At 39.6% G+C, this 72,089-nt stretch overlaps 1 long non-coding RNA gene across 1 annotated transcript; it reads left to right on the forward strand.

The window, feature by feature from the left end:
- Nucleotides 1-12,262: 12,262 nt before the first annotated feature.
- On the forward strand, nucleotides 12,263-16,540 carry LOC121133770. Its single transcript, XR_005870748.1, has 2 exons — nucleotides 12,263-12,450; nucleotides 15,981-16,540. It is a non-coding gene; the product is annotated as an uncharacterized LOC121133770 (long non-coding RNA).
- The last annotated feature ends 55,549 nt before the right edge of the window (nucleotides 16,541-72,089 follow it).

Raw genomic sequence — 72,089 nt, forward strand, 5'->3', positions numbered from 1 at the left:
CTGACAGCAACTGGCGCACATTTGAGTAGGAAAAGTGACTAAGGATCATTCCGTGGGTGGGTGGCTCATGGTGTGTGAGCAGGGTCTTTTAGAAACAGAAGTGAATCTCAGTTCAGAACAGCCTCATTGATCCCTGGCTTTTAATAAGCACTAAACACAACAGTCAGGGGTTCCACAATGCAGAGAGAGGCATGGGTTAGGGAGTCCAGTGAGATAGACACAGGACTAAGACTATGTCACATAGTAGAATAAATGTTCTGAACTCACTCCTAAGAGGCTAATGAGGTAAAGATCTTTGAAGAACTCTATTGAAAACGTGCAGTTTTTATAACAGCACATAGTATTCCAAAATAATACAAGAGCTATACCAAGGATGCCAACCATCCTATTACCAAAATAAGACTGTATTTCAAGCATTTCTCACCCTTCCACCCAACATCTACCCACTCCCCATTTTTCTAAAACTTACTCAGTTATAGAATTATAGTTTATTACAATTAATTCACTGGCAGGGAGTCTGGGAAACAGAAATTTCATCCAGCGACTGATGAAAGCAGAGGCAGATACGCACAGACAAACACTGAACTGAACTCCTGGAGTCCAGTGTCAGAAAGAGAGAACTGATGGGCAAAGGAGTTAAGACTGGGCTGGTTTAACCCACAGAAATAGTTGACTTGAACAAGGGGGAGTTCTTGGACCCCAGATTTATGGTTGTGTGGAAATCATGGGACTGATCCACACCCCCTGAAGGTGGGTGTCAGTGAGGAGGCCTTTGGTAGTATTTATCCCTGGCATACAAATAGATTTTGAGTGCCCATGCCACAATGTGGGAGGCTTTCTCCAGCCGGGACTCTTAGGGGAGAGCCTACACCCTGCCCTGGATAATATGACAGTTACTGGAGATCCACCATGGAGTGCCTCACCCCCCCTTGGGGATTGGAGTGGAGATTGGGTTGGGGACTGGAGGACCTGGAGGGGGGCCAGAGGAGGGAGAGAGAGCTGGGATTGACATGTGAAACAAGCTTGTTTCTAACTTAAATAAAATAATAATAATAAATAGTTACAGTTTAGCCTCCATATTAGGAAAGAGTTGGAGTAAATACATAATGGTCTTCACTAGGTCCCAATAAATAAATAAATAAATGGTAAGCCTAAAGAAAAACAAACCTACAAAGTAAGAATAAACCAAAAATGTCTGAATTTACTTTATAATACAGAGGTTTATATTTTACTAAGGAGGGTAAAAAAAGAACACAGAAACTTCAAAATTATGTTAGCTGATAGATTGTGGTATCCATATATTGCCTAACTAAAGACATGAATATATATAGCTCATGCTTCCACACATGTGCCAAAGCTTGGCCATGATATAGTATGTAGTGTTATTCCACCCTTTCCTTTATTTGCAATGAAACCTCTCAGTCATGCACATATTAGTAGTCCAAGTTTCTTTTCTTTACCTCATTCTTCATTCTGTCCTGTTTAGTTCATTGCCCAATTCTGGTGTATCCATTTACATGGTGTGTTGTCTATAATTTCTCCTTACTCTGTTCTTGTTGTCACTCACTTGGATCAAGCTACCATCATTTAATTTTAAAATACGTAGTGGCCTCTTTGCATCTATCATTCTCTAATTCTGCAACTACTTCTAAAAAAAAAGAAAAAAAAAACAATGATTTGATTCCAGGCCTCTGCTTAACACTCCACAGTATCCACCAAGTTCAGTTTGGTTTCCTTATTTTGACAATGAGGTCACGCAAAGTGAGACTACCAAAACCTCACGTATTTAAAGTACTTGCTTGGGAGTCAGAGACCTCTGGGGTGTGAATTTATGTACACTAACGATTAGATTTCAACATTCATCTGTAAGTGAAGTAAACTGGTGATTTGTAAAATGAGTGATGGTGATCTTGGAAATGCTGTGTTCTAAGGGAATTCTCAGTAGACAGCAGAAATAGGTATCTATAGAGTAGAGCCGCTAATGCCTCTTGTGGCCATTGGTACTCCTATGTGCTCAGGAAATGAGAGGACATTAGCACACAGGGACTCCATTATGACTTATAAATATCTTTCTTTTCATCCTCATCCTATCTGATCCCTTTTCATCCCTGTCAACACCGACTCCCACCTACAAATCCCTTCGCAATTCAGACTGCTTTGCTGCCTGCTGAGTTGTACCAGGCCATATGTGTAACCACAGGCTTGGAGCTAACCATTCTGTTCTGGTGGACTCACCTATGAGAACACAACTAAGGATAGTGATCCTCACTCTCCCAAAATCTTTCTGTAAGATTATTTTCTTCAGAAAATTTTCAACACTTGAATATTCATCAAAAAGGCCTATTTGAATGGTTTACATAAACCAAATTAATTCTCAGTTCATACAGCTAGGCAAAGTGATTTCATGTGTAGTTCAAATTATTTTCAGCTGATTATTCAGTTATCTTTAAATAATATAAATGAGGATTCTAGCCTTTGTATTTCTTGCAATAACAATAATTTATTATCATTTTTGAAATCATAGATAGTTTCTATGTTTACCACTTCAAATATGGACAATTTTCCTAGGTTGAGCCTCCATTCTAAATTATGCCAAATATTTAATATGTGTCTTACCAATGGAATTTTTGTTTTTTTAAGATTTGTATATTTTTTCCTTTATAATTTAAATTAGAAAAAAATATGCTTTACAATCAATCCCAGTTCCCTCTCCCTTCCCTTCTCCCCTGGTCCCCACAGACCCCCCCATCCCCATCCCCTTTCAGCTCCCCAGGGAGGGTGAGGCCTTCATGGGGGATCTTCAAGGACTGTCATAATATTTGGGGCAGGGTCTAGACCCTCCCCTGTGTGTCTAGGCTGAAAGACTATCCTTCTATGTGGAGTAGGTTCCCAAAGTCCATTCGTGTACTAGGGATTAATACTGATCCACTACCAGAGGCCCCATAGATTAACCAGACCTCCTAACTGGCATCTACATTCAAGGAGTCTGGGACAGTCCTAAAATGGTTTCCCAGCCATCAGTTTGGGATCTATGAGTTTCCCCTTGTCCAGGTCAGCTGTTTCTGTGGGTTTCTCCAGCCTGGTCTTAACCCCTTTGCTCATCACTCCTCCCTTTCTACAACTAGATTCCAGAGTTCAGCTCAGTGTTTAGCTGTGGGTGTCTGCTTCTGCTTCCATCAGCTATTAGATGAAGGCTCTAAGATGGCATATAAGGTAGTCATCAATTCAACTTTACACATTTAGATTTCATCAATTCTGATTGTTTTCCTTACTTGTACTACTAATAATTTTAAGCATCTGAGAAGACACGGAGCTGTTTTATAGCTAGTACACAAAAAAATAAATAAAAACAATTTTTAGAAAGTGGGAGGAGATAGAAGAAAAGAAAAAAGTTTTAAAAAGGTGGGGGGAGGGACAAGCAAGGAGACAGATATTTCTATATTCACAAAACTGTTTCCAAAGGACCTAACAAGATTTTCATGCAGGATATCCCAGATCAAAGTGGCTGGTAGAAGCACCTGTTTCAATACTCCACACTCCACCTCAGCATCTTAGACACACTGTGGTCATTGAAACAACCCACTACCACCAGTGAATTCCCACTGACTTTAATAATAATGACTACTATTTTAGACAATCTGGAAAAATATGTAGGGTATTTACAGGAAGAGATGAAATACTAGCACATTTTTATTTATCCCTTTTCTAAATGTATTTCTCATATGATGCTTTTTCTTTTGCGTTTTTTCCAAACTTGGAACAATATTCTTGTATTAGCCTTTTAAATCTGCCTTTTAATACATGCCACTTTTCCCTGGGAATTTGTCATCCTGGAGTATACTTTGGAAACATGAATTTTAATAAAATCAGACTTTATGGCATGAATAGATTATAACTTGCTAATAGTTACATTATTTTAGAAGTTTTCTTAATATGTTCACATTACTTAGAAGTACTTCAGTGAGATGATTAGGAACATGACCTGGGTGACTCTGAAGATAGAGAGGAAGTCTGGAGCAAGTAAACTTGAGCTGATCATGAGAAAAGTGATCCTGGAATTTCTGTGAATCAACAAAAGTGACACCTCTGAATGGAAGCAATCCATGGGTTCCTAAAGGCATTTATGGGGGCAAATGTGTGAAGTCTAGAAAGAAGGGCTCTAGAGATGGGGCTGGGATTTAACCCAATATTAGCCAGCCATTTTCTGGCCATGTGGGCTGACAAAAATATTAGAACAACCTCTCTATGCTTTTGTATTGTCTACATAGTGGGATGCATTTCTTGTAGTAGTAGATTAGCAAGGCTGTCTGGTAGCACATCTGTACTAAGCATCTATTAACCAGGAATTGTTGGTAAAGGGGTTGATTATACTGAACAATTGCATAGCAGCTATCACATTTGTGGTTTATGCTAACCATGCATGTGTATCAGTGTGCTGGCACAGTGACATCAGTTCAATGGACCCTACTGGCATTTGCTGGGGTACACTCTGGTCTGTTTGTTTTCAGATTTGTGCCTTGCTATTTACCTTTTTATAAGCAAAGCCAACTTTAGTGCTCTGTCACTTTGCAAGCTGTGATGGGGGGGGGGCAACTGTATCTGTGTAGCTTATCCACCCTGGAATCAAATAGCTGCCTTGTAAAAGGAGTGTTGCAATCTTGAAGTACCCATAAATAAGGATTTTAACGTTATTTAACATCATGTGATGCGGTCAGGGTAAATAAGGAGTCTTTCAGGAGAAGAGTGGAAGTGATGACTGGAGGACCTAAAATACAACAGGAGGGTTAGATTGAGAATGTGTGTTCACTGTGAATCACTGGGGCAAAGAGGGATTGACATAACAAGCCAGAGTTCTGCATGGCAGGCAAGGGAACTTCACATGGATAGGAGCTATGAGATGCTCTCAGCTAAATACCAGTGCCTCTGTTGGGTACTACAAGCTCTTGTCACATACATGTCACACCATGAAATCTCATTTCTGCTCTTCAAAGGCCCCTCCCATGAGAATTCAGAAGGATATACTCAAGGAGTTTTCAGGTGCTTGTAAAACCTGAGCTTAATTGTAAACAAGGTCAAAGTGTTAAATGAAATTATAACTTTCAAGGAATCTGATGGGCTATGCGTAAAGAGGCATCTTCAAATTTAGGACAGTACAGGAATTAAGTGAGAATGGATGTTCATAGAAGGACTGAAAGTAGAAGACTATGGCTGGGGTGTTTCTGATAAAGTGGATAAGGTGAGTTATATGAGGAAGATTGCCATACACAGGATAGGGATGTGGTATGTTATTTTATTAGGGAGAAATCACTTATATGAGAAACCAATCACCCAAGATCAGTGCTCTGACCATCTCTGCTGCTCTCCAAAATCCTACCAGAACCCAAGAGACCAAGAGCTGCCTCTCCGAGATCTTTGTCCCACACCCCATGTATGCACCTGTGACCATGCCCAAATGGTCATGGTCACCGCCGCAGGTGCCTAGTAAGATCCTTCCCTATGTATGCATCCATGACCACAAGCAAACGTGGTCTCTCCTTACAATTCCCCTTTTAGTCTAAAGAAAAAGATTCAGACTTTATACAAAACTATGTGCGAAGATGGCAAAATTCAAGTATGTGCTAGAAAAAGGAGAAGTACAAACATACTCCCTCAATATCTAAAGCCAGTAAAAAACACAAGCAAATCGCAAGAACTACATATCCAGTCCTAGGGTAAAGGTATCACAGAGATTATTATATGGCTGTAGGAAGCTGGAAAGTTTAAGTCTAGTACTTAATATTTCTATCTAGGGAGAGGGAACAATAATTGTAACAGTCTAATCTTCAACCTCATCAAAGACCTGAGAAGGAAGATAATGATACAAGGGTAGGCAGAAAACGCAGGTGAGCATATCCAAAGTCAGTGGTCAAGGTGAGGGCAGTTCTTTGCCCAAGAGGTCACTAATCAAGGAAAGAACAGACTCCAGAGGGAGGACATCAGTGCCCAACATTTTTTCAGGAATATCTTGGTGCTGTCAGGAGCGATTGTGTCTCATGTCAACAGAGTACTAATATTAAAACATTTAGTTTTCTGCAGGTCTATGATGTTTAAAGATCAAAATCTATCTCTGACTAATCTCCTAGAAATAAGAATGTGAGTGAAAAATATCTGTAATTCTCAGGACCTAGTTGTACAATGGCTTAAGCTTACTAAAACAATTTAGCAAGGACCAAAAGTACAGCAATATATATATATATATGTATATATACATATATATATATGAATCTCTAAAACAGAGGTAAATTTGAAGTGACTTAATCAGAGGTAGAATTGTATCATGCAACATAATAGAAATGTACTAAATTGCGTCAATATACAAAGTATCTTAAACACATGTAAAAGCATATATACATAAAATATGAAATGGGCATGGTCAGCACTGCAGGTGCCTAGTAAGATCTCTCCCTACAGGAGTGGATTTGAAGAGCTATTTTCTTAGCTGCCTAGGAACTAAAAGAAGAGGCAAAAGGTTTTGTGGTTTATTCATCACTCATCTCAAGAAGAGAAAGGCAAAATCTATGAGGGGGTATGTGTTTATTGTTGCTGTTGCTGTTGGCCTCAGATTCCCAGTTTCCTGAGACCAGTTTGTTTAAACTATACTGACAAATGCAATCATCCTTTCCATTGCTTATTGAAGCAAACCATAGTGGATTCTAATTAACTTCTTTCCAAGTCTCAGAACAATTCAGGTAGACATTTGATAGGCACTTTTAATCTTTCAAGGTGACTCTGAGAACTTCACTCCCAAACAGGATGCTCAAAACAAATTTCAGAATAGACAGAGCTTCTAAATGCATTGTGGGTAAGAGCATCACTTTTTGATTGTAGCACTGGTGTAATTTCTCTCGCTTAATTCAACATACACTTTCTCTTGCTATCATTCAGGTGAGTTTATACAAAAAATAAGGCACAAGCTTTTTCTTTTATTTAAACAACACTTTTCCACTTATTTTTACATACTTACCACAATTTCCCGTCCCTCCTCTCCTCCCAGAACCCCCATGCTTTCATGCTTTAAATACTCAACCCAAGTAGGATGGAAAGACCATGGGAACAGAGGGTGAATCCAGATGACACTATTATTTTTTTCATATTTTTTTGTTTTAAATAGCTTGTTTTACATGTCAATCCCAGTTCCCTCTCCCTCCCCTCCTCCTGCACCCCCCACCATCCCCCCCATCCTCCCACCCTATTGCCAATTCCTTCCACATAGGGGATATCTAGAGTCTATCATTTCATTCAGGGTAGGGTCCAGGCACTTCCCTAAGAGTCCAGGCAGAGAGAGCAACCCTCTTTGTGTTATGGACACAGGATGTCTGTTAGTATTCGAGGGATAAACACTGATCAACTGCTCAGAACCCCATAGGTAGCCCAGGCCTCCTCATTGACTCTCACATTCAGGGGGTCTGGATCAGTCCCATGCTGGCCTCCCAGCTGTCAGGCTGGGGTCCAAGAGCTTTCCCCTGTTTGGATCAGCTGTCTCTGCTGGTTTTGCCAGGCCATTCTTTGCCAATTTGCTCTTTGCTCCTCTGTCGCTGGGTTCCTTGGGTTCTGTTCAGTATTTAACTCAGATGACACTATTATTTAACACTGTTACTTGAGCAAGCTACTTTGCCACTCTGTGGCAGTGGTTCATTTGAAAAATGTGAGTGGTACCTCTCTTGTTACTGCTTTGGAAGTTTACTACAATGCATTTAAGATTCTAGAAACTCACTATGCTCAGAATAAGTGGCTATTTTCACAGTTCCTAGTTCACCTGTTGCCCTCTAGCATGGCAGCTGCTATTTCTCAATCTTGGTATTGAAGTTCCCATCGTGTCCATTATTCTTGCCAACAGTCAAAGACTTCCTTATCTTAGAATAGTTTCCCCAACATTTGTAGCTTATCCTATGTCTTTTTAAAAGTATATTTGGAATCCTGGGTGTTCCTATTTCATAATACAAATACATAAGATGAGTTGTCAGGATGTTCATTTGAAGGTATTCATAGTATAGACCACTTTTGAGAAGACTTGAGGTATGATTTTATTTGGAAAAAAGAAGCATTACAGGGCTTTTAAGCATTAAAATTGAAAATATGCAAAACCATTTTGTCAAGTTGCATTGTTCATTCCAAGAAATGGTAAATGGTTGTGTGACCCTAGAACATAGGACACTTGCAGAAAATATTATCTAACAATCTTAAAAAGAATCGTTGAAGATATATTACGGAAGTCCCTGAATGTCAAAATTACGAGAAATGGTCTTATAAGCACTGGCTAGCTCGTCAATGGGTTTTGAGCTTATATTAGAGGGGTCACAGTGTTAATATCAAGACAGTGAAGACTGGGGGAGAAGGGTGAATTTTGCTGTGGCAGTTTAATTAGCACAATTAACCTGAGTTAGGTGTCTGTCTGTACCCTGTTTTGCTTTTCAATCACTGTGTATTGGAAACATGAGACTGAGGACTTAGTGAGCTAAGTTCTCAGTTTCCATACCTGACTCCTGTAGAAAAAATAGATGATGTAATTGACTAAGGTGCAGAAGACGTTGTCTTCTTATTGGAAATAAAATGAACATCGAAGCTATGTGAGGGTGAATTAAGTATTGAAGTTGCTTCTGGAAAGGGCAAACGTACATGTTTCAAATGGATGGTCTGCAGGAGTCTGGAGAAAGACAGCTAGCAAGAGCCAATGTGAGCAAAAGTCAATATGCAGGTAGAAAGCAAAGACACAAATACAAGTAAATTGGGGGAATCTTGGTAGGACAAGTAGATTATGTCAGTGTCAATGCCTGGTTTTAATATTATTTTACAGTTTTTAAGAATCACTTGGAGGAAATGTGATGAAGAACATTTTAGTTTTCCACTGTTATGTAAAATAATTGATGTAATTAACATATAGATGAAAATATTTCTATGAAAAACTAGTCCTCATGATTTGGACCTATGAAAACATGGTACAGCTTAGAGTACATTTTGCAGTAAAATGTTATCTTTACAGCCTGGAAGGAAAACCAGAGGAAAGGGAAGGGTCTTGGGCCACATAATTATCTCTGAAGACTGATCTTCAATGAAATAAAAATCCCCACAAGATCCTATCTCAGCATGGTTCCACCACCTAGCATATCATACACACGAACCTTTGGGGGAATACCCGAAACCAGACTTGCAACAGAGTGTAGGATATTTACGTATTATCTCTACAGTTATTTGCATATGATTCTATAATTATCTCAAAATAAATTGTCTTTAAAGTGTTTCATTATTGGCAAATGTTAAGAGGTCAGTTGTTAAATATGCTTGCTTCTATGGTGGAACTTGGAGTATTAAAGTCAGAACCCTTTGAGGCTAGAGTTTTAGCTATAATTTACATTTCTATGTCCCCCTCCCAGAAGATTGAGACAGTGGAATGAATAAACATCATCACATGGGCCCTGGATCATGCATGGGCACTGGGTCATATGCTCACACCCAGCTCCCTCCCTGGTCTCAGCTCTCCTCTCTGGGTCCAATCACTTCTCTCTTTAGTTTCCATATTTAGCCTGTGGATATCTATTATCTTTCAAGTCATGGTATAATTCTGGTTAAAGAATTCTGAAGAAGTGTACTATATCCTCCAGTCACGTTCTTGAAGGTCTTTGCCAGGTCTCCATTTTTATGCTATGGGAGCTGTAGCAGTTCCCAGCATCTCCATTGATTATGTATATCCAGGGCATCATACATACACTTAGCCTTTCAGAGTCACGCTAAGTACATTATTCCCCGTATTGTATCAGTTTTGCTTAGAAGAGTTACAGTGAACTTTCATTTCTTTGCTTGTTTTTATCTGGAACTAACCCTGAAACTCTGTGACTTCATAGGCCTATTTATTCTGCAAGTGTATTCCCTCTCAAGTGGGATGCCTTGTGCTGTATATAGCCAGGCATCATGAGGCAAAGACAGAGTAAGCGGTAGTCCCTCAGATACTTGGACTCTCCTAGAGATATTTTATGAAAATAGAATAGGAAAACAGGAAGAAACAATAAAGTCTTGGTCAGAGGAAACTTGAGTTTTTCACTGCTATGGAGAAGAGGATGCTGCTGATAGCAAAATTTGGAAGTCTCAGAGAGATTTAAAAAAATAAAAATTTAAAAAAACCTGTGGTGCTTCAGATTTCAAATACATGTAAACACCTTGGTATTTTAATAGAGACTCACTCTTCATGAAAATCTTGATGAGACTGTGTTGTACATGCCATACAAAATTAAAAGCAGGTGAGAGATTTTTAAGTTCCTACCCCATCTACCCACCCCACCCCCACATCCCACGATATTCCCTCTACATGCTTCAGAATTTCTGGAAAGTCCCTTCACAATAAATAGGACTGAATGGACATGTCCGTGAAGCCCAGGAAAATGGACCAACTGGAAGCTAAGCCACGTAAGTAGGTGCTCCTGTGTGGGGAGCAACTGGACTGTGCAGTTCTCATTTCACAAGGGAAGGATAGAGAAGTTGTACCCTGCGACAGGGCCACTCTCTTTGGCCTGAGCAACCCCATGCCTCCCTCCTTTTTCCTTTCTCCCCACCCACCTTTCGTCGTCCTCAGAAGCCCATGTGTGTGAAGAACAGCAGAGGAATGTGGGTGGGTTGACTTGTATAATTAAATCCATGTTGCATCGTGTTCTTTAGAATTAATAAGGAATCCATCCCATTGAAACTCACCATGACATCTTCCCTCTGACTCAGATTTCTTTTCTGCTTTTCTCTTCTTTCCTTGGCTAAAAGCATTAGACATGGGGCTATGGTTCAAATTAGCATCCTACATTTCTCCTTTCTCTCTCTCTCTCTCCTCCCCCCTTTAATTGAACTTTTCTGTTCAGTAAAAAAAAGTGTAGTTTATTTATATTTCATTTTCTTCTAGTTCACTTATCCACCATTGTCTTTTGTTGTTGTTCTTTGTTTCTTTCTCCAGGATTTGAGAGGAAAACACAAGACAGCTCTTCAACTTGTTTGTGATCAACAGATTGGAGAATACGTCAGGCCGACCAAACACTGACAATCAGCTATTTGCCTTTGGGAGGTTTCATTTCCTAGAGCATCATCTTGTGATGCCATAAAAGCCATTCCCATGGATGCCCATCTCTGTTGGTACAGTTACGTATATGTGACCTTGATACAGAGAGGAGAGAGACCTCAAGCAAATGCCACTTGTACATTTCTAGGTCATGTTGCAAAACACCTTTTTATTGGAAGTAATAATTTGACTTCATTTCCTAATAAAAGTAGATTTATGTGCTGGATACATGATATGCATGTTTGTGCCAATGCTCCTTCACGGCAGTTACTGAGGACTAGATTGAACTGTGAGTAACATTAGACTTAAATAAGAGGAGCTTAAAACTGACTTTAAAAAGAAAAGACTTTGCTCATTCATGGAGAGATCTTGGCTATGATGGTTCCATTCTTGAAGTCCTTTTAAGCATCCAAGGATATTTGCAGCTCAAGGTGTGGTTCTCAACTTCAAGGTCCAAGCCAGTGATTGCTATGCCACCTCCAAGGCAATCCCATTAGCTGTCGAAAAGAACCCTCTGCTTCCTTCATGAGCTCCTGACTTTTGACCATAGGCAGGCAACAAGCAGTTAGGTGGAAATTCACTTGAGATGTGGCACTGAGGTTTGAGAAAGGCACAGGTTCAAGTATGAGTGGCACTGACTCTAGAGCCTGTGGATTTGAATGTGACATCTGTAAGTCTATGCTTTTCTCATCTGTAAACATGAAACTTCAAAAATGTAAATTATGAAAATAAAAATCATTCTTCCTGAGAGCAGAATAATGATAAAAGATTGTATCATGTATAAAAGAATTGGCCCACTAATTAGCATCATACCAGGTACCATTTTGCAGATTTGTCAATTTCCTGCTGAGTGGTTTCTTTTCTTCAAGGAAAATCAAGTTGTGTTTAGAAGCTGGAGATTATATCTCCCAGTGAGCACAGGCTCAGTGGTTCCATGTGCTTCTCATAAGTGTGTCTTCCAGTTCAAAAGAAACTGGTGTGAAACAGCTGTTGAGGGAAATTTCTGTCTGCAGCAGTTTAGTACCAAATAAAGACACAGAGGCTTATATTAATTATTAGCTGTTTGGCTGATAGCTTAGGCTTCTTATTGGCTAGCTCCTTTTCAATTATTAATCCATTTATATTAATCTATGTATCACCACATGGTCTTGGCTTACTGGAGAATGTCTGGACCTGTTGCTTCCTTGGCAACTATACGGCATCTCACTAAAGACTCACTCTCTTCATCTCTCCTCCCAGAATTCTTCTTGCCTGGCTACATGCTGCCTGTCCATTGGCTGAAACAGCTTTATCCATCAACCAAAAAGAAAACATATGTTCACAGCATACAGAAGGACATCCCCTATCAGACAGAAGCCCCGTTGGTTGTTCCACCTCTGGTAAAGTGGGTTTTATTCTGTAACTGCAGTTTTTATTTATGGGGGATGTGAGGAGGTATTGGGATCCACCTGCCTGTATTCAGACACACTCAACAGGACTAAGATTTGAAAAGGCTAACTTGATTTTATAAGGTCATTTAATTTCTTCTTGATAACAAAGCTTACTAGTCAGCTACAGTCCTTAAACAAAGTAATAGTTGCAGGATGAAAGTAAAATTAACATACAGAACCTGTAAGTAAACTCCCAGAAATATTGCTCCTGGTTTTTGATTAGAGTAGAAAAGCAAGAAAAAGAAATCCCCAAGAGTTCTAGGCCAGCCTGATCTCCACAATGAGGCCTTGTCTCAACAAACAAAAGAAATACCAAAATAGTCAAAATGGGTAAGCATGCCATCTTCATTCTATCTAGGACTAAGAAGACAAGAGAAACACACAGCTTTCTATCTCTTCCTTAGGAAGTCTATATAGTAGTGGTGATGGATTTACATCTTAGTATCATTAGCTTAGATTTATTTTTATGGCCATATGACACCTGTACACTAACCTGAAATATGCCACTTATTATGAGCAGCCACACGACCATTCTTTTTTTTTCTTATTCCCCACATGCACAGAGCAATAGACATTGGGACACAACTGTCAGTGCTAAGTAGTTCTTGAGATTTATCCAGTGATCCTGGGCAGTTACAACATTCCCTCTCTCCCAGACACCAGAGCCATCTTTCAACATCACATGCTTTAGCCCATGATCAGGATCTTCACAGGTCTCCTAGTTCTTTCAGAGTAAAACATAAAATCCTTTGTATGATAGTTTGGCTCTTGGACTTTAGCTCAAACCAGATTGGTGATCAACTGCTTACAATAGCCAAGATTCTCCACCTCTCAAATTTTCCTTCTCAAGCTCTTCAGTTCCCTGGAAGGCACTCAGCTCCCAACTCACTTCAGGACTGACGAAGGATGATTCACCCTGGCAGACCAGAAGAGCTCTCATCTTTGCCCCCCCGAACCTCAATGCCTTGTTTTGCTTATTTTGTTTAAGACAGAGTCTCACTGTGGTCCAAGCTTTCTTCAGTACCACTGCAGTTCCCCTGCCTTGGCCTCTTGAGCACCGAGCTTACAGAGTAAGCCACTATGTTCTCATCCTCAGATACCATTTCTCACCCTGTGAACGAGCATCAGTAACCACTCCCTTCGCCACATTTCATTACATATCCCTTCAGTTGACATGTGCATGATGCCACTTCCTTCTGTTGGTAGTTTGCTCTTTTGGTTTGATGTTTTGACTTCAAAACAAAACTTTCTTCATTTAGTTGCATAGGTCAAGGAATCTTCCTACAACCTTAAACTTGCTTCTTGAATTATTGAGGAATTCCTCAAGAGTCAGAGTAGAAGGAGGGGGTATCTATTTACAACAGGTGTGCTCTAAATGGACAAAATATTATTTCTCAGGTTTGGTAGTGAAGTAAGAGGTAGTTACTGAAGAACTTTAAATGCTAAGGCTAAAATATTGCTTTTATTGACACTGTGACATTTTATTTCATTGTAGCAAGCAGGTCGGACTCTAGAAAGATCATAGGAAGTCAGTTTTAGGAGAATTCTTGGTAGTTTGGAAGCAACATCTGCCAGCTTGATGGAGGGAAACATCTTTTGATTTCAGGTTGTGAAGACATTGTCAAGGACAACTTCACAGATATAAATTCTTAGTATATATTTGGGAGAATAACCTCTGTACTCTAAGGGAACAAATGAGTTTTATGCTTGGAAATTATGCCTTCTTATTTTTAAAGAAATACTGAGTCCTACTCTTCATTCTGACAGCCATTGTCAAGTGTAATTCTAGCCTCACTTTTAACTAAGCTATAAACTTAGATTCCCAACACTTCTGTTTACCAGATAAGGCTAAATTGTTTTGTGTCTCATAGTTTGTCAGTTGGATCTGGATCAGATGACTAGCTTCCAGCAATGGACTGTGAACAAAGTATCAAGATAGCTAAGATAAAATATCTCCTACCTTTCTTGTCACATAAAGAATACGTGATCTAAACAACATTACAAACTAGGAAAGTGTTTGATAAATAAGAAAAGTGCAACTCCAGGTCTGAAGCAATGAGTCAGCAGTTAAAAGCACTCGTTACTCTTGCAGAGGACCACATATACATAATTGAAATAAAGAAAGAAAAATTAAACTCTACTGTGTGGATCCAAGGAGTTTGGAGGCTTTTAGGTTTATATGAGTTATGCAGTGACCACATAGAGTCTTCTGTAGATTAAAGTAAGCTACAAGCATGCAAACACAAACACAGAGTGGGAGAAATGGAAATGGAAATAAGCCATATGATAAGGGAGGTTTCATTATTTGGTAAATAAAACAGCTATATGTAAAGTGTAGATGCTAGTAGATGTCAGTTCTGAAGTTAGACAATTTCGACCTGTGATGAGAACTCACTTAGTGTTTTCCAATGTGATCAAGTTACAAGCAGTGAATTCTTGGTAGAACATGCATATTTTCAGAACCAATCCTGAGCACAACAAATCAAAATCTCCCGGGAAGAAATTTGGATCTCAATTATCTTGTAAGTTTTTATAAGGAAAGAAAGTGGGACCCAGGAGGTCAGTGACTTTTCTTTAGCTGCTGGCCTGATTATCTAGCATGTTGGGACTAGAACCCCGTTTCCAGCAAGCCTCATGATTTGCTTGTGGGTTCATGTAATAATGTTCTAATGGAGTGAGACTAAGACTGGGCCTTTGTCTCCCTTTCTTTGATAAATCATGTCAAGACCTGCAAATGATTTTACTCCCTAACAATGAAAAGAAGATGTAATTTTAAAATTACCTTGGATGTACAGTAAAAGCGGCATTCCCATAATCAATCATCCAAAATCATGGGGTTATTTGGAGCGATTTGAAGGAGAGAAAATTGAAAACATGTTGTTAAACAATGCACCGAAGAGTTATCAAATCATAAACATCTCGATTACTTTAACATGTTGATTATTTCACATTTAGGGTCTCTTTACAAAATAACTCTGGCCACGAAGAGACCTGGGAAAATTCAATGAATCTCTTCCTAAGTTGTTAAGTGTACTGGGTTCAATCATTTGGCTATGTGGGAACACATGTTAAAAGTAAATGTATACATATATATATATATATGTAGCTATTATTCACACTTTTCACTAAGTAGAAAACATGGAGGCCCTACTATTAGGGCACATCTCTGAGGCTATGGAAATAGCTCAGGGACTGCAGTGGTATAACTCTGAACACATTAAAATCTATCTGGAGCTTTGGAAATCAAATATACAGACATTCCATAATGAGCCTTGGGATTCACAATAATTCCCAAACCTGAAAATTCATAACTAAATAATGGCAGCACATTTATGACATAAAATGCCTTAAGCCATTTGTTTATTATTATATGAGGATTTTAAGTTTTATGTTTAAGAAAATTGAAAGCCTACCCTTTCTTTCTCCCTGGGAAGAGTGATACACTAATTAACTTTGAGAACTTTTATTTCTTTCACCAGATGAGAGCTAAGCCAGGACTGAAGTTTATGTGAAGGCATCGATTCGGCTATCAGAATCTGTGATCATACACTTTTTAAAAACTAAACCAAATTAAATTAATCTTTGTTGAAAAATAAATGATGTAATTCCTAGAGGAGTCCATTTTATTCACAGAATGGTGGCCTGTTTCTTCTAAGTGGCTTGCAAGACAGCAATGTCTGAAATGGTTCTTAAAAAAGAAATAGGAAACTGCCTTGAGTGTGGCAGGTGTCTAGAAGGAACCACAACCTGTGAGTGATTTGTGATCTGAGGGATCATCATTATAAGACTAAATTATATGTGCAATCTTACCAAGACCACATTCAAAGGTGGAATTCAAGAATTTACTAAGATCTTATCCCTTCAAGGACTTCTCAAATGAGCCTAGGCAATGTTAGCAACCATTCATCTGGCTGAAAATCACTGTGCATCTTCTAACTTTTCTTGGAATAGATTCCTTATGTAGACACAATGTGAGCTGAATTGCATCTGGTTAATGTTTTTGGAGAATTTTGTTGAAATAAAAACTTGAGTCTGTGTAGTGTGTGGCTGATTTATCAGTGCCTGTCCATATGAAAGGAAGGAAGGAATGTAAAGTGTGACAACCAGAAGGTCACTCTGCCAGTCTCCATCCAAGTACAATTAAAGAGCCATGGTCCATAGACCCCAACATGGATATGAAGTTTTCTTTCTGAGAAGTCAATCATCTCTTAGACCTCTTTGAACAGACAAGAAAAAGGAGGGCATAACAACAGCGGGGTAGACAGAAATCCCAATCATCTTGCCTTTGGCTGCCATACTTAAGATGCATGAGTTTCTAAATAAGTTTCGTAACTCCTTGGAGCCCCAGTTTTCTTACTGTTGAGAACATAATATCACTCATCTCTGTGAGCATGAGAATTAGCAGACATCGTGCGTGGGACCAGACATCTGGTAGTTCCCAAGAACATGATCAGGCTTCAGGAATCTCAGCAGCATCAAACATGTACTGCGCCATCTATCGTGTTTCAATACTTCAACCCTGTCCCTGGCATTCAGTTGGCACTTGTCGTTAGTGGACACCCAACACATAAGTCATGGTCTGCCACAGGACAGCTGAATCTCTTTTTATTCTGAGTGCCTTTGGCCTTGAAAAGAGGGACAGGCAAGACCTGAGGGAGAGTGCCCATGTATCCTGCCATGGATCTCTCAGGAATGCCAGGAGGTGGTTTCCAGAGAAGTAAGGCTCTCATCACCTTGGTTTCTTGGTCTGGTGTGGATTGCAAAGCCCCGCTGCTGGGTTTCTGGGCCTCATTTGGCATTTTGTGGTCTTCCCTCTTCTGAGTCTAGAGTAAAAACTGAAACACAACTGAAATGTCAGGTTCTATTTTGCTTCAAATGCTCCCGAGGGTTGGGTAGAGGTTTTTCAGTTTCACCACAAGCATTTACAAGGGCCGCACACTTTGGCAGGACCTGGTCTCCAGATAGGTCAGCTGCTCCAGACCCAGAACGTAGCTGAATTCCAGAGGTCATGAAAAGGTGAGTTTCTGGGGGGTCCTGGAAACACTAACTCAACCTTGGTCCATCATTTTGCTATGTTCAAACCCCAGTATAGCCAGGAGTGGCTCGGTTTCTGGTTTCAAAATGAAATTTTCACACGGCCCAAATCCCAACCTACCCTAATTTAAAGAAATAGCCACTTGGCGTGTGAGGCAGATAGATCAGCAGTTGCTCACATGCAGCTGTGCACATCTGGCACACAGGTATGTGATTTTGCATGAAGATAAATTGTGTGGGGACCAAATGCACAGTTGTTAAACTAAAAATGAATCGCTTCTTGGAAGCAATCTTCCTGCACAGTGGGGTGTCTGCCTGAGCCTGAGCCCTTTTCATTAGGTTTTTCTCAGAAAACACAGCCTTCTCCAGAAGGCCTATGGCAGAGGAGGGGATGCCCACACCTGCAGCTGACTTTCTGTTTCTCTTCTAGTCACACGTGAATACAAGCTCCAAAAACCAAGGCTTGGTTTTCTTCCCCAAAGCTTTACTCATAGCAAAAGTCCTTTAAGAAAAAGGCCAGGCCTTCCTTCCTATGACATTACATTTCAGTGAAACTATGTTTTGTCCAGAAACATCTTTATTCTTTACGGAGATATCTTTTGTTGACAATTGCTGAAGGATTGGGGCCTATTACTAAACTTGATTGACAAAGAAGTTCATCTCCCTGGGAACTAATGAAGTCAATAGTGGCCCTTCTACATGAACATTTCTCCAATAATTCAGCACTTGTGACTCATGGGAGAAGAGCATGCTACCATGCTGTTCAAATCAAATGCCTCACCTTCACTGTATTTCATTAGACTGTAAGGAAGAGAACTGATCTTGAGTGAGGTTATTTTCTTGCTTCTATAAAGCAGCATCCTGGTTCGAGGCTTAGTGTGATGTTTACCAAGGGAGAATTATTAGGTGCTTGTACAAATGGATCAATAACAGAAAGAGACTAATACTGTCTTCCTATATGTAAGCAGGACTACTAAACACATCTTCATTCTACCCTCTACTCGCTCCCTTTTCTTCTTGCCTCCTTCACTCACTCTCTCCCTATCTATAGTAATATATACTACATTGAGGTCAATAATGGTCCATATATACAATGGTGGCAGAGTAAGATTATAATGGAATTAAAATTCTCTGTCTCTTACTGACAACCATTATAGCATCATAGTGAAAATGCCTTACCAAAATTTTGTAGTGATTCTGTTACAAAAAACAAACTCTACCATGTCAATTACTGAAGAATGGCATATGCAATTATGTACAGTTCACAGTATTAATAAGGAGGCTAAATGGCCATGGTAGAGATATATGTTTCACTATCCAATATCTATTCCTATTTTAAAGCACACTTTTCCCCACTAATAAAAAAGCAAAATTTGCTGCAAATTTGTATGTTATGCTATACAGTAATCACTGTGTTTTCTGTGTCTCTTTATCGCACCAAGACCACTTGAAGTGGTTGTCCTACACCATCAAGGTTTGTGTGAAATGCTCACATAGCAATAGAATCACCTAACACCCACTGTTCAAGATGTGGTCCCATTACTAAGTGACTCATGCCTAATTTTGGAATGAACAATGAACCCAGTAAGTGAGAGGGAAATCAGAGTAATTTTTACATAGCCTGTACCTTCAGCCTTTTGATTTGGGGTACTGAGCTAATTATAATACACTGTTGAGGGCCTATGCTATGCCCTTTTTTCTCAATGTGTCTACCCCTTTCCTGCCTTGTCACACCCTGAGTTATTCATACCTAGTTCTCATCTCACTTATAACTCTCCATGAAGGCGAACTGTTTGTTAGGAGCACACTTGTCTCCCATGTTCGTCATCTGCTTGATCCTCACACCATGGACCTCGCCAAAAAACAATTATCTTTTTTTTAATTTCTGACAACTGGCCCTCCACAGTTCATTAAAAACAATCTGGCAGAAGAATGCAAAACTTCTTACTTTTCTTGAATAACTGTGCTGTGACTCTGGGTATTCCTATTTTATGGAATCCATGACAACTCAACATATGAATATAAAGGGTCTTCCTGGACTTGACCCAGAACTCAAACAGAAAGAAGGTGCATTATGAAGTAGCTTGCAACTGCCAGGATTTTGTGGGACCTGCCTCAGGGGGGTCGTGACAAGTCATAAAATAAGGAGAATGTGAATGAAAGCAGGACCAATGATTTTTGTTCTTACAGAAAAAATGCCTTTTTTAGGGCTCGATGCTGAGTCCAGAGTGAGTGCAGAGGCTAAGTCTCTGTGGGAGCTGCAGGGGCATTTGAGAACAGCAGCTTTTGGTATAGGATGCTAAGTCCAGGAATCATGAACACATAGTCTCCCAAGTGTGTGACCCATTAGTGGCCCTCATTTGCCCCTTGTCTGCTTTTGCTTTGGATTTTTGCTTTATTACTCTTTTGAGTCTGGTAATGGAGAAAAGCCTTGGGGAAGGTCTGTTTTTTTTTTTCAGAATGCAACATAAATTCTACATTTATACTCACAAAACAGAAAACTGAAAGGTTTAATACACACACATTTATGAATCTGTTGCTAATGTAAAAATGTAAATATATTTTATATAGGTAAATATACAAATGGCTTGCTATATATTAATCCTAGTTTTACAAATAGGACTCAAAATACTGATCAAAAAGAATGACTGATAGAATAGCCAATGCTGTACTCTTCATAGCATATATAATAGCTTAGAGCCCCATAATACAATAAAATATCATTCTTTAGAGATCTCAGGAATTTCTGATAAGAGTTTCCTACAGTTTCTCACTCTACCAGTGCCCAAACTATGTCCCTCATTCCTGTCCTTCAACTTAGGGCTCTTGTTCTTTCCTATCAAGTGTCTGTGGCAGGAGTCCTAAAGTAGCTTTGCTTCCACCCATACATGGTATTCATACCACCCTCGGTGATAGCAAAGGGACATGTAGGGAAAACACAGCAACCTAGAATTATGGAAGAGATAAATTATGAAACCTCAGTTACATTATGGCTATAGAACTACTTATACTGGAAACAACTTTCTGGGGAAACCAGAACATTTGCTATTTACTATCATAAAGTGCTACCCAGTCAAAACAACCCATGATTCCAACTGAGGTTACATAATGGTCAACAGGTCATGTGCAACCAAATAATGACTTCCTAAACGTGTTATGATAGTTTCTTCAAAGGGTGACTTTGCACAGAGACTAACAACCACTAAGGGTAACCCAGAAAGTCAACACAAAGAAGGATGGGGCAAATAGGGGAGGAAGATAATCCTAGATTCAGAACCCAAAAGTTGATATATCACATTTCAACTTGACTTCTTCTAACTTAAGCCTCTTTAATAATGACATAAGGAAAAGATTTTCCTTTCAATTCTGACCTTATAAAAACATTTCTCACATTATGGGGTATTCATAAATCTTATTTGTGAAGAACCTGTAGTTTGCATTTCCATTGCCACTTATCTGACTAATTTTCTCCCAAAAATTTGTTCAGGAAGATCCTATCGTGTTATGTTGTCTTTCAGGTCAATGATTGGTTATATTCACTGGAAGCCATCTGAGTCTGGAGGGCCTTGAGCTCCAAGCAAAGCATGTTTGCATGTTCAGCTTTCTTATCCCTTAAGAATAGGTGCTTATCAAATACTGTCTAACTAAAATAATTGGCCATCTTACTGAGCCAGCACTGAGAACTATTCTTTCTAAAAATTTAATCAGTGTTGTCAAAACCTCAAGATCCTGTGGTTGAAAGAACTGGCCCACTGAGACCTGTGCTAAGAATTATTTTTTCGTAGACCTCCTGTGAGATAAGGAAAAACAAACCGCCAACCCAATGTTGCTTGGCCAAGAGATCTTCAGGCCATCTATAAAATACCATCTTCCAGATTTGACATTTTATGACATTCCTTGAGCATATCTTATTGTCCTGACTACATCATTCCAAACCTCCAAAACCAGGCTTTTTCTCAGGAAATTTAGTAGACAGTGTAGACTGTTTCTTTCTATTTCAAGAAATGCCAGCATGTGGGGTGCACTTGAAATCCAGCTTGCCTTTGATGAAGAAAGAGTCAGAATTATCTGTTCATAATATCTTTGATTGGCATCAGAAGAAAATTAAGCCACATTAATAGAAAATCCCACTATGTTAAATACTATAATCCAGGACTCAAGTCCATCTCCAATCATATGTGTTTCTGGGCAATTCTTCAAACCTGAAATTCAGCTCCCAACTTGTATAGAGAGCCCATCGTATATTTCCCCTGACACATGTGCAGAGTTTTCATCTTCTATTGTCTTTCCTGACATTGAAAGTGAAATCTCTTTTCCCTCTCTTCAGCAATCAGCATACCAATGATTATGACTCATAGATCACAGACAAATTTTTTTCTGGGAAACAACTATCTAAAAACCTACTCATGATTAAGAATTGATGACTGTAGGAATGTTAAGATGAAATGCAGGTATCTGTGGTCATAGCATGGAGAAGCCTTGAACATAAAGGTCACAGGTGGTGACCTTTGACTAGAGGAAAGCACACAGAGCAGAATCAGCTGAGTTACATAGGATGTCTTATACATCTGAGTTATTGAGTGCTATGTATAGCCCTTAAAATTTGTCTGAATGTGTTTCTCTAAAGCACTCCTATCATTCCAGCAGGTAGTGTCTCAACTGTCCCTGGAGGTTCTGCTGGTGTTGCTTACTAAAGAAAGCATCCATTTTGGCAATAAACCCCCAATTCTCTAGAGGAAATATGGTATATGCCTACTAAAATGGTGTGGACTATTCATCTATTTACTTTTAAGTACACAGACTGAAGGAGATATTCTGAGCTCTGTTGACTGAATGGTCTATAGATATCTAAATAAGCCATACTGAGATGAGATGTCTTTAAGAACTGAGCTCCTGTAAGGAGGCAATCCATCATCCTCTAAAGCACATTTGTAAGTGCAGTGTGTGGTCTTATTCCCGTAGGCATTTCTTGGCCTAGAATTTGATTAAGATCTTTGGGGAAAATAGTGATATGGAACAACTGGTATACCCCAACATAGATGGCTCAAATACTCGTAACTCTACAGTCCTCCTTTTGTTTTTATTTATGAAGAATTCCAATGAGAATAAACAAAACAGAAAGCATAATAAATAGTGTCTTCATTTTAAATGAACCAGAAATGTTGTACTGCCGTTTGCTTCATCTGGGACCTGGGATGAAACAGCCTGTTTGTCATGTATTTGGCTGAACAAGATCCAGTCTATGCCAAGACTGCATTCCTTCTGGAATGTGTGGTTGTGCCAACTGCCATCAGCTTTGATGATGGTGTTCTAATCTTGCCCCACCTGCACACAAATGCTACTAACATCACTGAAAGTGATCGATCGTTCCTGTATCCTAAGATGCTCTAAGTCAGAACCCCACTTCTTCTAAGAGGCAGTGCCCTTGTTGAGGATGCATGGAAAAACTGTAGATACAGATTGTGTAATAGTGTCTTTACCAAAAAATACCACCATATTCGTTTTATTTGAGAAGTGCTGGAAACAATGGCTTTATTCAGAGCAAATCAACTGTACTTACTTCATTTCTTCATTTCCAAACCAGGAAAATGCAGTCACCATAGTTCCATAGTTCTTACCTCTGTGTGACGAATCCTTTGTTGAATCAAGCTACATTAAGCAGTTGTGGCTAAGTTTTAATACATTGCTTCAAAGACTTTTTTATTTTTAAGTTTAAATTTAGATTAGAAACAAGGTTGCTTCACAAGTCAGCTCCAGGTCCCTCTCCCTATCCCTCCCCTCCTCCCGTGCCCTGCCCCTAGTCCCCCATTATCCCCTCATTTCCCCAGGGAGTGTGAGGCCCTCCATGGGAGTGTCATAGTCTGTAATTTCATCCAGGGCAGGGCCTAGACCCTCCCCCAAGAGTTCAGGGTAAGAGTGAATCTCACATTGTTGGATGGGAGTCCAAAGTCCATATGTATACTCGGGATGAATAATGATCTTCAGCCCAAGGCTCAATAGGTTACCTAGGCCTCCTCACTTCAAAGACTATTTTTAATATAGTATCTTTAATCCGTTGAGAATTTTATATATGCATATAATTTATTTTGAACATATTAATCTTTCTACTCATCATGACTCCTCCATCTCCTTACTTTATGCTATATTATTTTATTACTATTATTATTATTACTATTACTACTACACTCAGAGTCCACTTTATGCAGTCCAAAATCTCATAGGGTATAAAGTCATTCACTGAAGTAGGCATGGTAATATACCAGAGACTCTACCCTTAAAGAAAATCACCTCTCCCTCCCCTCAGAAGCCATCAACTATCAAAATCCTCTCAGCTAAGGGTAGGGCCCATCCATGCTGAATTGCTGACTGATTTATCTTATGCAGGCAATCATAGATGCTCTGAGGATTTGTTAGTCCTATCATGGTTACCCCAAAATAGTATTTGGGTTGACCAAGAGAGTATAGATCATTTGTGCTCATTTTCCAGGTCCCTATAGATTCTATTTTTGAGGAGGTCATCCTAGTGAATCAAGATCTACTGCCATTCTGGGCTTGAAATAAAGAACACAAAATTTCTTATGAAATATAATGGTGACTGGAGAAAGTCATCTGTTGACATGGTATTTAAATATTACACAGACCAATCACTTCCAACATTGCTGATGATAATTTAGATGGACAGGATAGGCCCTTTAAAGGATAGCTCTGAGCTCTTCTTCTAGGCCCTCTGCCCTATAATTGCCTCGATCTGCCACAAACGCTACATATGATCTGGAACATTTTATTCTTGCTTCCCTGGTTGTCAGGTTCTTGATGTGAGATGGAACAAGTGGGAATCGAAGAACAACACCACTCAGGAATCTTGTTTTTATTTACACTTACTTCATTGGCATTTTAATGAATGCTATGGTCCATCGTTCTGTAAAATAATTGCGCAAAATTGCTATCTAAGCCAGAGAACCCATGGCGCTTCCTAAGTAATAGCGAGGATTCATTAAGATAATGACCCCTGGGGTCCTCCTTCATGAATACCTTTAATATAATATTGTGGCTCTGGAAAGCCAGTTACATGGCTGTGGAGCTGTGAGGATTTCACTTCTATTTCAAGCACCTCCTTTGTAGAGAGGCCATGGGAGCTTGTTCCAGAGAGGCATCTGGAAAGCATGGAGTGTGACCTCCAGCTGTGCTCAGTTTCAGCTTGTTCCAGCGGGTGACCCCGCAGTGATCTCTTTCCATCCAGACCCAGACATGCTCTGTCTCCCTGGCTGCCCTGTATCTTCCCTGGCCTGGTAGGAATGACTGGGCTCAAGGCAAGATGACTCCACCCTGGAGAGGGGCCTTACATTGCCTCATATTAGGACAGCCACTTTAGCCGACCCCAAGCAACTCATTCACTCCTCATCCCTCATCACTTCATTTGATTCTATTCCCAAGTCTTCTTTTTCTGGGAAAGGATCCTTCTTACAGGAACCAACGAGAGTGTGTCAGTCATTTAAGAATAAACACAATCAGAAGGAGAAAGCAGAATCTATTCATGCTGGTATCTTCTAACGTCCAAGGTCAATATCATATAACGAAGAAATGTAGGAAGGGTGATATCATCTCACATCCAAAATGTCATTCTGTGTGGTTTGTAGCAACCCACATGTTCTAGAACTTGAACACTATTTCTTAAAAACATTTTAGCTATCCTTCTCTCAGGATCTGCCATATCCATTGTGATAGACATCACTCACATACTATATCTAACTTAATTGTAATAGTTATTTTAGCTTCACAGTAGCACTAGTAACATACTTCTAAAGTTTTGTCACATTTGTTTATTTATACTTATACACATGTATGTGGTTTTATGCATATATGTCACTAGAATCGAAAGCCAAAGAAGAGCTCTAGCTGGTTCTTGTCTTCCACTATATGTGCCTCAGGACATCCGTCTAGGCAGCAAGTGTCTGCTGAGCAGTCTCTCTGTCCCGACTGGCCATAGCTCAAGTGTTCAAAAATCCCTGTGCTTAAAGGATACTTGATTGGACAGCACAAATGCAGAATATCCATGTCATCACAGAAGTTCTATTGGATATAGATGATCCTAAATTCTTTTAATAGGACATAGTCTGCAAACAGATGACTGACTTTTCAAGAACAGGAATAAAACAGCACAAAACTGCTTCAAAGAGCTCATGGTTTGCAGAGAAAAGAGTCTTGGAATTCTTACATCACAATATTCAGAGTTTCTGAAGTGAGGGAAAACAGGAAGTGGACCAACATGCAAGGTGTGAGATGGCACACACAAAAGTATGAAGACATCAAAACACTGCACCTTCAGAGGATCGGGACATTTCTGGTCCTTTGCCTGTAGAGCACACAAATCTACTGAGTTTGAGCGGCGCATGACAGAGTAAACAACGTGGCCAGAAAGGCAGCATCCAGATTCAATAGGATCGTATATGCCATGCATTTTGGACATAGAGACTTAATTGTAAGTGGACCACTGGGTGATTTTTTTCTCCACTTGGCCTTTTTGAAATGCAATGCTATTTTGTTTCTCCTCTATCAGACTCTTTAGAGTCTCAGTATTTACTTTAGAACTTCTGTCCTTTCTGTGGTTTATCTGTCCTTCTTCCAGGACCTCCCCCTGGATTAACATCTCCTACTGGCACACTAGGCCAAGTGAAAGATATAATGCATGTTTTAAATTTGTAACGTTTTGCTTTATGAGGACGGCAGGGGTGGCTTATGTCACAATTCATATGCAGTCAGAGGAGAACGTGCTAGAGTCTATTCTCTCTTTCTATGGTGTGGGTCCTGGAAATCAACACATTCCAGTCACTGTCTCCTATGTATGTATGCTTTATGTTTGTGTTTAGCTAAAAATCATGAAGTGATTACATTGTATTTGTATTTAGCTAAAACTCAAGAAGCTCAGAGATGTACCTTCAGTTTTCCATGAGAATGACAGTCACAACATAAGACAATACAGCAGCGAAGGGAGGCCTTAGCTCATCTTGGCAACAGTTAAGAAAAGCCAATAGAGGGGAATATGGGAAAAGATACTTAGAGATATGAGGTACTCCAGCATCTCATCATTTTAAACACTAGGTACTTCCCTCGAAGATACATGAATCCTCCAGAGCTGAGTTGAGAATACTTTCTGCATAGTCATCTTAAATGATAAACCAATAAACCTTCATACCATGAAACAACTCAAAGACAGTTTGTTGAGCACTTGACATCTATCTTTAACTCTTTTGAAGGTAAGCCACGCAAATCAATGGTAAGAAAGACATTTGTTTTCATGATCCTAACCTCAAGGACAATCATGGCAGATTTCTAAGCTTACCTACTGCTGTCCTCTACAGCCTCCAAAGAGGGCCAGATTTGCTCTCAGAGTTTATTAACAGATGTTAAAATTAAGATCCAGGAATATGAAGTAACTCTCAGATGTCACATCTAACTAGGAATTGGGGCCAGATCCCTTCTATCTACTTTCTTTATCTTCTATCTATTTCTATCTTCTATCTTCAGGCATTGAAAGGTATACATCAAATTATGTAACTATAGAATGTCTTTCTAAAATAAAATATTCTCAGTATATTGTGATAAAATATAATCTAAGGCAAAAAATAGAGTGCCATGGACCTTTGATGCCTGCAAGTAGTTTAAAACAGACATGATACTCTCAGCAGTTCAAAGCCCTCAACACTCTACTTAATGACAAACAGAGGCAAGTCTTCTTAGGAAAGTCACCAAGATTAAAATGGTCAGCTGGCCATAGTTACTGGGAGCCTTCCTGTTACACTAAGGGAAGGGAAGTGTTTGATGAGTCTAAATGTTTCTTCTTTTCAAATAATAGAAGCCAAAGTGCATTTACATCTTTTCTCACTAACTTAGTGCATCAGAGGAGTTTATGACAAAAATCACAATGGCCAACACTGAGCTGGTGCTGCAGGGCAAACACGACATAACAAAGTCTGTTTCAAATCCCCCATTAAATAATTGCAAATAAGTCCCAGCCCATGTTTTTTTAATTAATGGAAAAATAATAAGATAAGAGTTAGAGCCATGGAGGTTTAAAAACAGCCATAGAGTTCAGGATACATTTGTTTTCAATTATAAATAAAATATATTCCACCAAAGGCAGCTTAAGTCGTAATTGTATTTTTTTATATAAGTTGCTAACAATTGATGGAATGGCCACTTTCATAACACTGTGCCTCCAATGGGTCCATGCCCTTCTTTCTCAGATGTCAAGGACAAGAAAATCATTCTGAGAACTAGCCACTCAATGGTCCATCTAAGGATTTGGACTTCTGGCTAAAGCCCACACATGAATGACTGGCTGTATTTGACATGGGGAGCTACATGAACATTTGATTGTGGTTTTAATACTCTTTCCCAGGAATGCTTCTCAGAGGCAGTTGTTATTAGAGTAGCCATTCATCATTTGTTAAAAGATGAGCCTTTGACAGAGCTGACAGCGGGGTGCAAGGGGCCTCATTTACCCATCTCAGTGTCAGAGAGAAGTGTTACATTATCTCTATCTCAGTGTCCAGTCTTTCCATCTGTGTGTAATGGGTGGATGGTTGTTGACCTGGACCAACTGTAGCATTCTAATCTAGGAAATTGTATCTGTGTGTCTACACTGCCTGATAATTTGTTTTGAATGTTCTGAGTCAGGGGAATAAAATCTTAAACCTACTTATATAATTTTCTCTTCTCCAAGTACTTTGTTTTAAATTTCATTTTACATTCCAACCAACGTTCTCCCGCCTAACCCTTCCTTCCCCCCCTCCCTGGCTCACCCTCTTCCACCCCTCCATCAACTCCTCCCAACAGGTAAGGGCTCCCATGGAGAGCTGGCACATTAAGTTGGGGCAGGACCAAGCTCCTCCCCTCTACATTAAGGCTGATCATGGCATCCCCTCCTAAGGAATGGGCTCCAACAAGCTAGCTCATGCAGCAGGTAATCACTCCTTCCCCCTCTACTCACACTATGGATTAAACCTATGGCCTCTCACATGATAGGTCAGTGTTCTCTCAATCACCAAGCTATGTTGCACTCTAGCCTCTCTGGTACATTTAAAAATTTTTTGAAAGACTTGGCCTTACCAAGTCACCAAGCTGTCACTAGCTCTGATGTCCAGGGAAGCTTCTGAACTTGGTCTCAGCCTCCTGAATATTATGGGATCCCAGGCCTTTCCTAGTCATTTTCTCATATTTTAAATTGGCAATCATAAAGGTACCTATTATCTCTGGAAGTCGCAATTCAACTAAGTTACAGCTCTGTCTAAGAAATTCTTTTCATGAATGACATGATCTAACAATTCAATCTTCTTATATCAGCAAGAAGTTTGTTGTTAAATATATTCAAGTAAATATATGCATAAACCCTACAGGAGTGAGTCATAAATCATGGGGTTTGCAAAATCAGGTGGTTTCGAGCTTCTATTTCAAACTTACAGAATTTTGTGGTATCCCTATATTTCACTACTGCCTTTTGCTTTCCATCTCCTAAAATGAACCGGCTTCAGCAAGTAGGAAAAGAGCAGTCACCACATAGGAAATCGCAGCAGTAGGACTAAATGGACAGCTACTCTGGCAGGTAAAATTTGGGGTTGGGGGACAGTATAAATGCCTCACCTGCTTCTATGTCTCCATTCTCTATTTGCTCCTCAAGCATTATCAACATTCACCCAGAATACAGCAAATCACTTGGTATCCCCCAGTGTTGCCTTGTCTGTGAAGAATTTCCTTTAGCTGGAATGTGAACCAGACCCCACCCAATATATAGATTTTAAATTAACAGGAAAACGTGGCCCACCCTAAGCAAACTTTTCTGTCTTTTCTTCTACCAACTCCCAACATGTCTCAGATTTCCACCTTCATCTGATAGTGACAATATTAGTTTTCTGTGGCCGAGAAACAAATTACTTCAAACTTAGTGACTTTTAAAAACATCTCCTATAACCTCATCATTTCTCTTTGGGGCTGGAATCAATTGATTTACTAGATTCCCTGTTCAGGGTCTCAGAGGACAGCACTCTGCATACCCCCTTAGTCTCCTGTCTGGACTTTGGGCCTTTCTTACTCCTCCTGTCTTCTTGCTGGTGGAAATTGGATCCTTGGAACTGAAAAGGTCTGTCATCCTTCTTGTCCTTAGCTGAGAGACGCTCTCAAATCAGACAGTCTCTCATACTTCCTTACCATGTATATTGCTATCAATCAGAAACTCAATTCTTCAAAGTCACAGAGAAATACCACTCAAGTCAGCTAAGACAGAGCCTGACATGACACCATGATGGAGCCCAATGCCTTCAGAGGAGAACTTGCTGCTCACTTTCACTCTTGGAGATTACCAAGTGGTGGCTAGAACAGCCATCATTTCTGTCAGCCAAAAACAAGCCAAGTTTCATGTTCATGTATTAATATATGTGAGCATGAGTTAGTCAGTGTCAAGGTATGCAGGTGGAGCTTAAAGGACAATTTTATATGCCCATCCTTACCTTCCACCTTACCAAAGATAGAGACTATTTGTTGTTTGTTATTGTGCATGACAGACTAACTGGCCCATTTAGTGATATATTATTTGTGATTTAGTGAAGATTGACTGAGGACTCAGAAAATCAAAGTCAGCCACAAGACATAGAATCCATGCATATACCTTTAATCCTAGCAGCCAGAAGCTAGAAGGTGGCAGTACGCACCTTTAATCCTAGGACTCAAGATTAATAGACAGATGGATATCTGTGCATCTAAGGCCACCCAGATCTACCCAAGAGTAAATCAGTCTAAAGGAGAATTATATATAACACCTCTAATCCCAACATTATGGAATTGCATAAGAGAGGAGCAAAGTCCCAGTATGAGGCATTCATTTTCCAGCCACACTGAGGAGAGGCAGCAGTTTGACACCTGGTAAAAAGCTCATGGGTAGATCACCTGTTTCAGTCTGAGCTAGTGGTAGAGCCAGTGGCTGGCTACTTTGCTTCCATGAACATCAGTGTGACCCCAATATCTGTCTCTGGGTCTTTAATTATTTGTGTTACAGGCCCACAAACTCATAGGGATTCTTGTCTTTACTTCACACATCTCTGTAGGAGGGCTGGGCTATACGTCCAGCTCTATGTGGATTTGAACTTTTATCCTCATATTTGTGCTGCCAATGCTCTACTCATGGAGCTACCTCTCCAGGCTTCCTAGAGCATTGTTTAAACTCTTGAAACATGTGTTTTTCTGTACCTACTATATTCTGTTATCCTTCCCTGCCTTGCCCTAAAACCATGACCTTCATTGATTCCTTAAATTTCCATACCTTTCCTTTAGGGCTTACAATACATCCAAAATCTTGCAGGGACTTACTGGCTCTGACATTGCCTGTATTTTTCAGGCTATTCTACTTGACACAAATGTACCTTCTTTATGATTAGGGATGCAAATCTATATTCAATACTGCGTAACATGGTGTTTTCTACATAGGCAGTGGCTGAAAAATGCCGGTGGAATTCAATTGAACCAAAGTGGAGAAATCAGAGAATATACAACTTGGAGCAGAGCTTTGAGGTCATGTAGACTAAACTCTTTTCCTTGTTGCTCTTGGCTGGAGGCTATTGGCATCTCTTCATGTTTGTATGTCCCATCTGCTATCAAACATTTTTATGACATTTATTTCCTCATTATGGTCCTTATTTGCTTTATTTATCTATGTGTGAGGCACAGGAGAGTTGGAAATCCTCCTTTCCCTTCACAGTGCTTCCTTCCCCCAAGCCCCAGCCAGCTCAGACTCTGATGCCCAAGACGAGTCTCCAGGGTTCCCATGATAGCATGATTCCCATCTTCCCTAAATATCTCTCTGCCTTCTCCATCCCTCCACCATCAATTTCAGATTTCCTGTCCTGACATTCAAGGCCTCCTTATACTTTGAGTCTGTCTTTATCACCTCCCCTATTTTCTTCATGTCTCACTCCCTAGCTCCCATTCCACATTCTGGGCCTTGCTCCAAGTTTCTCCATATTCCTGGAACTATCATCTTCTTCCCCTTCCCCCAATCTCTCCCACCATCTATCAAGCCTTCTCCCGTTTCTCTTATGGTCTTTCACTCAAAAAAATCAGAGATGCTCTCCATTGGCACAGTAAGCAAATGAGTATTTAATTTGCTCTCCCGAAACATTGACTCATGACTCTTTGTCCAATGAAGAGTATCCAGAGAAGACAATTGAAGTCTTAAGCAGCTTCCAGAGCTGCATGTTGGGAAGCAGGATGGAAGCCTACCATGGGGGCAGAATTAAGTTGTCTTAGCCACATGACCCATGTAAATTAGGAAGGGTAAGAGTTACTTGGGTTCTGGGGAAAGGGAAAGAGGTTTAAGTTGAGCTATCATGGTTACCAGCTGGTATGATTTGGAAATATTATATAAACTCAGACATTTGGTTTCCTTCTTTCTAAATGGAAATTATCCTAGTAATGGTACCTGATGATATTAGTTGAATAAATAAACACTATAAAATTAACAGAATTTCTCAAAATACATGAAAATGACATGAACTATTGCAAAGCAGTGTGTGTGTGACTGTAGCTTGTATCAGATTATTAGTTGCGATTGACTGTAAAGATTCATTGTTTTCCTAGGAACTTCAACTGCATTGTTAAAGTTCTTTTTTATCTTGTTTATCTCAAGCACCTATTTTGAAGGTATCATTAAACTAGGGACATTTTAACTGAGAAATGTGTTGGATTTTCCTCTAACATTGCTGTCATATTCCTACTTTCATTTCTCTACCCAGAGTTCTTTCCTCATTGCTCTACCTCATTAGACCCAACACTATTTATATTCCTGGACTCATTTATTCCCTTGTCCTCATCCATTTAACATCATATCTTGGCCTATTTTCTGTTGCTATGACAGAATATCCAATACACAGTAATTTATAAAGTAAAGAGTTTTATTTTGGTTCACATTTCTGGAGGTCTAAGCCTTCAAGGTGAGGCAGCCACAATGGGCCATGATTTCCTACTCTGCTATGAAATGGAAGATGGCATGAGATGGTAAGAACACATGGAAAAGATCATTGAGGATAGCCTTGCTTTACTACAACTCACCATTGAAGTAACAAAACCATCTAAAGAGCAGGAACTCAAACTGAGGAGGCAATGGCTTCCCACTTGCCCTCTAGGTCTCAGCACTGCTAGAATGAAGTCTTAAGAATAAGCTTAAATTTTAGAAAGAGTAAAACCTATCCAACCAACCCAAAACATTGGGCTAGCCAGCTTCTTTGATACCATTTACTCTCTGCCCCACTGGATTTACAGAGAATACCATGGCCTCAGTTAGGAAAACTTAGGGTAAGATATTTATTTGGGGGGCATTTAGACCTTGCCTTTTTCCATTAGAAACTTCCTTTGGAATACTACTGAACAAAATCATGATGAACTTTACTGTCTGTTGTGGTGATATCTTGCTTGTACAAATAAAACTTGTTTGAAGATCAGAGGATGGAACTTGCCGCTAGCTAACCATAGAGGTCAGGAAGTGAGTTGGCTGAGCAGAGAGAATATAAGCAGGAAAAAAATAGAAACTCCTTCTCTTTTCCACTGGGAAGCTAATGAGGTAAAGGTGACTTTGGTTTGCTCCTTCTCTCTGATCTCTCAGCATTTTCCTCTATATCTGACTCCAAGTTTTAATTATTTAGACCAATTAAGAATTCTATTTACAATCCGAAGTTCTCAAAGCCCCACTCTTGTGGATGGCATCTACCACCCTTCCTTCGTTCCTGAAAAACACGGGCTACAAGTTTGCCTACACTATATTCTGATTCCCAACACAACCAATATAACAATGATAGCATTTTTCATAAATTTCCTTGGTACAATAACAGTTTCTGATACCTAAGATTTTGCAATTCTTTGAGAGATGAATAGATATAAAAACCTCAGCTAAATTCTTCAGTTTACTGAATTCCACCATTTGTTTCTGACATTTTCAGAACTTTCCCCTAGTGAAATACTTACTGAACTACACCATCCCAATTCCATGCATAAAATAAAGTTTCATTGGTTGATTGATTAATTGATTTTTTGAAACAGATTCTCACTCTGTAGCTCAGGCTGGCTTTTATTTATTACATAACACTTAAGTATCTGAGGTTCCTTTGAATGTGTGGTATGCCTACTGCCTCTTGTCTGAGTCTCTTGGGGTTACAGGTGTGAGTCAGCACACTGGCTTGAAGGGATTTATCACTGATCTTAAGGCCAGATGCCTTTTGAGAGTTTCAAAACTTCAGAGAAATTTGATGCAAAAACCTATTTCAGTTAGTCAACTTATTGACCACAGTCTTCTCTTAGTTGTCTTTAGCAATTTAAAATTAAAGATTTTCAGAATGAAAATATAATTTATCTTTTAAGTTTTTTAATTTCACCAACCAAATTTACCTTGTTTCTAAAAGCAATAGCCATCACTGAATTTACATACTCAGATCTTGGTCTATTTTTACTGTATTTTATTCTATTATTTATTATCTAATTTTGCTTTAGTCTAGTCTCTACTTTTGATCTTTGCAAACAGATATTACTCTTTTAAATTTACTTTGAAAATACATTGAAAGTTGTGACTGGTAAAACCATTTACACCCATTTTCAACCTACTCCTGTATGGGTGAGAGACTTTAATTCACTAGTGGTTGGGGGGAATTCTATGCCAGTCTCTTGCAGTTCTTTTCAAATAAAGAAATATTTTCATAATGAACTGTAATAATTTAAAAGATTAATTGGTGGTTCCCTCTAACTTTGGTGCTTAGGAGTTCTTTGGTTTGAAATGCCATTAGCTCAGTGACCCAACAGATTTCCATTCTGTGGACATGGAAATCAGAGTCAGGAAAACAGATGTACCAAAGTAGCAAAATATTTGGGGTTATTAGCTGTCCATTGTTGAGCAAGAAAATGCCATAAATTTACCAGCTTAAAATAACAAATGCATCATCTTGCAGTTTCTGCGGTCAGAGGTCCAGGCACATGGTAACCGGGTTCTCCTCTTTGCGTCTCAAGGGAAAAAGTGATGCTTTGGCCAGGCAGGGCTGTCATCTGGAAGCTCTGGGGAAGAAACTGCTTCCAAGATCGTTTAGATCGTTAGCCAAATTTATCTCCTTCCAGTTGCTGATTGGAATACGGTCCTTGTTTCTTTGCTGGATATTAGCCAGGGGCTACTTGCTGGCTCTTCTATGAGGTTCCTGGTGCCCTGTGGAGTTTCTACATGGCCCTCTGTCTCCACACTGGCAATAGCATGTCAAGCCTGGCACAGCAATTCCCCCTGACTTCAAACGGTAAGCTAGGGGAAAAGCTCTGCCTTTGAAGGATCATGACCAGCTCTGGCCCACCATGATGATCTTTTTATCAACTCTAGTGAGATGATGAAATCCACAATACAAGCTAATTGGGAAGCAGAGTGCCCATGTTAAATGCGATGTTATTTCTCCACATGACTGTTAGAGTCGTTTCAGATGTTCTGAGCATCTGACATGGTGGGCTCACTTGGAACTGATGCTCACTTGAAAGCACATGGACTTCATCTAGTTCCTAGAGAACCTAAATACAGCAAAGAAGTAGAAGGGGAAAGACTGGGTTCTCAATGCCTTACTATAAACTAGGTTATCCTTTTCCTTTCATCCATTAGAAATTATACTATTAATACCCTCACTGTCAAACTAATACTCCCAGTTTGCAGACAGCAGATTATAAGATTTGGAATTTCTTAGTCTCTATAATCGAGTGAGCCTAAATCACAACACCCACCTCTGTATCTGCAACTTCCTCTACCTTCCTCTTTCCCTCTCCCTGTGAATTGTTTCTGTCTCTGTGGACAATGCTGATTAATTTTTGTACCATGTGGCATGACACAAACTATCATTCTAGTCACAAAGTCGGGGGATTTTGTCAGGACACTTCCAAAAAGGAACCATTCATTTTCCAAGTTCTGCCTATCACACTAGACATTTACTGTTCCTGTTTATGGAGAAATTTCAGTATTTAGGAGCTATCCCATAGAAAGTGTCTCTGCCTGAGAATAGGATGATTTGGAGTAAGAAGGAAGTTTCCAGTAAACAAATGGAAAAAGCTTAAGCTGCATTGATAAATTTTCTGCAATTGCTGCTGGAATGAAATGATGGGAAAACTCAAATGATCTAACAAGGAGAGAAAGAAGGGAGGGAAATAAGTAAACAGTTTGTTAGAAACGATCCAGAAATACCAGTCCTGAGCTTAAATACACTGACACAAGCAATGTGAACCAAAGGAAAACGAGGCGCCATAAAGGGAAAGGAGCCATACAAGAGAATAATCAGCGAGGAGGCCAAGAGCCCAGAGAGCAGAGAGACATGAACGCAGAACAGAGAGTCCTGAATGAGAATTCCCAGAAGACTGAAACTCTGAGTAAACAAGTACCCAGCTCAGAAGCATGTTCATGACAGACAAGTTGAAGGACTTAGGAAATATGGGTGGTAGGAGGGAGATGGAGCCAGGACATCTCATGGTGGGTCAGTTTTGTGGATTGCAAGATGGTCCAAGATTAGCTGGGAGTGATATAAAAAAACCCTCGTCCTGAATGGAAACACAGGCAGCAAGGTATGAATCTTGGTCTCCAGAAAATCCACTGCTATTGCCACAAACTTTTGTACTCACCTTCTGTCTAATTCCAGGACAATAAATTATAAAATACTCAAAGTGATAAGAACCCCTAGAAATAATCTGGTTGAACCCCTTATTATAAATGAATAGACTACAGGAGAGAGAAGAAAAAGTAAAACAAACCAAAATACAACTGGGTTAAAGAGGAAATATAGGATGGTGATGTCTAGACATACTGTCTGCAAATTCTCAGCCCTGTGCTCTCTCTTGAATGAGACCCAAGGTTCCCTCTTGATAATGAAGATAATGAAAACAAACCCATGAGATGTAGTAACAGAAATTAATAAGCAGGTTTTAACCTAACTACTTTTTGAAGAGTCATTGTGGATCTTCTCTTAGATGTTTCTAGAAAAATTCCCATGGCTTTATTCTTGATAACCTTAAGACAAGTGTCTAGATTACCATGCAAGGAGTTTGGGGTGAAAAGATTGTATTTAGAGTTTTAAAATTTCAGGATTGTCTCGAGTTAAAGAGTCATAATCATATCAGGCAGAGAAGAAATTTAAACCTTCACATGGTATTTATCTATGAACAAAGACTGTTATAAAAATTTGAATAGTAATGAGAAGATATAGGCTCCACATGGATGGTAATTATTGGTTCTATCCAATATATATATATATATATATATATATATATATATGAAAATGCATAAGGACCTCTTTTATGGGCCTTATTTCCTATTATAGAGATAGAAGTTGAAGCATAGTGTTTATCCTCTTCTCTTTATGATAAATATATCATGTATTTAAGAACATGAACACATCATGGATGGTGTTAAATATCAAGAGACTTTCATTCTCATTGCAGTCCCTGTGATTATGGAGCAGAAAAGCTGTTCTACACTGTGTTGTTCAGGAAAAACACATCTCAGAGGAGAATATTATGATATATGGACCATAGTATTAAGCCATCCCACCCAATAAAGCATCTGTCATATTTGGCTGCAACTTTTCAGTAGTCCTCCATATTGGCTGAGAAGGCCAAAGGATGCTCTTTTGTCCTGGCTGAGAAAAGCCGTTTCTGCTATTGAGATACCATCTTAATTTAGTAAGCACTTTTGCTCCAAAGCTTTCCAGCTTGTACTCAGGCGCATGGGAACCAGCCCAACATCAATTGGAGAAAGAAGAGCATAGTAATGAGCTGAGACATCTAAACAAGATAGAGAGGGGAGGCCACAAGGGAACTGCAGAATGGTGATGAATCTCACGGTTCACAAGGCGGCATGGTGACAAAAGCAGAGAATTAATCCCACCAATCTTAGTGAGACAATGTTCTGACTTAACACATGGAGCCAGAGGCATCTTCTCACAAGTACATGGACTGAGGTACTGATTCTTTTAAGTGTTAGCTGCTTTCAACCACCATCTATGAGGAAGAACCTCTTCAGGTTCTGAGCACACCTGGGGCCAGCTGTGGTATGTCACATGTATCCTATCTTCTGTTCTAGGGCAGAAAGGCAAACTAGCCCTGTGATTTCTGGCTGAGAAAAGAAAAGCAGAGAGAAAGGGGGAACACAAATACTAGAATAATGACCAGGATCATTGGCAAACTTAATTTAAATGTTTGCAATTGCACCAGCTTTTAGAAGAACTAACCTCACAGGGGAGGCTGGTCCTTTTTATTTATAATGTCTACTTCAATGTAAATACCGTGTTTAGTGATAGGAACAAGAAAAATGGGTATGTTCACTTCAGATGTAATCTTTCTTCCCTTTAACTCCTTTTCCCTTCCTACCTCTAACTCTTGACTTCAAGTCATTCTCCTTTCCCTTTCCAAATCTCATATCTTCGCTCCCCCCTTTCTACCACCCAGTCCTCAATAAATTTAAAGTAGAGAAAATGAGACACAGCTTGTTTCAAACACCAAGATAATAAATATCCTTGATCCTATGGAATTCCATAAATATTTAACCCCTCCTTGGACAAGGCCTACCCAGGGCCACTAGAAAAACACATGACGTTTCCTTCTCTAAGGTTACTGACCACACCAACAAACATGCTTTTGGTGTCTGAAACCAAAAGAGCAACATACAGAAGGATCTACACGTAACATAATAAGTGTCTTCCTGAGAAAGCATCCTTTCTAGGATTCCCTGATTAAAACAAAGCTCTAGTAGCAGATCTTATGTAGAATTTATACAATTTCCTGTGATGTCTCAGAGTCAGGCTACAAAGAAAGGTAATCATTTATTACTTGTTACTTACTCATTCAAAATGTATGTAAAAAATAAATACAGCATGCTAACTTCTGGGAATGGACAAAGTATTTGAAAACAGAACCACTCTGCTCATAGAAGTATAGAAACAATGCATGATCTGTAATGATTTTTCAGACAGTAAGATGCATGAGAAATCATGCTCAATCCCTGATGCCATGGATTCCTGCCTACTGGAAGAGAAGCGATGTTTTTGAATGCTCTTCCCCTAGCTGACATGCAGCCACAGCTGGATTAAGGAAATGAGGCAACAGCTGTAGCATGCATAGCAGGGTGACCTCCTTTATCAGTGTGCCTGTGCCTTCTTGCACCACAAGAACTCTAATGCAAACCTGTCCCTTTGTGGCCTCCGATATTTTCCATTACCCAATGCCTTTCATTTACATTGCATACCCTTTATTATATGAACCATATATGCACGTGAAGATGCTACACCCTGGGTTTAGTGAACGTACACAAAACATTGTAAAACAGATCTTATTTCTGTACGCTACTCTTTTTCTGCTTTAGCCAACAGTATCTGAGCCTGGAGATTTATAAAGCCTGAGGTCCAGATGCAGAGACCAGACAAACAGTATTAAACTCAGAGCCAAAAGTCAACCTTTGTCTATTACTGTTTTCCCAGACAGTTAATTTGCCCAAGCCTCTTAGTCCAGGTCCTCCACTCCCAAACCTACCTGGTTAAAACTGTTTGTATTTGGGGGCCTATTTACTCAGCCATCTACATTCTGGCTCTATGATTCTGTTTGTTAGGTTCTGTCGTCACCACCAGGCTGGAGGCCAATGTTTGTACTTGGTGGGAGTAAAGGGAGGCATAAACAGAATCAACCCTCTTGTGTTTTAAAAAATCAGGCTAGAATTATATACATATTTCATGTCAGAAAAAATAAAATGTGTCTTGGCGGCAGCTGGGAAGCTGGAGCGCTTGGAGGGGGAGTGGAGAATTGGCAGAATCGTTCCCCATATCCTTGGCCCTCAGCCTAACAATCATTCAACCTTTTACTCTTGGAGGCAGATCTTTTCCCCACTTCGGAGGCCTTCCAATTGCTACAACATCCTTGCCGTCATCTTTAACATGTTGTCAGGACTCAGAGTGCCTTGAACAGGAAGAGCCCTTTTACAAAATGGCGTACATTTTCTAAATGTATGTAGGCTTGTTGAGATTACTGCAGGGAACCTCAAATATTTTCTAAGGGTAATATGGGGTTCAGAAGTCAAGACCAATTCACACAAGGATGGGAATATCTTTTCTTGTGCTCATAGAGCGTTCTGATTATTATGTGCTGAAAGTTTATCTAAATTGCTCCAAGCTCCACAGCTTCTTTCCAAAAGTTTGCAGGGATATGGATCTTAGTTCCTACTCCTTCTGAATATCTCTCTAAGAGTTGCAGTCTCTCTTTCTGAATTCTCTCTCTCTCTCTCTCTATCTATCTATCTATCTCTATCTCTATCTCTATCTATCTATCTATCTCTGTCTTCTTCCCTCTCTCCTTCTCCACCTCAAGTTATGGGCATTTGTAGTGGTTTGAATGAGAATGGTCCCCAACAGTTCATATACTTGAAAGTTTGGTTTCCAGTTGGTGGAACTCTTTGGCAAAGATCAGGACGTATGACCTTGATGGATGAGGTGTGTCAGTAGGGATGGGCTTTGAAGCTTCAAAATTCCATGCCTTTCCCAATTAACTCTCTGCCTCCCACTTGCAGATAAGGACACAAGCTATCCCAGTGCCGCTTCAGTGCCATGCCTGCCTGCCACCATGCTCTGCACCATGACAGTCATGGACCCTAACCCTTTGGAATTGAGAAGCCCAGTAAACCCTCTCTTCCATAAGTTCCCTTGGTCATGGTATCTCATCACAGCAATAGAATAGTAGCTAAGACAGAATTGAGCCTAGGGCTGCATTAATGTGAAGCAAATGTTACAGCACTCTTCTACATCTCCAACCCCTCTTCTCCATTCTTCCTTGACTTCAAGCCTCACCCTTTCACTCCTAGTCCTCAGTGCTACCCTTCAAGTGTTAGAAAGGAACGTTCTGTGGTAACATTTCCTCATTCTCTATCCTAAAATTCCAGTCAAGTATGGACTCTCTTTATACCTGCAGTCTCTGGAACCCAAAAGATGCCTGGTGATGGCACTGTTTGACTGTGATGTCCCCAACATATTCAAGAATTTAAGGATATTTTTTAGATGTAGAACCTAGGAGTTAGAGAAATAATATTTTTAAGACCTGCATGAATGTGATGGCTTTCCCACCCGCTTCAAGTCTTTACTGTCTGCTCTCCTCATGTGTATCTGTCACACATCAAACACATTAAGGTTACTTCCAACTATTATTGCCACTTCAGAAACTGGTATGGAGTTCTATTCCACACTTTCACCCCTAAAAAGGCTTTGGCTAGCCCTGTCATTCACAACCCCAAAGCTATGCTCATTCAAGTAGTTTCTCTCCTCCTAAGTATTTACTTCAAGCACCAAGCCAGACTGTAAAAGTCTTCATCCCTTAGAGAGTCCCACAGTGCCACCAAAATAGCACTTTTGGAAGCCCAACCCTGCCAGCTGTGTTTGAAGAATGTAACCACATAGTTTAGTTAAAAAATGGGATCTTCCAAATTCAAGTGGTATGTGCAGTTTTCTTCTGCTGTTATCAAAATGGAAATAAACACTGTTGTTCACTCCAAACAAATGTTCTGTTTGTCAAGATAAAGAGGAGTGAGAACAACAGAAGAAAAATATGAGTATCACTGACCTTTCCTTCTATATGAACTCTGTATTGGGAATATAAATATGGTGTTTTTTAGAAACTAGAATGGATATATCATATTTCTTCTTTGGGAGAAAGTATTTCTTACACTTATACAGAGTTAGAAGGAAATCTAAAACTAGACTATTAACATACATTGATTTTTGTGTATTGTTTGTGGTGATGAACTCATGGCAGTCTAGTACCATGAGATGACTGGTCCCTGATGACAAGCTTCAATTTTGAAATGCGCCACTGACTGAAAACTATCTGTGCACCACTATCATTCTCTGCTCCTTCATTTTGACATGACTGAAATAGGAGGCTGAGAAACTTGCCTTACCTAGAATTCAATTCCAGATCTTGGCATTGTCAAAGCAATCCAAGCATTCAAATTAAACTATCGCAATCCTCTTTCTTCCTTGCCAAAACAACTGTTGGTTAGGTCGTCTACACTTTCTCTGTAGGCCATAAAGTCTCCCCCAGATGTGAAGGTTAATGAACTAGCTTCAGTGTTTGACAATTTGAAAGCCAGGGGGATAACCTCAAAGACTCTGAATTTTTCTTACTTTTAGTTAAAGGGCTATTCCTCCCTCAGCTCTAAGTTGTAAGCAGACTTAACTAGTATATATTGTTTTATACAGATTATGGACAAGGAAGACTTCAATTCTGATTCCCCTCAGGTCCCACTGAATCTCACACCATACAGTTAAGGACATTTTCCTGTCATTTGTTCTTCTACCAGTCCATAATCTACAATCATGTACCCTAAGAATATCCCAGGATTTTCTATTTTCACATGAAACACTGCCATTTCCTTCTTTCCTGTGTACCAATAGCATCTTTCTTCCTAAGCATTAACCTAATGAGATTGTCCCTCATAGACTATTCTTGCCTTAAAGAACATACACATTATCTTACTTTGAAACAGTCAGTCTAAGAAGGAAATCATGCAATCGCCAGTCCTTCCTTCACTTATTGGAGAACTGTTTTGTTGTTGCTGTTGTTACAGTAAGGATTGAGACTGCCAGAATATGAACTAGTGTATCTCTTAACTTTGTTTTATAAGGTCTCTTGTAGATAGTCTTCACAACAGTATTTTTTATATTAACATTTACAACATTTCTACAAAGCATCCAAGGTCATTTTTCATGAGTTATTGTCAACTTCAGACTCTCACTACAGTAACTTTGTAATTGTCTGAGCAAAAATAATAGCTGAAATGCACATTTAAATGTTGGTACCTGGAAAGATAAGGAAGACTGTGAAACAAGGAGGGACTTATTGACAGAAATCAGGTTCTAGCTGAGTGCCCCTTGGGCCTGAGTTCAAAACTCTGCCCTCTTGTTTAGTAGAACAAATGTTCTAAATGATAACTGTGAAAAAATATGAAGAAAATGACAAAGGTAGATCATAATCTTAAATAGTTAATAATTTATGCTAAATGTCACTTTTTATCTAATGAAAAGTTATTCTTTATCATTGAGATATAAAATAATTATATGTATGCCTGCATTGACTTCTTTTCTGCACAATAGCAACAAAAGTATTTTCTAGCATGTATAAAAATTAATGTTCGATGCCTACTATTATATGAACCATAGGAAATAATTTAATTAAATAAACTATTATATTTATAGTAGTTTAAAAACTGCAATGATAACCAATCCGCTATACTTTTTGCTCTTATGCAAGCACCCCTCTGCATTTACAACATCCAAGTCTAAAATACAACCAATCACAGATCAAAATTTTACCCAAAAGAAGCTTTTAATCATGAAGGAGCTATTACTTTGTCTTTATTCATTAAAAAATACAGCACAATAATTGCTTACTTGGCATGTACTGTATTATGTATATAAGTGTTCAGTGCTGGTCAGATACAAATATAATGTCATTTTCTGTAAAGTAGCTAAGTGTCAATGGAGGGTCCCATAACAAATCTTCTGTAGATATTATACATAACACAATGGATCCCCAGTTGTCCACTCATCCCCTCCTTTCTCCAGCAGAGCAATTTCTTAACATTGCTTCTACACAAGTTAACAGAGTTTACTTGTCCATTTTGGCAACAGTCAGACAATCATGCTTATCAAAATGCTCTTCAAAAATAATCATTAATTTTGTCAACCCCAACTATCTTGATTGTCTTTTTCTATTCAGAGTACAAGCATGACAAATGACATATGATTGTAACTCTGTCTTTTATTTCATTACTTACTTTGATCATTAATTCTCCATCAAATGTATAGTTGCCAAGAATCCACCCCCATTCTATGGGATTATGTATTACTTGGCTGTTTCCCTTGCTGTGAAGAAGCTTTTAGTTTTATGAAGTTTCACTCACAAATTGTTGGCCTTAATTCCTGAATGAATGCACTTTTTTTTTCAGAAAGTCCTTTCTTACACCTATTTATTAATTGGAAACAAAGTCAGTGTACTATTTCAAAGGGAAATTGTAAATTGCCTACATAGAATAAGTACCACAGACATGCCAAGGATTAAGAGGTGTTCTCATGTTAATCTGTCCATCATTTGGGGTGCTTATAGACAGTCAGTAGAAAGGTCAGGTTCTTTGTCATTCTGATAGCAAAACTAGTTGTTTTCCACAGACACTATGGGAAGAAGGAAAGATTAAATGAAGACTTTAAGTACTCTCACATTTCATTAAAGCCTACTGTGTTTTTGGCTTTGATTTAGTTTAACATTTCCTTGTTAAACCACCAAAATTTAAAACAGATAGACATTTTTTCACCTTCAACAAAAACAACTCAGGCTCACCTGTGGGAACAAAAGCCAAGTGGGGAGTGGTAATGAGCCAAAAATCCTTCACATGGCAAATAAACATCTCTTCCTATCCCACTGATGAAATGCATACATTCCAACATAAAGAAAAGGAATCCTTGTGTTTGTCATTCTGAAAGTGGCCAGTCAGGCAAGCACATCCATGCTGATATTATCACCCCAAAGTCTAGACCCATGCTACTTTTTATAGTTGAAACCTATGTTCCATGGGTTTGTGTCACCAATCCAGTACTCTCTGAGGGCATCTTTATCTCACTGTGATTCAGAAACCATATGTGTTGGAATGCCGATGAACAAAAATGACTTGGAAAAGAAATATGCTTATCCTTCGAATCTATAAAAGAAAATCAGATGGCTGTATTCTCATTTAGAAAAAGAGGGGTGACATTTTGGTAATGTCAGATGGCATTGTCCTAGGAATAAAGGACCAGAAATCTTGAATCCTCTTCTAATATCACAGCTTTTCCCTGTAAAGTCCTCAAAGAGACTATAAAAACAAGAACTAGAGCAAACTAGAGAAACTGAAGCTCTCTTTATTATCAGCTTGGCCAATGCCATGTAAACACAGTCAGAACTCTCTGGTACTGTGTCTAGGGCACATGGCATCCTCTCAGATCCTGATCCAGACCCCTGGCTCTAACTGGAATATCTTATCTTGCCATCTTCGCATCTTCTGGGCTGCTCACATAGGACAGGAGACAGAGGTAATAAATATGTAGAGTACTACATGGAAAAAGAAATAAAATTAACCTAGAGACATTTCAGAGACAGAGTCTTTAAACAAGACAACAAACAAAATAAAAACCCAGCTCTTCCATAAAAAGTTATCTCTCGCCATGAGGCAAATAGATTCTAGGTCTGTTTTCTAAGTGACAGAAACAAAGGAAGCAAGCCCCAAGATGAAGCTAAAAAGATGGGCAGACAACCATGGCCCAGGCCTTCACACCTCATCTGGTCAAGGGACCGAGTAGAAACAAAACTGTATCATATAGTAAGTTTCTCTAACACTACTTAAATAGTACCCCATCACACTAAGAATTTGAAATAGTTTAGAAACGTATACTCTTGGTAAAAGAGGAAAGATCACCCAGTGCCAAATTTTTAGCCCTGAAAATACACATAAAAGTAACATTATATGGACTGAACAAGTCATAAGACATACATGTACATTTATATACATATATATATGTATATATAACAGCAATTAGTGAAAAAAAGAATAAATTTAGAGTTGGGGGAGTATATAGGAGAGTTTGAAAGAAGAATAAAGAACAGAGAAATGTAGTAATTAAATTATAATATCAAAAATAAAATAATAAAGAGGAGTAAAGATTAGGATTAAAGAATGAAGTGGCTGCTATCCCAGGTCCTGTAACCATCACAGTTCCATTAAGAATTCTAAGAAGCACATAGATCTTGACTTATACCTACCTGGTAGAGTTCAAGGCTGGAAGTCGTAACTTCACCCTCATAAGCCATTACCTGGAAAATGGCAGCAAAAGACCATAACCCACCAACTATCACAGCGACAATTATGCAGAGTGGGAAAAGATCCCAGAAAGCTCATTTTTGTCAAAATCAAGAAGATACATTTGGAAGGTCTCTGAGTCCCTATCTGATTTTATCATTTAAAAATACTGAGAATCTTATGATAGAACTTCACTATTAATTAGAACAGTTTAAGAAGACAATTTGATTTTTTCTTATTAATCCATACTATTTGACCTAGATGGAAGTATGCAAGATATATGTGCTATTTTGTTTTCTATATATAAGTGAACAAGACTGACATCATTCTTCAAACTATTAGCAGCATTGTCTCAATGGTTTCTTATTTTCAAATCTTTGGACCAGCAAATCATAACAGAATGAATTAATGGAGTAGAGTACGAGATCTTGACTAATGTATAAAATATGAAATGATTCAATCAGGTTAACTAACATGTATCACTTATCTGTCACTTTTACAGTGGCAAATTTAAAATGTACTCATATAAGTGATGGGAGATTATGGTCTAAAGTACTATGATAGTATAAGAAAGAGGCATCATCACACTGAGAAGTTATTCTACCATTTTCCAGAGACATTAATTTTTATGATATATGGTGAGTGTCTTTTTAGGACTGTGAAACTGTACTGTGATATTACCATGGTGGGGTCGACATTGTTTAAATCAATAACTCATTCATTTGCTAAATTAGTTTCCAAAGCAATGAATGAATGAATGCCTGTACCATCAAATGAGAAAAAGGTAGATTTGCTGATATCTAACATTGGGCAGAAGTATCCCATTTGACCAGATGCTTAGCACTTCTTACAGTCATGCTATGACCAAGTATTACTAATCCCATTTCGTAGTTGAGGAAGTAAAGAAAAGAGTTTTAAGGACATATGGCCAATAGCAGAGCTGGCTTCCCTATCCAGTTCAAGCAAGTGTTTCCTCCAAATGGCCCCCATCTCTGAGGAGAGACATATCTAATTGCTGGACATTCACTGTATTCACCAACCTCTTCTATAGTACTTTTGTAAGACTGAAAATAGATTGTAAGTGAAAACTTTGAAATAGGAAGCTGAGAGTGTCTGGTGTGAACAGAAACTTCTACGGGGACAGACTTATGAACTTTAGAAAGCTCTTACAATTAAATACTTAAAAAATTACCATCAGAACCAAACACCCTGACTTACGAAATGCATAATCTCTTCCTGAACTTCATAAGGAAATTAAAAAGGGCAGCGGGAATAAGTATGTGCACATTCACAGATTCATACTCCATGGAATAAAATCCAGGGGAGGGGCTTTCCCTTCTTTATAGTCCCTGTGTGCCACTCGGTATGTCACATCACTTATGTCACTCAACAGTTGTAAAGTGATCATTTCCTGCTCTCAGAAAGCATCATTCATCTCCCTCCTTCCTGTGAGGGCCTCAGCACCTGCTACTTTGCACACAGGTCTTTTAATTTTCTTTCCAGCAATAATCTCACCCCTGACAACTGTTTTATTACCTCCTGCTTTCTCTTCTCCTTGAAACTTGACTTCTACAAGATTAGACAGTGTGTCTGTTCTGTTTGTTATAACCAGCATCCGAAGGTGATTTGATGAATAGTTGAATCCATTCAGCCCTGATATAGTTACTCATATTAATCTCAGTCTGGTTGTATTTACTGAAGGGGCTGGCCCTCGGAGCCAGCTAGAAGCTCGCTTATGAACAAGGAGAGGAGGATCTTCCATCAGGAAGACACCAACTAACACTGGTCACCTTGAAACAGGGCTTGCATTTTCATGGAGAGACAGATATCTAGCTTACTTAGGTACTACAGTGCTCCATCAAGCAGGGTTTATGTCTGTCATTTTGCTGGTTGAATTGCTAATGTACTCAGGTCTTTAGTTCTTTAGGTCTTTAGGTCTTTAGGTTATATTTGAGTGGAGGCCATAAATCCCATCAAAACAAAGCTCTTTTTCAGGAGTCACCACAGGAAAGACCCTAAGGACATGCCAGACAGACAGAATGCCCTAGCTAAACAAGGCATTTGGTGGTCATCTTAGAAAAGGTAAAAAGTCTGGAAAATTCTAAGAGATGTTCATGTCGGAAAGATATCATTCTAGTGCATGGCTAGTTGAGGTACCTATCTTAATCAAGGGAGTATTTTACAAACATTCCCTTTCTGTAGTCAAGTTATAGTAGATTGATGCTTCAGAACTTACAAACACAACTGCTTGAAACAAACTAAAGAAGTTACAATGGAAAGAAATACTGTCTACTGAACTTTTTTGAGGTGAGGGATAAATAATTATCCCCTTTTTTTAAAGCATATTTGGAAAATACATGGCACATGATTTCCTTGATTAGTATGTACACACACACACACACACACACACAGAAAAAGTGTAAAAAAGTGTATGATTTTCTCAGTCAAGAAAGCTTACTTGTTTCCTGATGAACAATTTGCTCAAATGCTACAGTGCTCTTCAATCTGAAATCATGTTAGGTTCTTTGTTATCCATCAGTTCTGCTTTTGAATAGTATCCAATTGCTGCACCCAGCTTACCAGAGACATATCCTGGTTGGGACAGCCAACTTTTCCTGGTCAGAACCTTCTAAAACCCCATTCCTAGTGGCTGATACATGCATAATTCCCCTCTATCTTGCATTCACTCCCGCATCAGCCTAATTGCTTCAAAGCTCAGTCTACCATCTGGTTCTGCATTCATTTTCTGGGAGTACACCACCAACTGGGCAGCTTAAACAACAGATGTTTACTGTCTCAAGGATCTGTAGCTAGAAATCCAAGATCAAGGTGCTGGCGGTGCTGATGCTGTCTTCTGAGGGCTGGGATGGGGTATGTTCTGTGTCTCTTGCCTTGTGTCTGGTAATCGCTGGCAATCTTTGGCATTCCTCAGAATATAGGCACATCACTGATATTTCTACCTTCATTTGCACATGGATTTCTTCGTGTGTGTGTGTGTGTGTGTGTGTGTGTGTGTGTGTATGTGCATGTGCATGCATGTCCAAAACTCCCCTTAAGAGGAACATTTATATTGGATTGAGACTCACCCAAATGAGCTCATACTGACTTGATATAGGAAAAGACCCCATTTCCAAACTAAGTCACATTCTAAGGTGAGAGCGGTAGACCACTATATCTTTTGAAAGGAATCAATTCAACCCACAGAAGATTAAATGGAGAAGCTCACTCTTAAAGTACTGTCCCATCTTATCCCCCTTATAACCCTCAAGCTCATTCCTCAGGCCCTGTAACATGAAAAGTAAGTGACTCAGAGACTGATATTGGGGATCAAACTGCAAGCTGAATATTCGAAAAGCCACTAACGTCTTACCTCTACCTCAGGCTGAATGAGTTGGTACTCTCTCCACCAGCTCTCACCATGCCTCCGACTGTAACCTCGCCTTAATGTGCCTAGAGAATGAATACCTTATACTCTCCTTGTTCCTGTCTTTTATACCCCTCAAGTGCTGGGATTAAAGGTGTGAGCTATAATTCTGTTTTGGACTGATTCAATCTTGTGTAGATCTGGGTGGCCATGGACTCACAGAGAACAGTCTACCTCTTAATCCTGAGTCCTAGGATTAAAGGTATATACCACCACCTCTTAGCTTCTGACTGCTGGTATTAAAGGTGTGTGCCTGGCTTCTATGACTTGTAACTTACTTTGCTTTCTGAATCCTCAGGCAAGCTTTAATATATCATAAATAATATATCACCACAAGTCCCCTTTCTTCAGTTGTTAATATCAGGTATTTTATCATCTTCTACACAATGCAAGTAACTAAGAAGGGTTTTAAAACTTGACAAGTCAGCTAGTGGTAGACATAACGTAAAGAAAGGAGAAGGGCTAAGAGCAGCAGTTCTCAGCCTGTAGGTCATGATTCCTTTGGGGGTCTATCTTTTCAATGGGGTCACTAAAAGTAGTTATAAAAATAACTTTATGGTTGGGGGTCACCACAACATGAGGAACAGCATCAGGAAGGTCGAGAACCACTAGACTTGGAGGAACCAAGCAACCTCAAAGGCACATCCCTAGAGGCCTTTTTGTGGTGATATATTGTTTATGATTAATAAGGCCACTGGAGGTCAGAATGCAAAGCCAGCCACACTAGTTAACCATAGAAGCTGGGCAGTAGTGGCACACACCTTTAATTGCAGGACTCAGGAAACAGAGGCAAGTCTCTGAGGTCAAGGCATACCAGGGATACATAAGAGTGAATCAGTCTAAAAGAGTAACTGAGTTCACTCCTTTAATCCTAGCACTAGAAAAGTGCATAAGGAAGAAGCAAAGGTTCTCATGAGATTCAGTTTCCAGTCATAGGGAAGACAGGATCTCCATTTCAGCCTTGGTAGAGGTAAGAGTTACTGGCTAGATGCTTTGCTTTTCTGATCTTCACCTTGAACCCTAATATCTGTCACTGGGTTTTTATTATTCATGTTATACCCTTTTCCTGCAACTAGAGCTCTTCCTACAGGTTCTTCAGCCTTCTAATAGTACCACTTCCTAGGAACCTAGTACACAAGCCAACGGGGCAAGGACATTTCCTATTCAAACCATAGCCTACCTTCTACTCCTCAAATCCCATCTCCTGTTCTTTAAAACAAGGAATTTAAATTTTGCTTTTTAAACTTTGCCAGATGACATTAGTCGGGTTTTCTTCTGTAAAAGAAATGAGCTTTCCCTTTCATTTTGATGATATCCCCAATGGAAATTCTGGGTGAGGTTGCCTCTTCCAAGATTCTTCAAGGAAGCCAGTTTGAAGGTACAGATGCCAGAAAGAAGGATGCCATTATCTTGTTTTCCATGATGCATATCTAGCAAGCACCAAATATTTGAATGCTCATTAGTGAAATAATCTGGTGCAAAATCATGAAAGTCATTGAGGAATGTCCTCAAACAACTATACCCTTTTGTTTACATATGCCAAAGTCTGAGTTGCAGCTCAGAAGTTAGTAGTGCAGCATAGTTTCTAGACAAGAAAGGCAGCCAGACAAGCACCGAACTGGTTAACCACATGACAAAAGTATAGCAAGTGACAGATGAAGCATAGACTGAGTCATAATGGGATATTTGATCCGGTGATGTCCATTCACTGGACATTGGCTTATCCAGAAAGACTGGAGTAGGGTCCTATATTGCAAAGAGTATTCCTTGTGTGTAGGCTGCTACCTTTTGCCTCTGACACTGATGTATTCAATCAGCAACATCTACCAATAAGGCTTCACTAAGCTCTTTCACATTCCAAATGTAGCATCTGAGACTCCATAAACAGGAGTGAACTAGTAGCAGTTTGAAGCTGTCATCATTGACAGCTTATGATTTATCTTAACTCTCCCTCGCCATTTGGCCATGACTTTAAGTAAACACTTTCCGTCTTCCTCATGTTCTCGTTACTGCCACCTCCCACTAATAAGAGAGACTGCCAAGAAAAGCATCCAGACAGTTCATTTACCTCCCAAACTTGCCTGAGAGTAGCTGCCCCAGTTTAGACAAGGGGCAAACCAACTACTGCAAATTTTCAGCAGATGGAACAATGCTTCCCAAATTGTTTACATTAACAATATTTGCTTTCAGAATGTGTGTGTAACGAATGGGTAGTTGAATGAAATATTATGACGCAAACTGAAGACACTAGAAGTTCAGGCAGGCCATTTATGGTGATAGATGGAGATGCACCACTTTGCTTTCTAAGAAGCCAGGGAACCCCAGGCAGCCTTTCTCTGTTAAGTCTTCGGTACCCTCTTATTCTTTCAGGTTGCTGGAATGGTTCAAATCCATGTGAAGTGTCCATACTCAAAGCATGGCAGTCTGAAATCCTAAAACTGAGCTCACTAATCAAAAATGGATGAGAGGGGTCAAAACATTGCTGGCTATGCTTTGCATCTGCTCGTAAGAACCTTCTCTGCAGTTTCTGTGAGTAATCACACAAACCCATCCTTAGTTGAATTTGAAAGATCTTCCCTCTGAAAACTGATGCTGACCATGCATGTTTCAGTCATCATGAAATTTTTCATGTTCTGCCTGCATCAAACCAAGGCCATGTTGAGTACCACAATGCACTCTGGGAACGTGAGTTTCATGCTCTCCACAAGAAACCAATGAGCAATGCTCTGGAATGACTAACTTTAGTGCAGGTAAGGACTAAGAAAAGTCCTAATGCTTCTTTGGGTATGCCATCTCCAAACACAGACCCTAAAGCTTATAACAAGTATATCCATAAGTGATAGAAAAAAATCTCAAGCAAGGATCTTCAATGCCAGGGTTGTATATAAAGGCTTGCATATATTCTGTAAGACTTAGAAAACTGAAATGACAATTCCCTGTGTAAACTATCTTAAATGTTCATTATTTGTTAAATGCTTAGGACTTTTAACATCCAAAACTTTGCGTTTTGTTCCTTAGGAACAGCTTGAATTCTCTCACCAAAACTCTTCCTGCCTTAGGGTAGAATGCCATCAGATATGTATGAGTAGACAGTGAAGGACTTTCAGAATTTCCTGAAGTCACCACTAAAGTGAACTTAAATGTCTGTGTGTTCTGTGATTCATCAGAGGACAACAAGGGTGCAGGAGGGGTGGGGCTGAGGTTGTTGCATTAGTGTTTTTCTCATGACTATGTTGGGTGTTATACAGATAGATGAGACACCACAGGCTGCTCAGGCCAAGTGTGCTGAATGGCCTGCAGAATAAGTTGGAATGTAAGAGGAGCTTCTAAGCATGGTCTCCTAATTCATCAGCGAATTACTCTATCTAGCAATCTGGATTGACATGTTCTCTGTGTCTCTCTGCCTAGCTAACTCTTTGCCTCCCTCCATCCTTTTTGTCCTTTCTTACTTCTTATCCCTCCATCCTTCTTGTTCATTTCTGTCTCTTGGGTGAGTCATCACAAATACTTCCTTCTCGGAGTCCCACCTCCAGTCCCTGATTTCTTTATCCACATTTCAGAGCCTCTTCCTTCGTGGTGTCCATTTTAGGGCAGGGTCAGAAGGGGCTTGTGCCCTTCTTAATGGGCTTCTACTTGTCATGCCTCACGCTGAATCTGCAGAGTGGCATCAGACAGCAACCAGTCCACCAAACAACTGCGGGAGTCAAGGAGTGGGGCCCAAAGATCAGGGACCAGTGTTCTGTACCTTGACATAGGATACTGTAACAAGGGGTTTTCTGAGAGTGGGGAAAAGCAAGGGGCAGTTTGCACTATCAGTGTGACATATTTTTAAAGTATTTTGAATGTTGATATGACAATGACAGACATAAAAGTTTCTGTATTTATCAAAGGATGGTCATATTTGATGAAGGGAGGTAAATCTTACCCGTGTGTCTTCCTCTCAGATCCAGCAAAGCTAAACTTAGGCTGATGTTTTGGGTCACCAGACCACCATGATTTCTGCGACCACCATGGCCACTATTGCTCTGCATGTTGATGCAAGTCCAATGTGGACACTCCTAGGCAGCTAGTGCAGTGTTCATGGACAGCTATGCTACAGCGGCTAACTGCATTGTCTGTGTTTAAAGGCCATCTAAATTCCCAAGCACTTACATCCCTGCATGTCAGCATCCATTTAAAAAGCCCTTTATAACTGGTGCTCCCCAACGGATCAAATTCTAGACCAAAAGAATCAACATTTTTCCTTTGCAGAAAAGAAAATATGTGCCCAAACACACAGGCCAATGACATCCTCAAGATTCACACAGATGAGCACATAGATGCTCAGAGCAAGAGCAAAGGGAATAGACATGGAGATAGGGAGCAGGAGGTCGGGAAAAGCAGGGGTCGGCTCAGGAATGGACACAGTGACCCAGAGACACCGGCCTCCAGGATCTCAGCTCAAACTGTGCATCACCCTTGCTGACATCACTGTCTTTGTTCACAGCTCCTGGCTTTGCAAATTGGGCTCAGTTCCTCTGGGGTAGAACCAAGTGGAGGCCTGTCCTGTCCTGTCCAAGTTGAGCTGTCCTGGACAGGACAGGGCCAGCCAGGGCAAAGCCACAGATAGGTTCAGGTGTCAGGTTCCGCCCAAGTGGGAGCTCCCCTTGAGGATGATGACTCAGACCCTGCTGTACTCGAGTTACTCCAGCTTAACCGCCCAGAAATGGCCTTGCTCCCCTGGCTGCTGACCACAGCAGCCCTCCCGATAGCCCCAGCACCAGATGTGTGGTATACATTTCAGCCTCAGCCCAAACATCAGGCGCTGCTCCCCGCAAATGGAGCAAGAATCATCAGTGCTTCCCGAGACCTTGGAGAAGAGGTTAACGTCTCAGCCTTGTCCAGAGGCATCCGGAAGCGTCCTCAGGGAAGATGTCTCTGGGTTCCTTCAGGCTGGTGTCATCTGTTTAACTTCCAGAACCCCAGGATTTTTGCTCACAGAGTGGCCATTGTAATGATACCCTCAGGCATCACGTATTTACATCAGGCAGAATTTTCATCTGTGGTGTGAGTTACTCTCACCAGTTTTTGTCGCGGGCACTTACAGACCACTTGCCTTGTGCCTGGGCTTTGTATCAGGTGCTGACGGCGAGAAAAGAGCCAGAACACATCGCCTTCCTGAGAACCTAAGTTCTGCTTGGGGAGTCGGGATAGTGAAAGGGCAAACATGACAGACGCCTGAACTTCAAACGCCTGTCTTCGTCTCCAACTACATGTGTGACCTTGGAAAGTTACCCTATGTCTAGAAAAACCTTCCATTCGCACCCCCTCAGCTCTCAATCATCCCGACCCCCACTGCTGCAACTCTCAAATGGGAAAATGTGTTTTACTGTTTAAGAATTATATAAGATTCTGTTAATGATAACGGTTACAACTTAAAAAATGGTTACACGCAGAAACTGGGTTTCCTAATTTATTACTATCCTCTGAGGTCTTGTTTTTGTATTTTACATTTTGAATTATATCATCATAGATGAAGAAAGAATGTATGATGTGCTTAGATTGTAAGAGCCTTAGATATGAACGTTTTTAGCCATTTTCATGAATAGGATCTCAGTTGTAAGATTTTTACACAACACAGCAGATAACAAGGGTGGGAAGAAACGTTGCTGTGAGATTTTGCTTGTTATGTGATGTTATACTCATTTGACTTTTGTTGTCTTCTCTGGGGGGGGTGCTGCCAAACATCTCCCAAATAAATCACACACAGAGGTTTATTCTTAGTTATGAATGCCCAGGCTTAGCTTGGCTTGTCTCTTTCCCACGTTTCTGAAATTCTCCCATCTATCTTTGACCTTTGGGCTTTTATCTTTCTCCATTCCTGTATACCTTACTTTACTTCTTACTCTCTGGTTTGCTGTGTAGCTGGGTGGCTGGCCCCTGATGTCCTCCTCTCCTTGTTCTCTACTTGCTTCTCCATTTCTTCCCAGATTTCTCCTCCTATTTATCTCTTTGCCTGCCAGCTCCACCAATTTCTCTCTCCTGCCTCGCTATTGACTGTTCAGCTCTTTATTAGACCATATGGTTATTTAGACAGGCACAGTAACACAGCTTCACAGAGCTAAACAAGTGCAACATAAACAAAACTAACACACCTAAAAATAATATTCCCCAGCACTTGCTAGTTTCTTTCACTGATACCACAAAGAAAAATACTGATCCTTATTTGATCAACATCCAAGATCTACCAGGTTTTTATCACCAACACTCAAAATTCTACCATTAATACCTTTGAATTCAACACTACCAATTCTGGCTTCTCTACTTCCACAAATTCTCACTATTGTCACTATCATTTCTCCCTTTATAAATAAATACTACTACCTCTACCTTAAAAAGCATTAGCAGTATTTCCAACACGATTACCCTTACTACTGTCATGAATGCCTCCCTCTACACCTCCACTATTTCTACCATTTATCATTATATCCCAAGCACCATCAATGCTACCCCACCCTTCAAGACTTGCACCATCACCAACCCAAAACTATCAAACAATATCTGTATAATCAACTCATCTGCCATCACCACTACCATTATAACTCCCACTACAACTACCACTAGAGCCATTTACACAAACAGATCCTTTAACACTATTTCCAATACCATCTTTGCTGTAGTAATTAGTACTATGACTCCAGCCACTCGGCCGGTGAGCAAGGCATGTATATGTCTAATATACATATATACCATCACTGGAACCATTGGAAAGAGGTGTTTCAATTGTCTTGCAGAGAACCAAAGTATCTGGAATGTTAAATTATCTCTTTGAATTCTCAGGACTTGTAAGTTCTAGAGCAAGGATCTGACATCAAGAACATTTTGACCTTGAAATTGTTGCTTTTCACCATGCTATTCATTGTCTTGGCCTGTCATCACCTCTGTGCTGATATGCTATTCTATGCTATGCTATATTTTTTCTCTTGGTAGATAATTGGATGTATTTCATCAGCCTTTGTTGACTGCCGATAGGGTAACAGAATTTTGTCGGGGTGACTTTGCTTATATTACTGAAATAACAGAAAGGTTAAGTCACCACAAAAAGGCAAAAAAAAAAAGACAAAGCTTGACTAGGGTCTCATAAATGTGGAAGGGTCACATATAATATTAATATGTATCACAACCAAGATCTACAGCTACAGCTCTGAAAAACTAACAGACCTTCTAGGTAAGGGAGGGAAAAGGATCCTGGCTATATTCGCTTGAGATGGTATATAAAGTTCCTGGCCAGAAGTGGGGTTAACACTCAGTGCAAGAGGACTGATAGACACTTTGAAGCCTAGACTGCATTTCTAAGGAATGCCTTGGGAGAATCCCAGATTGTATAATGAGATACAGAGGTTGCATGTATTTTACTTTTGAAAGCTTTTTGTTTGCAGCTTTAAAGTTCTTTCTGCCATAAATTTGGATTGGAATGGATATTAAATTTCAAGATCAACACAACACATGTCTATTACACACACACACACACACACACATACACACACTGAAGTTTGTGTCAGCCAACACATAGAAGTCAGCTTGAAGAATGTCTTTACTTTGTTATTATTATTCCACCGAAATTAAGTTCACCTTTATCCAGTTAAAGAACCCTGTGTTGTATCAATTATAGATATTTATACTTTGAAAAGTGATCAGCCTACTTGGGAAAAAAGAATGCAAATTCAGAGTAAATGTTCCACAGTTAAAAAAAATAGGTACCAGTAGCAGTAGGCTATTGGGGAAGTACATAAAGCTTCAAGAGTTTTCTGTCCTTGAAGCATTAGTATGCTTGCCTTGCTTAAAGGCAATCAAAGTAGGAGTATACTCCCAAGAGACTTAGCAGTGACAGTGTGACTAAGCCAAGAACAACCCCAGAAATTGTCATTGTAAAGCCTCTTAGGTATACATTGCTATGTTTTTGTTCTTATAAGAGATTTTTTTTATTTTTTCAAGTGCCCTATATATGTACATTACTCCAGTCTGAAGTTATGCTGCAGAAGCAAGTAATGCTTGGCATGTTCACCCACAAAAAGGTGCTATGATACCCCATTGCCTAAGACTGACTGGTCAATGAACTCTAAGAGCCATCTTTTTGTATCAATGAAGTCACCATGAATGAAGTCATCTGTACTACTAAAACTCTTCCAAAGTATTTCTTTCCTTTCACTTATTAACACAAATAAACAACCTCAGACAGTTATCTCATAGACCCACATATCTCATAGACCAATCGGTTACATATACTTAAAGTATAAATAAAGAGTTCACCAGCTAGTACCCATCACCAAGAAATGATACTAACATTGTTCCTTTTGAATTTTAGATCTGTTGTTAAATGAGATATCTTGTGAAACTGCAATATTACAAACTATACACATTATGACCCGACACCTACCGGTTGGCTGTATCTCTAAGAAAAAAGTTGCTGGCCTTCCCTCTCTAACCCCCCAAAAAGTGAGGCTCTCTTTGTAGCCTCAGGGCTCTAACTCAACACTGCACTGTGACTTTTTTCTTTGGCTGCCTTTACCTCCTGGGGAATGAATCTGAAAGTTTGATTCATAGTATTAATAACTAGTAACTGCAGTGCCCAGGGTTGGCTCAAAAACTGGCATCCTGATAATCACCTTTGGTCATGCAGAATGAGTAGCACAGAATGCCTGTGTCCCACCCTCTGAAGGAGGGGCCTTTGCTCTCCTGCTGAGTGAACTGGCATCTTTCTTTGGCTTGTTGCAGAGGATGAATTTCCAAGCCAGCCATCAGTCAGCTCTGGAGCTTTTCCTGAGCCAGCTTCTGGTGGGGTAATGGGCTCTGATCTGCTCTGAAGAGAGCATTTGGCATATGCAAAGAATAGTATATTTGTAAATCACAATCACATGAATATGAAGGAAAACATCGTGTGTGCCAGCACTGTCCTTGGCCTCTGGGAGGGACACACCAGCAAACAGTCATTGGTACCAGAGATGGTAGGGAGTTCAGCCTTGCAAATAAAGTCAAGTCCACAATAATGGATTAAAAAATAAAGAAAAAGTGACTTCCTGAAGGCTTCCCAACCATTCAGTGGCATACTTGTCACTACTAGCTTCAGTCTGGGCTTCTTCATATTGTTCCACGCTGGGTTCCCATTTCCCTCCATACAAAGGAGGAACAAGAATGTGTCTCAGAATGGACATATGCCACACACAGGTTGTCCCAGTGAATGGTGGCTGGGGCTTTGTTTGTATCACCTATCTAGCGACTACTGGGTCGACATCTCTGTTGTCGACCAAGCTCCAGGCTCAGCACTATTATTTCCACCATTTCCCATGTGTGTAATATCTCAGGTGATACCAAATGTCATACATGTTAGAAAGACATCTCCATCATCGAGCTCAGCTCTGGGAGGAACAAAACATAAACTAGACCACATTTAAAATAAAAGTCTTCTTTCAGAAACATCTCAATACTTTCCCATTTCTATAATAGAAAACACCAGCAAAGACAGCCTGTAGCCTGTAGCCTGTAGCCTGTGTTGCTCATGTTTGCTGATACTTGGAGTCTGCCCCTGCTGACACCAAATTTCTCTTCTCAGGACTGTATTCTTGTCCATTCTCTCATTAGAAGATGGGCTCATGAGCTCAAGAATTTTGTTTTAATGTCCAAGAAGAGAATTTATCAATCATTTTGCCATTAACAGAATCAACAAGAGCATAGCCAAATATTTATTATGTCTTTTTATTTTGTAACATATCCCTCCTCTCTCTTTGAGAAAGCAATGTTTACTCATGACACCATTGTATTCTGTGACCTCATAGGGTATATGGTTGAGTGCATGAAGAATGTATACATGCTCTCCTGCATGTTTTAGGCTTAGGTCGATGTTTGCCTAGAGATGTGTGGCATTTACTAGAAAAGACAAAATTCTCCTCCTATAATATTTGACAAAGTTAATGGAACTAGCAAAAATTAATAATATTTGATAATAATGCATATTGTAAGGATTTGTCTTCTATGTTAAAGTAACAACAATGACAGCAACAAAAATATTGAAGAATTAAACTCCAAATCCAAATTTTCAACTGTCTTTCCTGGTCTTGCAATAGAAAGTAATGCTTAAACTATTAAAATCCACTAATTAGAGGGGACAAGTAAAAAGGGGATGCAGAAGTAATTTGAGGTCCATCATACAAGTTATATAATGGAGAAATCTCATTCTTCTCAAGGATATCTCATTAAAAAAATAGTTTTTCTGTTTGTTTGTTTGGTTTTGTTGAGTACACAAAGAACTTGAAGGAATGCTTGTAATCTCCCAATTCAGGAGACTTGGACAGAAAGATCATGAATTTGAAGCCAGCCTGGACTCCATAGTGAGACACAGTGTAAAAATGAAATAAAAACTAAAACAAACGATGAAAGAAAGAAAAGAAAGGAAGGGAAGGAAAAGGATGAGGCAGGGAAGGGAGGCAAGAAGAGGAGAGATGAGGAGAGTGGAGGGGAGGCGAAAACCCTTTTGTATGCTGAGTGAGGTTCAAGAAAATAAAGTTTCTGACAGGAAGGGAAAGGACCACCCAGGATTGTTTACATGATGATCAAGTTCAAAACAATCAATAAATATTTTAGGCTTTATAGTGTAGGCAAAGACATATTATTAAGAAAAAAGCAAAAATCTCCACAACAAAATGAAAATCAATATCACATGGAGAGAAAGAGCTGTAAATATCAAGAACAATAGCATATATACAGGAAGAAGTCTAAGAAATTCATGTTATGAAAACAGAGAGACACTAGAGAGAGAGAGGTATTCACTGAGTTTCGACCAATGCAAGTCACAGTAATCACAGTATTAGGTATCTCTAGATATCCAAATGTGGGAAGCCAGAGTAATAGGTCAGCAAACAAAGGCATTGTCCTCTAGTCTGATGACATGCATTTTATTTGATCCCAGAGGTCCACATGGTGGCAGGAGACCTGACTACTATAAGTTGTCCACTGATATCCACAAGTGTGTCATGGGCACAACATAAAAATAAATAAACAAACAAACAAGGCTAGAGAGATGGCTCAGAAGCTAAGAGCAGTGGCTACTCTTCCATAGAACCTGTTTTCAGTTGTCAGCACCCACACAGCTGCTCACAATTGTCTATAACTCTAATTCCAGGAAACTCAGGGCCATCTTGTGGCTTCTGAAGGGACCAGGTAGGCAGTGATGCACAGATACACATGCAGACAAAATATATAAGATACGGATACATATTTATATAAATAAAAATTTAACTTTATATATATATACTGCTTGTCATGTTTTCTGATGCAACATCAATACAGACATTTGATAATATAATGCATCCCAGAATTGTATTTCATTAGAAATTCTCAAGGCAATGCTATTTTTTTCTAATTAATACAGGAAAGAGAAATTAAGAAACTATAGCAAATGGGTAAATTAACCATCAAGTGTATGGCAAAAGCTAACTTTAGTTAAGTAAATTCAAAGGGTCAGTAAGGAAAATCCATTAAAAGAAAGCCTTGCTACAGGAGGGAGGGGCTTGGTCCCGCCTCAGCTTGGTATGCTCTTTGTGGATTCTACAAGGAAGCCCTTACTTACCCCCTTTGAGGAGTGGATGACGGTAGGGAGGGGAGGAAGTGGTAGGGGACAGGAGAAGAGGAGGGAGGGTTGGTACATAAAGTGAAAAATAATTTTTAAATAAAGAATAAAAAGGAAAGACATTGTTAAAACCTCCTTTTTTTAAATCTTTTTTAATTTTAAAACAATCTTTCTCATTTTACATACCAATCCCAGTTCCTGCTCCCTCCCCTCCCCCTGCTCACCCCACATCCCCCCTCCAGTCCCTCAGAGGGGATAAGATTTGCCATGGTAAGACAAGAAGTCTGCAGCCTCCTTCTTTAAGGTTGATACAAGTGCTAGGTAAGCACTGAAGAAATGAACGTTTTTGAAACTCTGGTATTTGCCAAAAATTTTTTTTAAAAAAGATATTTACTGTCAGGAAATAGAAAAAAGAATTGCGAAGAAAACTGAGGTTAAAAAGTGTAAGCCTCGCCGGGCGGTGGTGGCACACAGCTTTAATCCCAGCACTCGGGAGGCAGAGGCAGGCGGATCTCTGTGAGTTCGAGGCCAGGCTAGACCGACAGCCTCCAAAACAATACAGAGAAACCTTGTCTCGTAAAAACAAAAACAAAACAAAACAAAAAAACAAAACAAAAAAAGTGTAAGCCTCCAAAACTATAGGTACTTAACACACTAGAGAAGGACAAGGAGAAAGGGGAAGTGAGAGGGAGGGGGGCAGGGAGGAGGAGAAGGGGAAGAGGAAGATGAAAAGGAAGAGGAAACAAACACGGATCAAAAAGAAGACTTGGATACAGTTTGACATTTTTCTTTCGCTCAACATTTTACAATTTTATAATCTATTATATTTTAACAAATTTTGAGACATGAGATTTTGAAATATGTGTATTTACTTTTTACTAGATTTTCTATCTCTTTTTAGCATTTTCTCAAGCATTAGTCACAATAAAATATTTTGTTATTTTCTGTTTTCTGATATCATGAAGGAGATGATCCTCAGAATAAATGTTATACTGAATCCAAATCCAGTTTTAAAAAACAAATCTAACTTGAAAATGTCAAAGGGTTATAGTAAGTGAGTTATAGTAAGGACTAGTCTGCCAAGGTATGTCAATTCCTGCAATAATGGCTTGAATGTATAAGGGTAACCAACTGCTTCCTGGATGAATTTAAAGCTTACTTCACAGATCAGAATTCATGTTTTGTACTCAAAATATGGCCAAGAACTGATGTGTGGGAAGGTCATAGGCCCCTAAGGGAGAACTAACTTCTATTCTTTGGTAAATGGACATGGTATCCCATTTGGTAAATGGGATGTCTATATCACATCTCCCTCAAGGCTCAGTGAATATCAGAATTTTAAAAAAAAGATGGTAAGAGGCAGAGACCAGGGAAGGCTATGGCTGCTATTGCCCAGGGCCTTCTGAACATGAGAAGCTGGTCCATGATGACGAGTTCCATAAACAGGGACAAGGTTGGGCCTGTGGATATGTGACTGTGGCCACTACTAGTGAGTAACGGAGGAAGGGGTGTGGCTGCTGAACAACACTCCCATCAATAATGTACCCATTCTCAGTCAGTTAAACCTATGTATAGTGGGAGTGTGACTTGTTGAGAAGATTTTCAGCAAGAGATGAAATAGGGCAATAGGAGATGGAATGTATAACAGTTTGATGTTTACACATTAACAAGCTGGCAAAGAACTTTAAAAAATTATTTGATAATAATTTTGTGAAATTTGCACAATCTAATAAAGCATCACATCAATGTCAAATCATAATCACATATATGTGAGGAAATTCTGTTCATCACAAATGAATATCAATATAAATGAGTATAAGATGAGATTTGGTGTCTTATTTATATATGAATCAGAGAAGTAGATATAACCAGGATGATTTTTGAGAACTGTTCAATGAAGTAAAATGGTATTTGTGGTTATTGTTTAGAAAATAAAAGTGCAAGTAATACTTGTAGAGAAAAATTCCAAATGAATACAATTAAGTGTGTAAAGGAATACAAAATAAGTGGCAAGATGTCTGCAGACTGCTTCCCATAAACCAAGACTGTAAGCCACACTCACTGGAGTTTATGGTTCAAGAAGCAAACAGAGTCCACAAAAAAACACTGGAACACTAGAACAAAGCATGAAAAGAGAATCTCAGAAAATGGTTTTCCCAGCACTGTCATCACACTTGCAACAATGAGAAGCGCACATTATCTAGTGGATTCTTTATGAAAAGCAAATAAAGTTGATTGTTCTACAGTGAGAAATTACTCTGCTAAGAATAGAAGAGTTAAAAAAATAATTAACCATAAAACACATATATTGGAAACAAAGTATAGAGATAATAATATAATACTTGGCTCTTTGGAAATAACCCCCAAAGTGGAGAAACTTTTAGAAAATGAGGCAAACACGATCAAATTATAACAAAAGTGACAAAATAAAGGCTACAAAAGACTATTGTGCCCACGGACTTTTCTAATAAATATGAAATCCTGATGAAATGAAATGAAAACACTCCAGGAAACTCAGCTTGTGATGGCAAACCTCAACAGAGAACAATCGAGGAAAAATGTAAACTACTCCAACCATACAAAGACCAAGTCTCAGCCTGAATGCTTTTATTAGAAAAGCATTTCATGTATTTAGCCATAAAGATATTTCTCATGCCATAAATTATTCCAGTAGCACATGCCAAGGTCTTGCTCCAAATGTGTGTGCTTCCCCATCACATTCCATGTGCTGAGAAGAGGACCTTGAGGTCTTGTCATGCTCTTAGGACACATGGATGTCAGTGACAAAGTGAGGTGAGCCATGTCTAGGACTCCAGGATGTCTCATCTTTTCTAATCAGGTTTCATAATGCCATGTAAGTCTGCCTGCCCATGCTTTAAATTTTGGATTGCCTTTGGGAGATTTTTCCCCCGTTAAATCTAATTTTCTCAAATTCAGCCCCCTTCACATGGGGCTGAGTTTTTTTGGAGGAGCCCCATCTCTTTGAGGGAAATAATGGAAGTTTCATCAGAGATATCACTTTTTAAAAGACTTGAGATTCTAGTTAAAGTTTTTTTTTAATGAATTTGCTTCATATCAGTGGGGGTATCCAACTAAATCATATGCAGATCTCCTGGGCTACAGAAACTGCATTGTTACCTCTAACCTCTACCTTTTGTAGGAATTTGGACACAACATTGAAAGTTAATGGCAAACGACAAACTCTTCTGTTTATTTGGTCATAGAAATGTTCTCTACAATATGTGACTCTACCATTGTTTTAACGTAATCCTTCCATATTCATATACATTATTTCATGTTATAGAGTCACCACATCCACAATGGGCTCCAACACTACATTTTCTATGGTATACATCTCTGTTTTGTTTTAATTTTATGGAAAAATTCAGTAATTGCTGAAATATAGCCAACTACAAATAATTATAATTTTGTTCATGTTCCCCTGTTTTATTTCAATTTTCTATTAAATATTAGAAATTACTGAGTGATCAAACTGAACAAACTACTCTCCTGTACCTAGCTACATCATCATATACACTGCCCCTTTTAGATGTTGACATAAGAGATCGTTATGATTCGTGCCCACTTTTTAATGGCCACACATCAGACAGATTCATATTTGAAATGCTACAAAGTGCTTAGATAAAAAGTTATTTTAACCACCTGGAAAGAGTCAGGAGAACAACATGGAAGCAACTACTCACCTACAGCTCCTATAAAACACAGCAATGACCAACTGGCAAGATACCAGTAAAGGTGTGGTAAATGGTCTTCACATGTTGGTGGCAACCACCAACTTTTTAAATGAACTTAAAGCATACTCAACAGGAGGGAAAGCATGCCTAATACTAGAAACCTAGTTAACTTCCCAGGACTAGTGAGGTCATGGATCTTAGAAAAGAATCTATATCACTGCTTTGTTGAACGAGCAAAATTCCTAACTTACGTTTAAATCTTACACATATGCCCACAGATAAGTGTACCTATCATCCCTCATTAAAGGAACTTCCCTTTATAGCAAATGGGAATCAAAACAGAAACCACAACTGGAGACAATTCAGAGACCAATGCACTATGATGAGCCCAGCCCTAATGAACACATCTACATCACAGCTCCTACACCTATGTCTCAGGAAACATACAAGATAGGGGATGGAATCAATTGTAAGAGTCAGAATACCTTGAGTCTATTGTGAAACAGTCTCTCCTAGAAATGGCTGAATAAACAGGATCCAAACAGTGGCAATAGCAAGAAACATACTGATGCAGAAGAAAAATTTAATGAAGTCATAGTCCTGAACAATGAACTACAGGTAAGTGCTGAGAAAAGGATAGCCAACTTCTCCTAAGGATGAGCCCTCTAATTGCTTTTCCAATACAAAGTAGACAATCCTGAAAATAGACACAAAATAGCAAAAGCAGACTCAGTAAGTTGCATATTTATATTTGTGCATATACATACATACAACAGTAGGAGTCAGGGAAAAAGGCGCTATCAGTTTGTCAGTGGGGGCACATGGAAGGAGTTGGAGGGAGGAGACATGGGCATGGCTATAGAAAGAAAAAGGAGTGGATAAAGTAATTAAAATTATATTGTAATTTAAAATGCAATGGGAATTAAAATGATGCAACTTGAGCCGTCTCCCAGTTGTTCAATTCATGATTTTTCTCCTTTGAGGGTAGAAAGAGTATTGAAGGTTCCAGATCCCCTTGAGTGGGGGTAAGCAAAACCACTCACACTTGCCTATGGGAAGACCATGTAGGGGAGAGAACAGCTTTGGAAAAGCTTCCCTTAGGTGCCAAGCAGCAGAATGGAGTTGGCTGTTGATGGCCCACAACTGTCCCAGTCGAAAGGTCCATCATGCCTCCTGTGCTTCCTTGTCTCTTACTAGTTCACAAACCTTTGAGCTTCACAAGTATTTTTCTTGAAGTTATAAAAAAAACATAATCAAATAAGTTAAGGATTGCCAAGGAGAAGGCATTCATGAAAACCATGAAAGTAAATAATTTAGACACAAGACCAGAAATGGTTTCCCAGAATTGAAAAGAAAATACTAAGTTTGAATGGATAAATATAAGAGCAATGGGCACAGCTAAGCATCAATTTCAGTCTCTAAAATCCAACAGAACAAGCAGTTGACAACGAATAGCGAACACATAGAATGTGAAATGCCTTATTCAATATGCCAAGTCTCCCTGTTCCATTGTTTTCTGTAAAACTGTGACTAAGACTCACAACCCCTGTACGGTTCAAATGCCAAGTAAAATTCTTGAGGCAAATTCCAACTTTAAATGACTAATGAGGTATTCATAAATAAAAGACTTTAGCTGACTATCTGTATATGTGCACACACACACACACACACACACACACACACACATACCTCCTTAATGGCTTAAATGTTGCAAAAGGTTCAAAAATAATCCTTGAAATATGAATCAATATGTTGGTGATGATGGTGGTGATGATTGTATTAGTTTTGTGTGTGTGTGTGTGTGTGTGTGTTCATTGGTATGTATTTGTTTCCTTTTGTTTTATATTTCTCCTATTTCAGAGAAATGACAACTCTCTTTCCCAACAATTGCTAAAGCACAAACAAGACTTTGGCCCCTTCTTTATTGTTTGGTAAACAAAGACCATACTTTGTTACTTGCTGAAATTGGATTGTTAAGGCTAAATTCCCTTTCAAATAGGAGAGAATGAATGGCTCTGTGCTGCAAGCAGGGTTAACCACTGTTTTCAAAAGCCCTGTAGAGGAGAAAGAGGAGTTCTTGGAGGTAAAATGAAAGGAATAATCTACAAAACGTTTGTGGCCAGCCTCACTGAGAAACTTTTGGAGAACAGACCCCAGAGTTTGGGCAGAAGAGGCAACAGTGACAATGGAGGCCACCCTTCTTACTCCAATATTTCAGGACTCCACCTCTCTCCAGAAAAGCTGCATGACAGCATGGCAGGGTCACATGAGGACCGTGTAGAAAGAGCAGAGAAATGGGGACAGGCAACAGACTCACAAAAGAAGAAATGAAAACGATGCAAGGCTAAGGAGCACATTCAGCACTTGGAATTCTTAATCCCATAGAAAATGAACCATGGTGAATTATTGGGTTCTTATCAATGCTAACTCAGGAAAACTACCCTAAGTTTTCATGACATTTGCCTATGAAATAAAGGAAGGTTTTCAACATGCACAAGGACACTGAGATGGTATTTCTGATATTCTGTGATCATTGTCTTCATTGAGGCTTTGTTCCTTGAGTTCCTAAAGACAGTATGATTCACAGTGGCCCCTTCTCTTTTTTTTGTTTGCCATAGTTTGATGGACACTGAAAGAGGAACATGTGAAGATGAAGCCAGAGATGAAGAAGAGGCCTACTTTTTATTTCGATCAGAAACATGCCTGCTTCACATGTCAATCCCAGTTCCCTCTCCCTTCCCGCCTCCCCCAACTCCCACCAACTGCTCCAAACCCCATCCCTCCTACACTCCTCAGGGAGGGCGAGGCCTTCCATGGGGGATCTCCAAAGGCTGTCCTATCATCCTGGGAAGGCCCTAGGTCCTCCCTCATATGTCCAGATTGGGAGACAATCCCTCCATGTGGAATGGACTCCCAAAGTTCATTTGTGTGCCAGGGATAAATACTAACCTATTATCTGAGGCCCCATAGATTTCCGAGCTCTCCTCACTAACAACCACATTCAAAGGGTCTGAATCAGTCCCATGCTGGCCTCTCAGCCATCAGTCTTGGGTCCATGAGCTTCCCCTTGTTCAGGTCAGCTGCCTCTGTGGGTTTCACCAGCCAGGTCTTGACTCCTTTGTTCATCACTCTTCCCTCTCTTCAACTGGGTTCCAGGAGTTCTGTTCAGTGTTTAGCTGTGGGTGTCTGCCTCTGCTTCCATCAGCCACTGGATGAAGGCTCTAGCATGGCATATAAGATAGTAAGATGAGGCCTTCTTAAATCAAAGGAGGACAATGAACACCATTAAGTCACAGGATGTTAGGTGAGAGGCATGGAAGAGCAAAGGAACCAAACCTACAGACATCTCTACTTCAGTTCTTTGACTTTTTTGTAGCTATTAGGTGATAAACACCTAATGCTATTTAAGGTGTGTGTCTGTGTGATTGTGACATGGATACCCTAAACTACTGATATGCAGGTTCCTACATTTCGACTCAGGGATGCGGCAGATAAACTTCCTCTAGCAGTGACCTTTCCAACTAGAGGCCAAGTAATTGATTTTGAGATAATTAAAGGAAGAATACAGAAGAGACGATTCCCCAAATTGCTGTGACTCAGAACATGCACCCTGTGCCCAACGTCTACAGAAGTGACGCAGCTCCAAGAGGCTACTCTCACGTTTCCACAGTAAAATGCTCACGTGCTTTTTTGGTCTTCTACTTTATATTGGTTTTCTTCATGACAAGACTCCAGAGACCAGAAATAACTGGTCCAGGACCAAATTAAATAAAACTTGAAGTCTGTCACTTACCTGATCCCCAATTAGGAGAAGCTTTTTCCAGCTCAAGTCATTTTGCTCAATGGTCCCGGCAACTGTTTTTATGACCGGGATGAACTTGGGCCAGCATTTGCTTGGTGTCACTTTTACGAGCATACTTAAGAATCTTTTGTGCACACTTTGGGAAGGCTTTCTCCTTGGATGGGATCCAAGACTGGATTCTTGGGGCCCACTCAAGAGTATTTAAGGCCAAAAGGTAAGTGTCTCCTGACTATCTTCTCCAGCTTTCTACCTGCCTATCCTTCCTCTTCCCAGAGACGTCTTTCAACCTCTCTAGGTTATTACTTTTCTAACAAGCAATACATCATTTTTTCTACTTATAATAAGCCAGACTATCTTAAGTAGTATTGCCCAGTGATTCTAAGACAGAGATCTGATTGCCAGGATATTTAATATTGTAAACTACCTATGGCAACTATATGTCTGTGTATGTGTGTATGTATGATGTATGTTTATGAGAGTTGGTTGTGTGTGACATATTTGTGCTTATATGGAGTGTGTTTGTATAGTGTGTGTTTGTGTGACTTTGCAAGTGTATGTTTTTATGGGGTGTGGGGTGAGTGTGTGCATGTGTGTGTGCGTGTATGTGTGTGTGTGTGTGTGTGTGTGTGTGTGTGTGTGTGTGTAAGTATGTGCGCATGTGTTTGAGACATAGAAAAAAAGATCTGGAGTGAGAATATTTTTCTCCAGTCACATATCTCTGGAGTGCAAATATTTCATCCTTGCAAGTAACTTTCTAAAATGTTTGACTTCATCTCTATTCCAACACCCACAAGGTCAAAAGTGAAATTTTTCTCTATGTCTTTTCTAGCTGGTCACATAACTTTGTCTGAATCCATCTGGTTTTAGAGTAATCCCTTCCACTCACATGACTCCTAAAATACCACATTCCCATTGATGGACATTCTTTTGTTTATCTAGCTAAAACTTCCTTGGCACCATCCTAGTCTGTGTCCTTTCTGGATACTCTTATATAATTGACATGTACCTACAATAAAATCCAATGGAAAGCCAGTGTTTTTTCTCAGTAATTAATGCTGCTGATTCTCTTTTGGTGATGCCTGATCAAATTATCTTCAAACACCTGTACAATCAATCATCTCAGAATTCCATCTCCTCTTGTACCCTCCAGATTATGGAATCACCATTCAGTAAATTTCCACAAAGGTGATAGAGGCCTGGGCTTGACTATTCAAGTCCCACCAAATTTTATTTTGTAAATGGGAGAATTTAAGGAGACAAAAATCCATCATCCCAATGGTACTAAATATAAACATTCACTGTAAATCCTAGAAACAGTAGAGATGGTTCCCACATGGAAGGCTTTAGAAGACAGTCAGGATTGGCAGGAATGAAGGCATGCCACACAGGGAGAAAAAATCTTGGCCAAGAAAACTGGCTCTCATGTCAGCCCTTACATAGGGAACAGGACCTTCAGAGACTGGCACTGTCATGCATACCAAGAGAGGGATGTTATTTCTGCTTCCACGTGGGATTTTTATTGCACTCTGTTCTCTATTATTTAAACTCGCATCCCCATAAAATTATGAGAAAGTTTTTGCTAAGAGGTACCTGGTCTATAAAACTTTCAGGTATGCCAAAGATGACTGAGATAGTAATTGTGGGTAGGGTTGGGACAAAACAGATAGCATTTTGTGATATCTCTACAGGAATTGCTGGATAGTGCTGCTGACCAGGGAAACGTTACATAAACATGCGTTTGACTCAGCGATGCTCTGTAGAACTCTACTTAAGTTATTCTTTTACACAATCCCTTCATTTTGTGGTGTTTTGCTGCAGCCTGCCATAATCTCTGGATTGTTCTATTTGAATAACTCAAGAGGAAGCAATGGCAAGACTCCTAAGCTTGACAGTAAATGAAGTCCTTTATCCTAAAGCACAGAGAACAGCCTATGACACCTGAACTCTTGATCTTGTTTGTGTTGTGTACATGGGTGAAGAAGTCAAGGAAGGTGAAAGAACCTCCTGGATTATTCTGATGATGGTCCCTTAACAGTTGTTCACTAGGTATCACATGGCTGGAGACCACATTTGGAAAGATATGATAACCTGTGTCTTATTTAAGGTGATAAAGGTATCCTGTACCACCCCACCCTATTGAGAGCCTGAATTACAGTTTTGCTTACTGATTTTTAAAAAAACTTCATACATGTAAAATACCCAACCCCTCACTCCCTCCTTTTAACTCTTCTTCCCTCCCAACTCTGTGATATTTTTTAAAGAAATGAGCCGCCAAGTCTAATTAGTGCCGCCCATATTCATGTGTACTTGGAGCCATCCACTGGAGCAGAAGTAATGTACTAATAACCCCCAAAGAAAAGTGACTCTCACTCTGTAGCCATAAACTGGGGGCGTGTGGATCACAAACCTTTCCCAGTCCATAGTAGAATTCTGAAATATCTTGGTCTTGTGGCAATCTCATACGGGTAACTATAGTTATTTTGAGTTTGTGTGATATATATAACTACTATGCTGTGCCCAGAGACCAGCATTTTATATCCTCTAGCTCTTATATTCTTTCTTTCCCTCTTCTTCAATGTTCAGTGAGTCTTGTGTGTGGGGGGGGGTGAGACAGAGGTTCTGTCTATGGAGGAGCATTCAAAGTTACATACTGTCATAATTTTAAACCATTAATAGATCTCTGCATTAGTCACTATTCTCTTTAATGAGAAGTTTCTCTGTCAAAGAGAAGCATAATCTATGGAAATGAAATTAATATTTAGGAAGACATTTAGAAACATGATCATTTAGTAAATCACCATCAATAGGGTTCCCCCGGGGCCTATGGCTCCTCTAGTCATGAATTTTGACTATATTCACAATACCAGACATTCATTTCCTCCTATGGAGCAGGCCTCTTGTATACCTAGTGAGGTCATCTAGTTCCCAAAAGGCAAACACCACACATCCTTTGTCAAAGGAGGGTGCTAGTTTCAAGTCTTATGCTTTGAATGTTTAGCTTAGAGTGCATGGAAACTAGTAATAAGTCAGTGGATATGAGGAGGGACATAGGATCATAGATTATAATGGGCTTAACTTACACATGGAGATTACTGGGCGAAAAAAGATTCATGGAGATAGTGGAGTGATGCATGGTAGGGAATGAGGGGATGGGGGGTCAGTGATTCAAAATGAAGTATTCAGGAGAAGCTGCAAAGTGGCCTGTGTTCTTATAATGCAAATAAAACATAATAGGAGAGGATAGAAGAGCACCACATGTGATGTGATAGTACAGTAGGGCAGCAGAATGTTGTTACGTAAAGGCTTAGTGGGAATGGAGGCAGGGAATGGTGAAAATTAGGAGTAGGAGTTAAGTTAACCAAAACTAAGGATACAAGGGGAAACCTTATGGCACCCTATTGGTTTGTAAGCTAGCTGAAGCATGACAGAAGAGCTTGACGAGCAGTATCTCATATGCACAAAAAAATACTACTCCCAGAAAACACTGCTTATTACATGAAAATCACATTGCCAGGCATGGGTTACCTCCTCATAAGTTAATGGTAATGGAGCCCTTAGAGGCACCCATACAACATAAGCCGTTGCCATTGTTCTTGGTTGCACATTGCAACTAAACAGTAACATCCTGTTGCTGGAGATACCACACACCTCACTTATAGGACATGAAGGAATCAGTCTTGATCTGATCATGAAACTCTCTCCATACCAGTTATCTTCCATAATACCCAAAAGTTCTATAGGATGTTGAAGGGGAAAAGACTTCCATGGTCTTAACCAGATCTGGACCCTCCGTGCTACAGTCCTGACTTTCCAGGAAAATCAGGCAAGATTCCTCACTGGTACACAGGGACAAGACTGATTATGGTGGTAACCAAGCACTCTTTCAATAGAATCCTTCAATTAGGATATTTCTGTATTATTGCTTCATAAGAATGAAAATAGACTCCATGAGAGAACAATGCTGAATACTCAGGCAAGGTCAAAGGCAGAGTGCAGAGTAAGATTAGTGGCCTCTACTTTCCACTTATATGTGTGAATTCTTAAACCACATGTGTTACACTGCCAGTTGGGATTGCCTCCACCTGTCTAAATACATATTACCGCACATTGGCATCAATCTCCATTAA

Source organism: Mesocricetus auratus, unplaced genomic scaffold, assembly GCF_017639785.1.
Source record: "Mesocricetus auratus isolate SY011 unplaced genomic scaffold, BCM_Maur_2.0 Super-Scaffold_100024, whole genome shotgun sequence".
In the NCBI taxonomy this organism is placed as follows: domain Eukaryota; kingdom Metazoa; phylum Chordata; class Mammalia; order Rodentia; family Cricetidae; genus Mesocricetus; species Mesocricetus auratus.